The sequence below is a fragment of the Marmota monax genome, unplaced genomic scaffold, assembly GCF_021218885.2.
Source record: "Marmota monax isolate L192 unplaced genomic scaffold, Marmota_monax_Labrador192_F-V1.1 WCK01_AAM20220418_F8-fsc00488, whole genome shotgun sequence".
Classification (NCBI taxonomy): Eukaryota; Metazoa; Chordata; class Mammalia; order Rodentia; family Sciuridae; genus Marmota; species Marmota monax.
In genome coordinates this window covers 1-60,741 of record NW_026694712.1, presented here as the reverse complement: position 1 = coordinate 60,741, position 60,741 = coordinate 1, and the positions used below count along the sequence as shown (strand labels likewise).

Sequence of the window (60,741 nt, the reverse complement as noted above, 5' to 3'; positions counted from 1 at the left end):
AGAGCTGGTCACAGAGCCCTCACATACAGACCTTTTCCATAAGTATGAAAGTTCCCAGTGTGGCTTCTAGGCCCAAGATCCCTTATTATGTCTCTTGAAATTTAGAGAAACAAGGCATTCTAAAGCTCCCCATAGGCTATAGCTATGCAGCAGTGTGAAGGATGTTTTGTGCTCTCTCACTGTAGTTGGGAGTCACGTTTTGTGTGCATTCAGTCTCCTAGTCAAGCCAATCCTTCTACTGGGATCTTGCCCATGATGCAGACAGAACACTTAAACTAGTCCATTACTTTGGATTAGAGAATATTTTGTGAACTGCATCTTTTCTATTATGTTTCTGCTTAAAAATAAATTCTACTTATAGCCATACTATGTGGAGCTAATAATTTGTGGACTTTTGTGTGATAATAATAATAATAATATACAAACACAATTTCAAAAAATACTTTATAGTCAGGTGCAGTGTTGCACACCTGTAATCCCAGCTTCTTGGAGTCAAAAGTAGGTGGGTCACAAGTTCAAGGCTAACCTGAGCAGCTTAGCCTAACCCTGTCTCAAAATAAAAATAAATAAATAAATAAAAAGGGTTAGGTATGTTACTCATTGATAGAGTACCCCTGGGTTTAATCGGCAGTTCTGAAAGAAAATAAAGCCAAACTTTATTTAGTTGGTAAATATATAGAAATAAGAAAAAGGAAGACATATGAGGAAGAAAGATGTTTCCTCTTTCAACAGCTCTCTCTTTCGTCTGAGGTCAGAGACAAACTTGTATGCAGACATAGAGAGACTGGTACAGTAAGTTTATGATCAGAAGCTTAAGCTTGTAAATTTAAGCCTCAGTTTAGAAGTTTAGTTACAGATCTTACTTAGCATTCAAGGATTAGCTGTCCCGCACCTTTTTTATAAACACTTTCTCAAATTTTCCTTGAATATTCACCAATGTCTGAAGAAATTACTTATGCAAATCTAAAATTCCAGGACTCCAATAAGACAGAAAATACCCAGGATCTTCAAAAATTTGGGGAAAAAGGTAAGATTTTCAGCTATGGATGTGTTGTAAGGTGGCAGAAGTGGTTATACTTCCCACTTCAGGTATGAGTGCATGGATAATGATATTGGTATCATTCAATCTGAATTTTTAATCAAGTCTCCCATTTTTACCAAATGTATCAAAAGTAGCCAAATTAACTGACTATAGGGTTTTTCTTTTTCTAAAATCAGTGATGTATACACTGAACATTCTTAATCTTTTACAAGTCTACTTTTTAATGTTATACTCAAGATACATAAAAAAAAGATATTTTCTAATGGCTGGGTTGTCTAAAGTGTTTTTCCCTTCATTAGATAAAGCTGTGGAACAAGGAGAATATTTTGCTCATAAAAGTCATAGATTTTTATGTTTCTTTTTTAAAGGAACATGATTGCATGTATGTGTTCAAAAGAGAAAGAAATAATTTTTGTTTTTGAAAGTATTATCTTTGGTCCTTGACTCCCAATTCATCTCTAATTTCCTTTCAACCAGCTTTTTGAGGCTTCTTTTCTTACCGTCTCATGGAAACTGTTCTTGTCTAGGTCACTGATGGCCTCCCTGTTTCCTCCCAATAGTCATGTCTTTATTATTTGTTGCTTCACTTCCCTGCATAATTTACAGAGTTGAACATTCCTTCTTTTGCAAATATTTTCTCTGCACATTCTTCTGGATGTGGTTTCTGATATCACAGGCACTGCTGTTTCTGCTTTTCCCCTGCCTCTGGATCAATGTTTATTCGATGGAGTACCCCAGGGCTGTGTTCTGGGTCCCCTTTTCTTATATCACTCAATATGCTCTTGTAAGTTGCTTCATTCTGTCATTTGGTTTCAAAAACAATGACTTCCACATATATTCTTAGGACTTTCCCCAGGATCTCAAGACTAGAAAATCTCAAGACTGCTTCTCAATTTTAAATGAAGTTCTTTTATTTATTTATTTATTTATTTATTTTTACTTCCTTGAATAAATATCATTTTTCACATTGACCAGAACACTACAGCCACTCTATTTCTGTTTTTCAAATAGAAAGCTTTCCCCCAAATTAGGGTTGTTGAACTAGACATTTTTGCTGTATGCAGTTCTATTCCCACTAACTTTGTATGCTGATTCCCACTTTCCACAAGTTCTAAACTACTTACTTTCTAAATCATAACTCAGCTTCAAATTTCTGTACACTATAGTCCAATGTGAGATTTATCTATCCATCTATTCATTTGGTTCCTCTCATAATAAAATATGTCTCCATGAGAACAGAGACTTGCAAGTCTTGTCACTTCTGTATCAGTGGCAATCACAATAGTGTCTAGCAAATACAATGTACCCAATGATAGCTTTCAAATAATGGAGTGCATAGACAAATTAGAAAATAATTTTTACAAAAGTTAGCACTTAAATTTGTAATTCTAACTTTAGGTATGATCCTGACCATGTAGTTCTTTTTGTAATAACAATTTTCTAATGTCTAAAGGAATTAAGTTTTACATTTTATTTTCAATTCTCTTTGGATTTCACATTTTTGCACTATCAACTAACTGGGATGTTAAGATATATTTCACAAACATAGTAAGATTATGACATTATCCTTGAATTGTATTTTCTTTAAATAGCTAGTCTTCGCATATACATATGATGACAAATTTAAATAACATAGCTACTTAATGATAATTTACAATATAAATTTCATGATTTTTGTAGGGAAATGATCTATTCTGGGCTTTACTACTCAGTAAAGAAAGAAAAGAAGCATTCGGTAAAAGTTTTTTGCTAAAAAAATTTTTTTAAAAATTGAAAATTCTGATCAGTAAATGGTATAGATCTAAACTAAGGAAGGCATGGAGCCAATGAGGATGTTGAAAATATTGGGGGTCCTGGGTACCCCAGGAGCTAAAATAAACATTCGGAGATTGATTAGCTCTGTTGACAAGGCAAGAATTTTACTTTCATGGTGCATATGGGTGCACAACAATGAAAACTGAAAGGCAGGTGCAATGAATAGGCAATCTGCTAGGCTTTTATCCCTGATGCAAGGGCACTGGGTTGTTGCCCATTAGTCAGGGCTAACCACACAATCTTTGGCTTGGACAGCCATTAAGGAAAGTGAGTACTTGACAGCTACCCATTGGTCAGCTGAATTCACTATTTCCTATTGGGATATTTAAAGAGATGCATCCTTTAGTTGTCCCCCACCTCCCTTTGTTTCCTTGTTGTGGGAAAGTCCCCCTGGGTTGAGCGATTTCTGTCACCTGCCCAGTTTATCTCTGTTGGTCTGGTGGGTCCCTTCCTTCTCACTGCCTTTTGTCAAGGGTCTGTGAATTTTTACACTCACCTGTTAACTGCTTGTAACTTTCCATTCTGCTCTACCCTCCAGCTGCCTTTTTTAGAACCCAAGTCATTTTACATTTAAAACTAAATACGTGACTGTATGACCAATGTGATTCTGCAACTTGTACACTCAGAAAAATGAGAAATTATACCCCATCTGATTCAAATGTATGATACGTCAAGATCATTGTACTGTCATGTGTAACTAATTAAAACAAACAAACAAACCTAAATACTGCATTTTGAAAATGGACCACCGGTATTTTCTATTTCTCATAAGAGAATACCTGGACATATTACAAAGAAACAGCCTACCTTGTTATGTTCTGCAACCAAACTAGGGGTTACATGGGGAATACATAAACAACTAAAAGTATTTCCTTTGATAAGCTGCAAACTATGCCTTAAAGAAAGGTTACTCAGATTGACTTCTCTGCTATTTGCCAGCTACTCATTTTCCCCCAAATTTATACACAAGATGCACAGTGTCAAGATTAACTGCTTTCTCTTCTTTCTTTTATAAACCTCATCTTTGCCTTTTGGTTTCTTGAATCACTCTAAAAGTTTACCTCTTCACTTATGAGAACCATTTTGCATGACAAACAACAAACTAACGCTTCTGACTTATTCTTGATTTACAATTGAAAAAAAATGTTTTAAAGTCCATGAGTTTTTAGCAAATCACATTCCCTTCCAAGGTACATATTAGGAAACAAATAAAGGCAGAATGAATTAACAAATGAATGAATCAAATTTTGTTGTTTTCTACAGCACCTTCTGTTCCTTCCCCTCTGTGGCGTCAATCAGCCTTGATCCTGACTCTCCTCTGCCTTCTGCTGCTCATTGGACTAGGAGCCTTGGGAGGCATATGTATGTATTAACACTGTCCTGACTGAAAGGAAAGGCATCTAAATGTTATGAATTTTACAGCCTAAGTTTGTTCTTTGAATTAAGGGCTTGTAATAATAAGAGGTGTGTGCCCACAAATGAACCTTAACGTGGTTTATAGAATTTTAAATATTACTTTTGCAAAACAAAAGAAAAAACAGTAAAAAATCTAAGTTAAACAAAACAAACAAGAATTTATAAAGGTGATAATTCTATCAAGGATTTACAATGTTTTATCATCTCTCTCTCTCTCTCCTTTCTCCTTTTTTTTTCAACTGGAGTTTATAAAACTTTGAAGTTAGAAATGGAAAAACTGAATAAACTGCAAAATATCAAAGAAGAACTTCAGAGAAATGTTTCCCTACAACTCATGGATAACAACAGAAGCTCAGAAAATATCAGGAACCTCTCTATCACACTGCAAATAGTAGCCACCAAATTGTGCCATGAGCTATATAGAAAAGAACCAGGTAACCTTGTGTTGCTTTCAGAGTTACTAGCCATTAAAGTCACTTAAGAATAATTATAATAAACCTTAATAAATAAATAGAATAAACCTTAAAGTCACTTAAGAATAATTTTATCACTAACCATTGTTTAAAGAAAGGAATTAAATTTAGTTGATGAAATTCTCATTGATATTTTCATGCAATTAGAAGAAAAAATAATCATAACTATAAGCTGCCAAATTATTAAGGAATGACATTTATGTAATAAAACAGACAATATGTAATTTCTGTAATCTGCTATTACTATTATTTTAGGCTCTGTGGTCATTAGACAACAGGAAAGGAAGTACATCTTTTTGAATTACCTCATTCCAAATTGCAGTAAATGATGAAAGGCCATAGAAAAGAGACGCACTATTAGTGCTACATTGGGAAATTGGTGTTATAATATTTCTATAAATTTGTATAGGTTTTTTTGTTTGTTTGTTTTAGTTCCTTGTGCCTCTGAGTAGTCTCTCCAATAGTGAACAAGTCAGAGAGCTACAGGTGCACTAGTTGGAGAAGGGAGGATTTCTACAGGTGTGTGTGTGTGTGTGTGTGTGTGTGAAACTAATTCTGACCATACAGAATATTTTCTGTGGTTTGTTTTTACTGCCATAAGTAAATATGAGAAATGATGAAAATTATCCAGGTCTCCTGATACAGTAAGGCACACTTGAATCTAAGTTCTTACTTTAAAATTTTTGTTCAAATTATGTGTCAGACACATTTTTTTTGTGATATGTAAGAATGTAACATACAAGATTCATTTTGTTTCTCTTCCTTTCACCTAAAAAGAAGAAACACTGTAAATTTGTTCATTGTCACATAAAGTATGGACATAATAACAAAGAGTATTCACAAAAAAAAAAAAAAAAAAAACAAATAAAACTATTTCTTCTTCCAGAGCACAAATGTAAACCTTGTCCAAAGGGATGGATATGGTATGGGGATAGCTGTTACATCAGACTCAAGCATTTTGAAACATGGCAAAACAGCGAAATTTTCTGTTCTGCTCAGAATGCCAGTCTGCTGCAAGTTAGGAACCAAAAAAAATCGGTAAGACTCCCCAAGTCTCTCAGCCTGTGAGAAAGGAAATCTCTTCTCCTATTATAAAATAGGAGTGGGGTATGTTGGGAAAATCAGTATCAACCCATTCATGATTCTTGCTTATTCTAGTCGAAGTGCAAGGTGATTGAGACTTTGTATATTTTTCTCAGGGAATCACAGCCAAGGTAAAACACACAAAACCTTAGCTTAGGATCTTAGAATCAATAGAATCTTAGAAATTTATGGGTAGAAGAATAGATCAGGGGTACCCAGAATCTTCAGGCCTGTGACCATTACCAAGTTGGAACTCTGGAATCAGGCCACATTTATCTGAAAACACAGGACCTAGAAATCATTCCTGAGAATTACCAATTTCATAAAAAGTATGTAAGAGGATATTTCTTGTTTCTACCTTGTTGTATTTTTTCATTAAAGGAAAAAAGTTTGGCTAACTATGCTATCACAAAACATATATAAATAAGTAGAAATTGAATGGTATGACAAGGGCAAGTACCAAGCAAATCTGCTGAACTGAGTTATGGGACCCAGAATAAGTGTTTTCTCTGTGATTTATTTATTTTCTGATTTACTTTTGTCCAGGCCTAAAATTTTTTCAATATTTCACTTACTATTTCTGGTCCCTCAGTAATCATATGTTTCTCAGCAAAATTACATTTTCTAAGCATATCAGCTTCTTTATTGTAAGGCAATTTGTCATTCTTTACAGAAGAGGGGATATCAATCATAATTTCTTTCTCATTAAATTATTCTTAGATAACCCATTCATACATTTTTACTCAAGGAAAAATTTCAAGTCAGGAATATGAAAGGACACATTGTTTTTTTGTTGTTTTTTTATTGGTTGTTCAAAACATTACAAAGCTCATGATATATCATCTTTCATACATTTGACTCAATTGGGTTATGAACTCCCATTTTTACCCCAAATACAAATTGCAGAATCACATCGGTTACACACTCACATTTTTACATAATGGCATATTAGTGACTGTTGTATTCTGCTACCTTTCCTATCCCCTACTATCCCCCCTCCCCTCCCCTCCCATCCTCCCTCTCTACCTCATCTGCTGTTGTTCAATTCTCTCCCTTGTTTCCCACCCTCTTTCCCCTCACAACCTCTTATATGTAATTTTGTGTAACATTGAGGGTCTCCTACCATTTCCATATGCTTTCCCTTCTCTCTCCCTTTCTCTCCCCCCACTCGTCTTTGTTTAATGTTAATCTTTTCCTCATGCTCTTCCTCCCTGTTCTGTTCTTAGTTGCTCTCTTTATATCAAAGAAGACATTTGGCATTTGTTTTTTAAGGATTGGCTAGCTTCACTTAGCATAATCTGCTCTACTGCCATCCATTTCCCTGCAAATTCTATGATTTTGTCATTTTTTAGTGCTGCATAATACTCCATTGTGTATAGATGCCACATTTTTTTTTTTATCCATTCATCTATTGAAGGGCATCTAGGTTGGTTCCACAGTCTAGCTATTGTGAATTGAGGACACATTGTTTTGACTACAAAATTTTGGACTGGTTCTGAATTTTATTCTATGACTACTTTTCTCCAATTGTGCTGCACCGTTTTCTTACTCTGCTTTTTCTGTTAATGCTCCGTTACATTCAATAACTATCTCCATTGCCTTTGACTGAATATTAACTGCTCAAATATTCAATCTTGTTAATTATACCATGAACTGACTCACCCTTGTGAGACAGAAAGTGATACTGTAAAACTGCTGAAATCTTAAGGTTAAAATCACTTTCAACTTCTTTTAAATGGCATTGAAAATTAGTAGTACAATATCAAAAATTCTAAGAAAGTAATATGTCAGAAATTGCATTGTAAGGAAAGTACAATAGAACATATATTTTTTAAAACAGATCATTTCTATTCTCTATAGGAATTCATAAAATCCCTTCAATTATATGACTTTTGGCTGGGATTATCTCCTGGAAATTATCACATGAAAGGTTTAAGGCTGGATGACATGATTGCTTCTTCTGCTTGGTAAGTCTCTATTCTTGTTGTATTTTTTATAGTTGGGTTTAAGTTTAGATATTTTTACCAGGAGCACTGTAAGTAGCAATTAGCAAGCTTTCATTGTGATTGCATCCTTGAAGATCCCTGATCTGTCATATTTACTTGATGTGTTTGGTCATACAGAAAATAACCACAAATGTATTCTCATTATATTGACAAATCACTAACAAAGTCATAGTAGCCAAATTTAGGGAAGTGTCTATAAATAGTTATTTTATCTAATGAAATTATGAAAGGCAACAAAATTCACTGGACCCTAACAAATACTTAATAATATGCTAAATTCTGGGATTCATAGATGTATGAAAGATCAATATATTACTTAAGTTACTTAAACATCAATCATATGTGAAGACTAACTTAATAATTCTAGGGATTAAAAAGACCATAATGTGATTAATGTTTCAGTTAGAAAAACATATTACCCAAAAATATTTTTGGATTTTTAGTTATAATTGACACATAAATTAGAAAATTTTAGGGAAAAACTAACCAGAAGAACGTTTCATTGTAAAGAATAATATGACTTTAGCATGGTATACTCTATATGTGTGTGTGTGTATAATGCAATATGTAATGCACATATATGTGTATGAAATAATTAATTGCATAATCTATTTAAGAAAGTAGTTACACTACTATAAATGGGATTATACATTGTATTTGTTATGCTTGTAATGGGGAAAACATTAAGGCTTTACATAAAAATGTGTCAAAATACAATTTGTATTGTATAATGTCTAAAATTTGGAAGCTGGCCACATTAAAGAAAGAAATCAGAGTGTTAACCTGCTGAACACTGTTGGGAGGCCAGCATTTATTCCAAATTCTTAGCTGAGGACACATCAAGTGGGGGCAGTTCAAGCAATTGCACTGGAATGCTCCCACTGACTCAATACTGAGATTTCTGAATACTCATCAGCCCAGCCACATAGCAAATAGAGATTTTTGTTTTGTTTTATGCCCTTGTTTTTTTTCCCCTTTAATTATAAATAGTAAGTATAGGAGTGTGGCTCAGAAAAATGAGATGACTCTCTCTTTGGTGGCTGGCAATGACAGGAAGAATAGGGGATAAGGTCTGCATAAATGAAAGGGAGACAAATATATATCTGAAAGGTCTCATTTGGCATTGAAGGCCTAAAGGTGAAGGTAATATGGGTGTTAGGAGAGGTGGAATCTTGTTTTGAAAAAGCAGAATATATGTGTGCTTGCAATTTTGCAACTGGAAAGGTATTTACAACGGAATGGAATACATGGTAGACATTTAAAATTATCAAGAAATAACACGGAAATAAAATGTATATAATCATCATATATATGATTTATGTATGTACATGTTATTTTTTGTTTTGTTCCTTTTCTTTTATTAGTGCATTATATTATACATAATCATTGGGTTCGTTTTGACAAAATCATACATGCATGCAATTTAAAGTACCTCATTTTAGTCCCTGGTTGCCCTCTTTCCCTTCTCTTCTCCCTCATCTTATTTTCTTTCTGCTGCTGTACTGGGTTCTTTTGGATAAACACCAAGGAGTGGGATAGCTGGATTATAGGGAAATTCCATTCCTAGATTTTTGTGGAATCTCAAAAAAAATCTTTCCAGGTGGTGACTAATTTTCAGTCCCAACAACAATGTCTGAGTATACTTTTTTTCTCACCTCTTCACCAGCATTTATTATGTTTTTGTATTTTTTGATAGCTGCCATTCTGACTGGAGTGAGATAAAATCTCAATGCAGTTTTTATTTGCACTTCCCCAATTGCTAGAGACGTTGCACATTTTTCATATATTTGCTGGCCATTTGTGTTTTTTCTTTTGAGAAATATCTGGTTAGTTCTCATTCTCATTTCCTGATTGTGTTATTTATTTTCTTGATTTTAACTTTTCTGAGTTCTTTATATAGTCTGGATATTAATCTCCTGTCAGAGGAGGAGCTGGCAAAGATTTTCTCCCATTTCTTTTTTTTTTTTTAAAGAGAGAGAGAGAGAGAGAGAGAGAGAGAGAGAGAGAGAATTTTTTAATATTTATTTTTTAGTTAGCAGACACAACATCTTTGTTTGTATGTGGTGCTGAGGATCAAACCCGGGCTGCACACATGCCAGGAGAGCGAGCTATCGCTTGAGCCACATCCCCAGCCCTTCTCCCATTTCTTAGGCTGTCTTTTCACACTCTTGTTTCCTTTGCTGTGCAGAAGTTTGATTTCTTTGCAGTATCTTTATTTTTTTATTGAAATAGTCTTTCATCTGTAATTGTTCTCTTAATTCATTCCTTAGTTCAGTAAACATTTAACTAATGAGTTTTTATAAGTCTTTCTCTGGAATTTTGTCCATTTCCATACCTATAATTCCTTTGTTAGGGGATTGTGAATTTGGGGAGGAAATTTGTTAGCCTATTTCCTCATGTTTTCAGAGGTCTTGAGTTTCCTCATCCATTGATTTATCCATGCATCCATCCATCCATCCATCTATTCCTTTTATACATGTGTCCTTTTGTTATCTTTTTGTTCTAGGGACTTCTCTGTTTTTTATGTACAAGGTGATGTCCAAGAGTAGGAACTGGAGTCCTCCTCTAGTTGTTCCTACTTGGGGCCTGGTTATTGATTTGGGATTTTTGTATCCCCTATTCTACATGTTTGAGTATTATTGAGGCTTGAGTGAGGGCAGCTCATGTTTGGGGTGAGTTTTGCTATTACTTGCCTGAGTTGTGAGCAGTGTTCAGCAGCGGGATCCTCTGTGAATTCAGAGTGGCACAATCACTTTCCAGTCAGTCTTAGAAGAAGGGGGAACCTAGAATAACAATAATGTTAGCAACAGATGTACAAGCCTTAAAATAAATGCCTGTGTCTACTTTAACACCTATGACACTAATTACCATCCCATATGATGGGATCAGCATTTAACACCAGCATCAACAATAAACAACCATGAACTAGACCATATATTAAACAGTTAATGTCTACTATGTCATCCACTTTATTATAGGGTAGGAATTACATAAACTTTATAATTCAGTCAAAGAGTGGAATTATAGTTTCTTAAGTAAAGAAAAAATAGGGTAGGATGGCAAGAGAATTTTAAAATATTTACAAAGTGAGCAGAAGAGAAGCAGGAGATGAGTAGCAGATGATGGCTATAAACATAGAGGAATAAAAGATAATTAAAGTAAAAAATTAATGAAAGAGAGGAAGAGGGAACAGGAAGATTTGGCTATTAGTAGGGGAAGAGAGTGCAGAAAGAGTAATAACAGGAATAAAAACCAAGATATACACAAACAAACAATTGAAAGATGAAAACAACTCAAACCCACATAAAATTTTACCTCATCAAAGTCAATCTGAAGCTAAATAATAATCAGGTAAAAAAGGAAAGTGATTAAAATGAAAGTAAAATGATGTGAATACACACAAAAACACCTTTGTGCAGTAGGAGCACACACACACAAACACACACCTCTGTGCAGTGGGAACACAAACACATACACGCCCACATATGCACACAGAATCATGCAGAATGAAAAAAGTAAAAAATAAAAAAATAAAATGAGATTAAAATTTAAAAAATAATAAAATCTAAAAAAAAAGAATTTAAATGAGTGCGATAGAAAAAAAGGATAAAAATTCTTAATGAGAAATAAAGGTCTATTTCCCATTGTGGTAGTCAAAAGTGTTAGCAAGGATGGATTTTTCATTGTCTAGGCTGTTGTGCCATTCTTTGCATTTATTTGTGGGCTCTGTAACCTTTGGGTCAATGGCTTGGGGTTGTATAGTCCAATGTCTTTGTGTTCACCAAGCTTCCAATCATTGTGACCAGGAGTCAAAGCTGGTTGTGTAGCTATCAGCTTCCCATCTCCCAGCATTGGATTGGATACACTGGGGAGTCGCAACAAGGGTGTCCACTAGTGGCAGGGCTAGTACAGTTCTAAATTTTGGAAGTTCCAGTAGTTGGGACTTAGTCTTGGCTGACCTTTGGAACTGAGCTATGAGTATTTGAGATTTGATCCACACCCTCTGTTGCCGAAGACAGTTATCTGTGCTGGACATCTAGGACTCAGAGGCCTCCATATGTTACATTTTTTTTAAGAGAGAGAGAGAGAGAGAGAGAGAGAGAGAGAGAATTTTTTAATATTTATTTTTTAGTTTTCGGTGGACACAACATCTTTGTTTGTATGTGGTGCTGAGGATTGAACCCGGGCCGCTCGCATGCCAGGCGAGCGCGCTACCGCTTGAGCCACATCCCCAGCCCTGTATATTACATTTTTAAGGTGTGGAGTGTAAACATCCATAGGTCTTACAATCACCACTATGGATGTGAGTTACCCAGGATCAGACCAGGAGTGCAGATGATCATTTTTGATCAGTTATTGGTGTCTTCCCAACAGCTCATATGGGACACTAGCAACCAAGACAACTCTCTCTCTCTCCTTGGTATCCCCCAAGCCTGAATTGCCTTAGGCTCAAATTTCTTTGTGCCTGTATTAGTCACTGTGGCCCCACAGTAGACAATTTCTCAGTCAGGCTGGCAACTTCTTTTGAGTTCCAGGTTTCCCACCTCTGCCTGCTGCCACTTAGCCATTTATTAATGATTCTTTCTGGCTGGTTACCTAGGTTCCTCCCAGACTCTCTACCCATTGTTCCAAAAATTTGGTTGCTTTTCACTCAACAACTTCACCCACCAACTCTGGGTCCATTAGGATCAGCCTCCCATGAAGAACACCTGCAGAAGTTGAGTCAGAACAAAGCATAACTCAGGCCCAAATAGTCAAATTAACTGCAGGGGATGGAGTGTGCATATTTATATTATTTACTACTTGAAACACAGATCCTCTCAGAAAAGGCTGTGGAAACAAAATAATAATAATAATAATAATAATAATAATAATAATAATAATAATAATAGTAACCCAAGATGTATAATGTAGGTTGTACTTAGTTCAGGGGCATTTAGAATGAGGCACCTTAATGATTTGAACAGGATCATTAAACACGTTGTTGCAATTGAAAGTAATAATTTTTAAAGCATATAAAAGCAAAGTAATCTAATTTTTAGGTACAGTAAGTTAATCAATCAATCAATGCATGCATGCTCACATATGTACATACAAAAAATAATTCATCCATCTCATCCATGGCTTGCTAGAGACTCCCATAACTCTGTATAGTCCTCTCAGCTATTTCAAGAGATCACAAAATGTCTCATTTAATTAGCATAGTCAAAGATTTTCCTTAGAAATCACAAAGATGATGCTAATTGAAGAATTAAGAGTATGAGTAAAACCTAGAAAATATATAGGCCGGACAATAGGTTTCTTTTCCTTATGTAGAAGTCAGGAGGTATCGCTGGCTCTGCAGAGATATACTCCATTCAGCCCTTCTATCTCCATGGTGAATATAAACACATTCATCTACTGGAACTTAGCAGCACTCCTTGTAAATCTTTGCAATGCATCTACGTTCATCTAGGGACTTTCAGATAGTATTTTAACATCCCATTCACTTACTGAGGATCCCCTGTGTGTTCATACCCATAAACCTAACTGTGAGAAATGTAATGATGCAAAAGCTACAATCTCATTCTTCAAGCTCTTGATATTAAAAATGATGTAACCACAGAATGTGTGTAGATATAGGAGTGACAAATAGTTTTGTTATGTGAAAATGCAAATTATCTAGGGTAACCAAGACTACAGGAAAGAAAATTGACAAGATAATATATTAAGTTTGTATTAAGTTACAAAATAAAAAAGTCAATACACAAAAAAAAAAAAAAAAAAAAAGGATCAGCCTCCCTCTCCATTCCATAGGTTTCCCCAGTGTCTCTCTCTCTCTCTCTCTCTCTCTCTCTCTCTCTCTATATATATATATATATATATATATATATATTTTTTTTTTTTTTAACTGTGCTTCCTCTCTGTCTGCCTGTCCTCTCCCTCCTCTCAGCCACCCCAGCAATTACCACCACCACTGGCACCAGCAAGCTGGCATGATTCTAACATATTGTTTCTTATATTATCTTCAAAGTTTCTGCTTTCTGTGTCTCTAATGGTTTCTTTGACCCTCCAGGGTTGAATTTCAATGAGTGCCCTTAGTTACCCACCTTGCTGAGCAATAGTCTTCCCACTTTGTAAATCTGGAGCTGAGAAACTGCTGGGAAGTGCACCATTCCTCTAATCTGCCATTTTTCTCTCTTATTTTTGTTCTTGGTGCTATTTTGGGGCTTGTATTTGGAAGGGGTGCTGATTAGCATCTGTAAGTTGTTACCACAAACAAAATTTTGTTCTTGAAAAATTAATCAATAAACTCATTTGATGGTCATTATTTATTGACCAGGAGACTGATGCTATATCTATTCAAAATATAATGTTTTTAATTTACAAATTTGTTTTTCATGTATCATCCTCAATCACTAATCCAGTTTTTATGAATTGTTATTTAGTTGGAATTTCAGAGTAAAATCTCTAAAACTGCCTAGAACTAAATGTCACTTGGAGATGATGTTGATATTCAGGTATTGTACGTTAGATTAATTTCTGGGTTTGATGATTACAAAGAACACTTGAGACAAAATTTACTACTGGGCTAGTTAGACTAGAGAATCTTATGGAAGAGCATTATTTTAAATCATATTAGATGTGAAGAGGTGCTAAGTCTGGAATTAAATGACAGTAAATATTCCAGATGTGGGAAAGTAGAGAAGGCAGAGAGAAATAAAACAATATTTCATATTGTATATGTGTCAATTAAATGATTAACTTGATATTCTGAACTTTAACATAGATTTACCTGAGATAAAGCTGACCTACTGGTAATAATGTTATATTGTAAAAATCATTTTTTTCTGTGAAAGTGTTTTAAATATTTGACTTGCCAAGTGTAATTTCTTTTTCTTTTCCTTTTTTTCAGGTTTAAAAATAACATAAGTGACTTAAATAATAAATATTGTGGATTTATATATAATTCCTATGTTTATTATGCTTCCTGCTCTTTTATGAAAAACTTTATGTGTGAGAAGATGGCCAATTCAGTGAAGACTGAAAGTATATTAATGAGTGAAGATCCAGATGGAAGAATGTAGTCAGTGCAATTATTTTGCTTCAGCTAATATCCTGAAATTGATAGGACCTTTGGGCAGCATGCATCACCTAGATAACACAAGTTAGATAAAGATGATGTAACTAAATTGCTGCCTCTCTCCTAGTATTTATGCCATCAGACTTTCTTCTTTTGCCTCATTTGCTGAGTGTAAGGAATCTAAAATCCTATCTTCTCATGTACATACAGTCCAGATATTGTTCAGCATAAAGACAGTGTTTCTGGTAATATAGGAATCTGAAACTAATATTTTCCTGCTTTTCCAGAAATAAACCAGGGAAATTTCTGTCTTCTAGAAAATCAGAGAAAATTAATATAGGAATAAATATAACAATACAATATGAAGAATTTTGATTTATCCTAGTAATGTGGATTAATTAAGCATGTAAAAATGATAGAGCAAAAACCATATAGTTTTAATATGTGTACAAAAAGTATTTGTTGATATACAATATGCAATTATAGAAAATCTTCTCAGAAAACTAGAAGAATATTTAAAGAGGGTTGAAATAAAACCAAACTTTGAACAAACAAAAAAACTCTAATAATTTAATAAACCCTGTTGTCTATTAGAGGTCCTCAGTGGAATAAAGCAAGGAAAAGAAGTATAAAATAATGGAAGAGAGAGAAATAAAACATTTTTATTTGTAAATAATATAATTATGCATATAAAAACAATGATTTATAAGCTATTAGAGTAAATAATGTATCAAGGTCAGTGGATAAAATCTTACCATATAAAAATCAATCATATTTTTATGTATTATGTATTCTGTTTGTATTTGTATGTATTATGTATTATCATTGAACAAGTAGTGATAAAATTTTAAATTTAATAACACTTATAATGCCACACAAAAATATAAAATAATTATCTAGTAAAAATGTAGAAAACCTTCATGTGCAAAAGTTTTGTGCAATTTCCCCCTTTGTCTCCCTTTCCTAGGGATCTCTATATCCAATGACTGATAAACATTCCAGCACAGTAAACTTGTACACTTTCTCCAACATGGTCCATTTCAGTTTCAGAAGTTTACAGTCAATTATTTTATTAAGAATACATCACTGATCAATTTCTCCCTTTGTCCAACTTTGCTTCTTTTCCTTCTGCCCAGGTAGGGTCCAGACACATACGTTCCATATTAAACCTGCAAGCTAACTTCTGTCAAGGGGTGTTTTGCAGAGAACCAAACCTGCAAAAATAGGTAGCAAGAATTATCCAAGAAAACAGATGCTAAGATGTAATTTGGGGCTTAAATCACCAGCTGCCCACTAGCAATGAGAAATAAATCACTGCTGTTAAAAAGAAAAGATCACAAAGGCACAAACATGGTATAATTGTTAAAATCTTCACAAGTGGTGAAAACCTGGAATGACAAACCAGTGGAGTCAAGATTACTTTAGGAAAATGTATCAGATATTTGAGAAATATGGGTAGAATAAAAACAATAAGGATAGTGGAATTAGGCATTTGTTGGCAATCTCAATTGACTCTTCAGAAAAAATAACAGGGAAATCTAAAAGTGAATAATCAAGGAAAAAAAGCTAAGTGTGAATACTGATAGGTATTAAATGGAAAGGTTCACATTTCATTCAATTTGAAGGCAGAAAAAATAGGGACTAGTCTTAGGACTTTGTAATAAGACAGAGGGGACAGAAATCCAAAGAAAGTTAAAATTTTAAACTGGGAAAGCCTGTTTTGCCAGAATCAGGGTCCTGATTGAGAAAGCATAAAAGGAAGACATCTTTGGATGATAACTCCCCAAATCTTGATTCACATATTTTTCTGAGACCTCAGAAGTGACCCACTTCTCCCAATTAAAAGCTAACACACTCTCTTTGATTAAAATATGGTATAGGTTTCCAGTTATAAGTCAAATTGCATGAGCTTCATTCACCCATTCTCCTGTCCACAGGGCAAATAAAAAGATAACCTGGCTAAACACATGAGTTGTCTCATAAAAAAAGAGATTTTGCACCTATCTATTATGTCGCAGCAAGATAGAGAGCATACATCTGATGCGACTTTCTAAATGTTAGACCAGGTTGGTGGGGAAAGTGACACAAAATTGAATAAGGGAATTTTACTAATCTAGGACCACTTTCTTGGAATAGTGAATTTAGTAACCCAAAAAGGACTTTAATAAATGGTGCAAACACTCTGACAGGAAGCTTTCAAAAAATGTAGAGAAATAAATGGCCCACACCAAATTAAGTAGTAGTACCACATTTGCTTTGGCAGGAAAAAAGAGAATAAAAATTTCAAAGATGTGGGAATATTAGAGTGGGTACTATCATAAAATAATAGTTTTCTTCAGCCAATCAAAGGACAATATTCCTTAGGAAGCAATAATATATATGCTGGTAAGAGGGTCACAATATCCTTAAGAAGCTCACCAGTGATTCCTTTGATTGTCAGTGATGGTAACAATCGAAGTAATTACATAACTGAGTTAATTGATAGCAAAGTTGTTGATAGTACACTGAAACTGTAGAGTGCAAATCATTGTTCATCTAGTCTATGACATCACACTAATAAGGCTGTACTAATAAGATTTTCATTTTATTCAGCAGAAACATTGTTTTCCTCATTATAGATATTGTATATATTTTATTACATTTAATTAATATCTATTTTTTTGGTTTGAGGATGCTCAAATAAATGATGTTGTGCTCAGTTTCAAATTGCACTCTTCTACTTGTTCATTACTGATATATTGGAAAGGAATTAACTTTTGTATATTAACCTTGTGTTGTGCAACTTTAATACTGTTGCTTATGTGTTCCATGAGTTATTTTGTATTTGTTTGTTTCCTTTTCTTGATTCTCTTTGTATTTTGTATGTAAACAATTAGGTGATCTGCAAACATTTTCATTTATTCCTTCCCAATAAATATATCTTTTATTTATTTTTCTTGTCTTATTGTATTATCTAGTATTTGCAGTATAATGTTGCAAAGGAATAATTAGAAGGAACATCTTTGTGGAAAAGTTTTTAGTATCTCATAATTAACTATGATGTTATCTGTAGATATTCTCCATTAAATTGGAAAAGCCCCCCCCCCCCATTTCTAGTTTATTGGATATTTTTATCATGAATGGGTATTGGATTTTGTAAAATTCCTTTACATCTACTGATATAATCATGTGATTTGTCTTCTTTAGCCTGTTGATGTTCTGGATTACACTAATTGATTTTAGAACACTGAACCAGCCTTGCAAACCTCAGCTAATCTCACTTGGCCATGATGTTTAATTCTCTTTATACATTATTGGATTTTGTTAGCTAATATTTTGTTAAGGACTTTTCATCTATGCTTATGAGATATATTGTTTTATAGTTCTCTTGTCATAACTTCATTAGGTTTTACCATTAGGGTAATGCTAGGATGAATTTGAATAGAATAGTTTCTCTTTTGAAAGAGATTATAGAAAATTGATATGATTTTTAAATCCATCTGATCTTGGTGGTTTATGCTCCAGAAACTTATAAAATGTGTTCATTTTTAAAAATTGATGTAGGCCTATTTAGGTTGTCTATTTTTCTTGTTTATGTTGACTGATTCTGTCTTTTAAAGGATTGATCCAAATTGATTCATTTTTATCTCACTTATCAAATTAGTAATTTGAGTCCTCTTTTTCTTAGTCTGGCTAAAGGCTTATTGATTTTATTTACCTTTTCAAATAATTTTGGGTTTTATGGATTTTTTCTATTTATTTCCTACTTTCAATTTTATTTATTTGTTTAAATTTTTATTTATCTTCTTCTGCTTATTTTGGATTTATTTTGCTCTTCCTTTTCTAGTTTCCTAAGGTAAAGAATAGATTATTTATTTGGGATCCGTCTTATTTTCAATATGCACATTCATTGTTATAAAATTTCCTCTAAGCACTGCTTTGTATCTATCCCACATATTTTAATAAGTTGTATTCTCATTTTCATCTAGTTCAAAATATTTTAAACTTTTCTTAGGATTTCTCCTTTGAATAAGAAACAGTTTGGGCTGTACATTGAGAATCAAGAGTCCACAAAGAGACTCACATATAAAATAGCCTGATTTATTTTTTGAAAAAGCAACTTGTAGTGGAAAATAGTGGTCTTTTAAATAAATGGATCCAAATCAACTGGATATCTGCATAGAATAAAGAGGAGCTTGCTATCTACCATATACATAAATGTTTGTTGAAATTGCATTATACAATTAAGCACAAAAATACAAAATATAGTTTCTAGTAGAAAACATGGAGGATATTTTTGTGGTTTTATGGTGAACTAAGAGTTCACCAACAAGACTTCACAAACATTGATAATAAAGACAGGAAAATTAGACTTCATTAAAAATAAGAGCACCACTAACAGATGAAAAATGAAACCAGGTCTTAGAAAGGATGTCTGCTGGGTTTGTACTAATATAACATATGCATATGCACATTTATATAGGCATTATTGTCACAATATGTAATTAACCCCTACTAATCAATAATAAAACATTCTAATTAAAAAACAGGCAAAAAGACCTACAGAGGAAATTCATGAGAAAGGATACTCAAATGTCCTGAAAGTATAAGAAAGGTACTTAACATTGTAGTTCACTAGAAGAAAAAAAAAAGTCAAAATACAGTGAATGGGGTTTCTAATTGTTCTAGTTCTTCACTAAATATTATTATAAATGAAAATAAATCATAGAAAGTATAAGTTATAAAAAATTGTAGCCACACTACTGTCCTGTAAATCATTAGAACTTATTCCTTCTAACTAGAAGTGATAAATGTTTAGGCTATCGATGTTGTTTACACTGATTTGGTCAGAATGGCTTAAATTAAATATATTTCCTAGAATCCTTTTTCTTGTTTGATTTCTAATCATATTTGTCCAATAAAGGGAACTCTTGAAATAACTGGAAGACAAAATTAAAGGAGAGGTCTTTATTCTCAGAAGAGTGCTATAGTCAAGCAGGATGACAGGTAGATGCTGTTGTACCTGTTAGGCCTTAGAGCATCATATACATCCTTCTCCTTCACATCCAGCTCATCTTGCTGACTTCTTGCCTGTCAGTGGGCAGTAATCCTGGCTCTATCAACAGATATACTGTAGTGGTTCTGCAAAGGAACACTTTACACAGAAGCAATGATTCCATAAAGACAATGATTGATGAAGAGAAGTAGTGCTCCACAGAGGCAATTGCTTCCACAGAGGAAAAAGTTTCTATGTAGAGACTGGTTTCTACCAAAAGGGGTGGATTCCACAGCCCTCTCCAAATGGTCCTTCTTTCTAGTCTCAATTTGAAGCTCTGATGAACATAGCTACTTGGAATTTTTCTCCTTCCCGATTACAGTAGAATGAAAATGACAACCCAAAGATATCAATGCCTAATTCATGGAACAAAATCGACAGACCCTTAGCCATGCTAGCGAAGAGAAGAAGAGAGAGAACTCAAATTACTAACATACGGGATGAAAGAGGCAATATCACAACAGACACTTCAGAAATACAGAAGATAATCAAAAATTATTTTGAATCCTTATACTCCAATAAATTAGAAGATAGTGAAGGCATAGATAAATTTCTTAAGTCATATGATCTGCCCAGATTGAGTCAGGAGGATATAGACAACCTAAACAGACCAATATCAATTGAGGAAATAGAAGAAACCATCAAAAGACTACCAACTAAGAAAAGCCCAGGACCGGATGGGTATACAGCAGAGTTTTACAAAACCTTTAAAGAGGAACTAATACCAATACTTTTCAAGCTACTTCGGGAAATAGAAAAAGAGGGAGAACTTCCAAATTCATTCTACGAGGCCAACATCACCCTGATACCTAAACCAGACAAAGACACTTCAAAGAAAGAAAACTACAGACCAATATCTCTAATGAACCTAGATGCAAAAATCCTCAATAAAATTCTGGCCACTCGGATACAAAAACTTATCAAAAAAATTGTGCACCATGATCAAGTAGGATTCATCCCTGGGATGCAAGGCTGGTTCAATATACGGAAATCAATAAATGTTATTCACCACATCAATAGACTTAAAAATAAGAATCATATGATCATCTTGATAGATGCGGAAAAAGCATTTGACAAAGTACAGCATCCCTTTATGTTCAAAACTCTAGAAAAACTAGGGATAACAGGAACATACCTCAATATTGTAAAAGCAATCTATGCTAAGCCTCAGGCTAGCATCATTCTGAATGGAGAAAAATTGAAGGCATTCCCTCTAAAATCTGGAACAAGACAGGGATGCCCTCTCTCACCACTTCTGTTCAACATAGTTCTCGAAACACTGGCCAGAGCAATTAGACAGACGAAAGAAATTAAAGGCATCAAAATAGGAAAAGAAGAACTTAAATTATCACTGTTTGCAGATGACATGATTCTATACCTAGCAGACCCAAAAGGGTCTACAAAGAAACTATTAGAGCTAATAAATGAATTCAGCAAAGTGGCAGGATATAAAATCAACACGCATAAATCAAAGGCATTCCTGTATATCAGCGACAAATCCTCTGAAATGGAAATGAGGACAACCACTCCATTCACAATATCTTCAAAAAAAATAAAATACTTGGGAATCAACCTAACAAAAGAGGTGAAAGACTTATACAATGAAAACTACAGAACCCTAAAGAGAGAAATAGAAGAAGATCTTAGAAGATGGAAAAATATACCCTGTTCATGGATAGGCAGAACTAACATCATCAAAATGGCGATATTACCAAAAGTTCTCTATAGGTTTAATGCAATGCCAATCAAAATCCCAACGGCATTTCTTGTAGAAATAGAGAAAGCAATCATGAAATTCATATGGAAAAACAAAAGACCCAGAATAGCAAAAACAATGCTAAGCAGGAAGTGTGAATCAGGCGGTATAGTGATACCAGACTTCAAACTATACTACAGAGCAATAGTAACAAAAACAGCATGGTACTGGTACCAAAACAGGCGGGTGGACCAATGGTACAGAATAGAGGACACAGAAACCAATCCACAAAACTACAACTACCTTATATTTGATAAAGGGGCTAAAAGCATGCAATGGAGGAAGGATAGCATCTTCAACAAATGGTGCTGGGAAAACTGGAAATCCATATGCAACAAAATGAAACTGAATCCCTTTCTCTCGCCATGCACAAAAGTTAATTCAAAATGGATCAAGGAGCTTGATATCAAATCAGAGACACGCCGTCTGATAGAAGAAAAAGTTGGCTACGATCTACATACTGTGGGGTCGGGCTCCAAATTTCTCAATAGGACACCCATAGCACAAAAGCTAATAACTAGATTCAACAAATGGGACTTACTCAAACTAAAAAGTTTTTTCTCAGCAAAAGATACAATAAGAGAGGTAAATAGAGAGCCTACATCCTGGGAACAAATCTTTACTCCTCACACTTCAGATAGAGCCCTAATATCCAGAGTATACAAAGAACTCAAAAAATTAGACAATAAGAGAACAAACAACCCAATCAACAAATGGGCCAAGGACCTGAACAGACACTTCTCAGAGGAGGACATACAATCAATCAACAAGTACATGAAAAAATGCTCACCATCTCTAGCAGTCAGAGAAATGCAAATCAAAACCACCCTAAGATACCATCTCACTCCAGTTAGATTGGCAGCCATTATGAAGTCAAACAACAACAAGTGCTGGCGAGGATGTGGGGAAAAGGGTACACTTGTACATTGCTGGTGGGACTGCAAATTGGTGCAGCCAATTTGGAAAGCAGTATGGAGATTTCTTGGAAAGCTGGGAATGGAGCCACCATTTGACCCAGCTATTCCCCTTCTCGGTCTATTCCCTAAAGACCTAAAAAGAGCATGCTACAGGGACACTGCTACATCGATGTTCATAGCAGCACAATTCACAATAGCTAGACTGTGGAACCAACCTAGATGCCCTTCTATGGATGAATGGATAAAAAAAATGTGGCATTTATACACAATGGAGTATTACTCTGCATTAAAAAATGACAAAATCATAGAATTTACAGGGAAATGGATGGCATTAGAGCAGATTATGCTAAGTGAAGCTAGCCAATCCCTAAAAAACAAATGCCAAATGTCTTCTTTGATATAAGGAGAGTAACTAAGAACAGAGTAGGGTCGAAGAGCATGAGAAGAAGATTAACATTAAACAGGGATGAGAGGTGGGAGGGAAAGGGAGAGAGAAGGGAAAATGCATGGAAATGGAAGGAGACCCTCAGAGTTATACAAAAGTACATACAAGAGGAAGTGAGGGGAAGGGGAAAAATAATATAAGGGGGACAAACGAATGTCAGTAGAGGGAGCAGAGAGAGAAGAGGGGAGGGGAGGGGAGGGGAGGGGAGGGGGGATAGTAGAGGATAGGAAAGGCAGCAGAATACAACAGACACTAGTATGGCAATATGTAAATCAATGGATGTGTAACTGATGTGATTCTGCAATCTGTATATGGGGTAAAAATGGGAGCTCATAACCCACTTGAATCAAATTGTGAAATATGATATATCAAGAACTATGTAATGTTTTGAACAGCCAACAATAAAAAAAAAAAAAAAAAAAAAAAAAATATACAAATCAATTTACAAGGAAAAGAGGGTCTTTGCAGATGCAATTCAGTAGAGGGTTTTGACAAGGGAAGATTATCCTGAATAATCCAGGTTGGCCTTTCATCTAACCATATGTGTTCTTAAAAGTGAGGCAAAAGGAGTTAACATGCACAGAAGAGGATGCAATGTGGATATCAATGCTACAGAAATCCTGACCAAGATATTTTTCTGATACTTCAGTCAAAGTACATTTTCATATAACATGTTACCCTGTGTCCTTGGGCAGCTACTACATGAGATTAAGTTAGAATTGGCCACTCAATGTACCTAAATTAATTAAAGGTAAATAGGCCCTATTATTCTGAAAAGTGGTTTAGGATCACAAGTTGTTTATATAGAATACAAGAAACTATCTGCTTGGCCAGTGAAAATGGCTTACCATATGTATCAACATGGTTCAACTCCAAAGTGGTCTTTTTAGGTTATTGAAAATAATGCTCAGTTTACAAATTAATAAATTATTCCAATTTCCCCAGCTTATTTAATAATTCTAATTATTATTTATTCAATTTAAATTTATTCAGTTGAAATGATGGTACCAAAAATAAGTGAATGAAGAAAAAATGGAAAGTAAAAAAGAAAAAAGATCAAATCACTTATTCAATCTCTGATTCTTGAATCTAAAAAACAAACATACATTCTTTTTATTTTAGAACAGCCTAAAAGATTAGGGGCATTTTGATATCTGTGAAAATATGCATATAAAAACATGTACTCACATATCTAAAATGGGTTTTAATGTATTTTTACTTTATCTTTGGCTATAATTCTAAAAATGTTGTTTAGAAAATAAAGAGTAGAACTTTACAGATTTATATAAAAATGGGAAACTGTATTGAAATCACCAAAGGAAGCAAAAATGAAAGAGTTCAGCATAGTTAAAAGAAAGAGGAAATGAATGTTTGAAGTGAAACTAGTCGTACTCTTGCTATTTTGGAGATTGATATTCTTTAACCCCAAGTGAAGAAAATTCTACACTTTCAAAAATAAAAGTTCTTGCTACCAGTTATATGGAAAATCCTTTTCAAGTTCTACCATATTTCAGCTACGGTTTACTTCACAAATCTACCTCATACACAAAAACCTGGTATGATAATGAACACCACTCTCATGAAGATTTAAAAGAGTAGGATTATTTGTTGCCTCCACAAAGCTATTCTCTAGAAGAAATGGGAACCAAACCAATTGGACACAAACTAATTTTTTTTCCACTTCACAACACTACCTTTGTTTTACGACACACCTCCAGCAAGTCCTGCTATATTCTTAAAAACCTTAAAAAACTTTGTGTCTAATATTCTGCTTATGTATTAATGTTCACTCTAGTAAACATTATTTTTCCTATTTTCTTTTCTTCAAGGTAAACTGCCATTTAAATAATTGGACCATTAAATTATGCCTAAGAGCTGATAGCAGAGAATAGATACAAGAATATAGGAGTGGTTCAATAATAAAAATAATAATAATACACCTGTTTCTGAGTGAGGGGGAGAGAGAGAGGAAAGAGAGAGAGAGAGAGAAAGAGAGAGAGAGAGAAAAAAATGTGTGTGTGTGAATATATACAGAGCTAATTAAGTGAGCTCATGGCCTGTATTTAGGAAAACATAAGTAGACTGAAAAACTGAATCAAGACCTAAAGGATTGTGGCTGGTGTTGTGGCAGAGCACTTGCCTAGCATGTGTGAGGCACTTGGTTTGATTCTAGGCACCATATATAAATAAATAAAATAAAGGTCCATTGATGACTAAAAATTTTTTTAAAAAAAAGAACTAAAAGTAGAAGGGATTTCCAATATTTAGTTCATCCATAAAGAACAAATTTTCTTAGAAACAAATTCTGTCTAAAAACACAGAAATCTAGTAAATTAAAAATGATGGCCTTTTTATTTGGTAACTCCAAAAGTTATTGATTCTCTATAATTTCCAGTGCTGATTGATAAAGAACCAAAAAGAGGAAAAGACCTGTACCCTATACTTTTCTACCTTATGTCTGGCTTTCATATCGTGGGAGGCACAGAAATCATTAAAAAAATACACAGGCAATAGTGCCCATCTCAGGTAGATACCTAGAGTTAACATTCACCTACCATCTCCACTGTTGCTCCCTGCTCTTTCTTCCTTGATGTACTGGCACTTGGCTGCATGAAACCACTTTCATTTATATTTGTATGAAAAATGCTGCCTTTCAGTTATGCTGAGATAATTTTCCTAAGATGAATGGTCAATATAGAAGTTGACATTCAGTGTCTCTGTGCAAGAACAAGAATATTGGTGGTGAGAAGCAAGGGAGCATTCCACGCAGCAGTGTGCATAGACTTTAGGAATCTGTTGCTCAAGAGGAAGCAGGTGATAAAGATAGAAATGATGACTAAATCTAATTGGGCATTTGCAGTAGCACGTGCATCTTACCCACTGCCCCCATATATCTTTTTTCCTTCACAAATATCTCAGGGAATAGATGTTATTTTTTGTTACCTTCTATTGTTTATGAAGCAAACTTAAATGCTGTTTTTTATTTGTAATTGGCATCATTGTAATTATATATGGTTATGGGGCACCATGTGACATTTCAATACATTGTATAATATATAATGATCCAATCAGAGTAACTGGCATATTCATTCCCTTAGACAGTTATCATTTATTTGTATTGGGAATTTTTATGACCCTCTCTGCTAGCTCTTTTAAAATATATAATTAATTGTTGTCAGCCATAGCTATCCCAATATACTATTGAATATTAAAACGTTCCTCCTATTCAACTGTATTTCTGTATACTTTAATGAGCCTCTTTCTATTCCTTCTCCCCATGTTCTTACCAGGTGTAGGTAATCACTATTCTACTCGTTAGAGTCTATCCAATCAACTTTTAAGCTCACACATATAAAACATGTGGGATCTGTCTTCTCTGTACCTGATTTATCTCCATTGAACATGATTTCCTCAATTGCCATGCATGCTACTGCAAATGACAGAATTTTATTCCTATTTTATGGATGAATAATATTTCATTGTGTGCATGAGTGTGTGTATTTTTTGTATATTTTAATATATCTATCTGTAAATAAATACCTTGGTCTATTCTATATGTTGACTATTGTGAATAGTGCTGCAATAAACAGGAGTACAAGTGATCTTCAGTACAGTACAATCTTCAAAATGTTGATACCTTTCCTTTGGATATATACCCAAGAACAGAACTGCTGGATCACATAGTAGCTCTATTTCTCTTTTGGGGGGATACTTCTATTCTGTTTTTCATAATGGTTATACTAATCTACATCTCCACTAACAGTCTATTTCTCCTTTCTCTGTGTTCTCAATAACATTTGTAATTGTTGTTTTCATAACTGTCATTTTTAGTGGAGTGGGATGATACCCCATTGCGCTTTAAACTTGTGCTTCCCTGATAGCTAATGAAGTTGATCATTTTTTCATAAACTTGTTGCCATTTGTATATGTTCTTTCCAGAAATATCCATCAAGGTTGTTTGTCCATTTTTTAATCAGATAATTTGTTTGTTTTTATGTTGAGTTGTTTGAGTTCTTTATATATTCTCAATACTAATTCTTTGTCAAATGACTAGTTTGCAAATATTGTCTCCTATTCCACTGGTTGTCTCTTCACTCTATTATCTGTTTTTTTTTTTTTTAATTTGTCATAAACCCATTTGTCAATGTTTGTTTTTGTCGACTATGTTTTTGAAGTCATACCTAAAAAGTCTTTTTCCAAAGTACATAGTATTTCCTTATGTTTTCTTCTAGTAATTTCACAGTTTCCATTTTTATATTTACATCTTTCATTTATTTTTAGTTGATTTTTAATATGATGAGAAATAGAGGTCTTGTTTTATTTTTCTGCATATACATAACCAGTTTTCCTAGCCTTGTTTACTCACTGTCTTCTTTCACTGTCTTTGTCAAAAATAAATTGTCTGGAACTATGTAGATTTATTTCTTGGTTTTCTTTTCTGTTACTTTTAACTATATATGTCTTTATGCCAATACCATGCTGTTTTGGTTAGTGGAGCTTCATAGAACATATTGTTAATGGCACCACCTTTGTTTTCTTGTCAGGGATTGCTTTGACTATTGGAAGTCTTTTATGATTCCATAAAATATTAAGAGTCTTTTTCTTTTTTCTTTCTAGTTCTGTGAAAAATGTCTTTGGTATTTTGATAGAAGTTAATTAAATCTGAAGATAGTTTGAGTAGCATGGACATTCTAACAATTGATTCTTCCAATTCAGAAACAGGGCATGTCTCTCATACTCCTCCCCTCTTTTGCTTCTTTGTGTCTGTCCTCTTTAATTTCCTACATCAGTGTTTTATAATTTTTACTTCATATATCATTTACTTTCTATGTTAAATATTTTTCCTAGATATTTTAGAGATGAAGAATTTTAAGAATACTGTCTGCAATGATTTCACTGTTTATTTAAGATTCATGTTGAAATTTAATTACCAGTATAGCAGCATAAAGCATAACGATCTTTAAGATATGATCAAGGGGCTGGAGTTGTAGCTCAGTGGGAGAGCCCTGAGGGCTCCGAGTGGGATTAATGTTATCATAAAAGAGCAAATTTAGTCCTTGTTTGCCTCTTGGCCCCGCTGTCTTCTGTCATGTTAGAATATCCAGCCTTCCTTCTTATAAAGGACATAGCACATGAATTGCCATCTCGAAAAAAGAGATTGACTTCACCAGTCACCAAACTTGCCATTTATCACATTAAGCTTTCCAGCCTCCAGAATGTGAGCAAATACATTTCTTCTGATAAATTATTCAGTCTCCATATTTTGTTTTAACAGCACAGAATGGATGAGACATTATCTAAAACACACAGCTCTTAAATTAAGAATAAGAACATAACCCATGACTGTATCAACTCAAAAAATTATGGTTAGGTGGGCTGGGGATGTGGCTCAAGCAGTAGCGCGCTCGCCTGGAATGCGTGCGGCCCGGGTTCAATCCTTAGCACCACATACAAGCAAAGATGTTGTGTCCGCCGAAAACTAAAAAATAAATATTAAAATTCTCTCTCTCTCTTTAAAAAAAAATTATGGTTAAGGTGTAACACATTAGAAAAACATTTACCTAGCATACACAGGCCCTGAGTTTGATCCCCAGCAACACACACACACACAAACACACATTAATTGTCTTAAGTATCAATTTATACCACTACCAAAAAAAAAAAAAAGGCTGAGGCATTTCTGAATGCTTGAAATATATATATACACACACACACACACACACACTTTTTTTAAGTGTTTAGTAAGATGAACATAACTAAGAAGTTTATATTTTTTTGTTCAGGACCACCTTGTTAATTCTGATCACCTGACTCTCACTTTCAATTTTTAGATTCAAAATGGATTCTCAACTCAAAAAGTTTATTATCTCCTCTTCTTGTCCAGTTTTTCTCCCATCATTCTTACCCCAAGTAAAATAGTATCAGTGATGTGTCATATTTTTCTATATGCCCACACAAATATGTACAAACACAAATGAAGACGCTTATATGCAGTCTGGAATATACAATTAGCCCTAGATTCAGATAACAGTCAGTCTTCTAACCCTGTCAATCACATGGAATTCTTACCAATGGAACTAGTTTACCTGCTTTCTTGATATGTAACAGAGGTTTGGTTATTTTACTGATAAAATTGGCACTGGAGTGACCTCAGTACCATGATTTTTTAATCTTAGCTGCATATTATCATCACATGGGAAACTAATTTTTTTAACAATCCAGTCCTATTCAGATCAATTAATTCATAATCTTAACATATGAAACAATCTCAGACATCAGAATTTATTCACAGCTCCCCAATAAAATTTCAAAGTTTCACAAAATAATTTTCAAAAAGTGACATAGATCTAATTACCTATTACCTGTCTATCCTGACCATTTCAATAATTTTTGTAAGTCAGGCATTGCTGTCCAAGTTTACAGCAAAGAAATTGCTGAGCATTGTCATTGTTTCTGTCCTAATTTTTACTTGCCCTGACCTAACTTGGACTGATTCAGGGAAAAGTCCATTATACAAGAATCTACCACCAATGTTGGAGAGTGCCATGAAATCAGAGACAGAAGCTAATAGACACAGGACTGCACAAAGTACAATTTATTTGGGACTTATGGATACATCTTAGGCTACAGCAAGATAGGAGAATCTCTGCACCCTAAGGCAGAAGGAAGGAATTTATGGTAAGATAGACCAAGATAGGTCTTAACCAACTAGAATATACTTGTGACTGCTCATAAACTATTAGCATATTAAACATCAGTTAAGAAACAGTCTGGGTGTTAGTGGCCAGCAGGAAAAGTTTGGCTTCTTATCTCAAAGACTTTGTTTAGCACTTTAGGGATTGTAATGCAAGGGTCACATGGCAGCCAAGATGTTGGTTACAACTAAGAAAGCTGTTTTCATGTCACACTACATCCCTACAAAAACCCAAACTATTTTTTTGCTAATGTTACAATAGGAATTTGTCCATCTGGAGGTTGCTTCAAGCACATTTGTCTCTGGGCCTGTTTGCTCAGGAAGTTGGTATTAAGGTCATTTTCCAAACATTGCCAAATACTTACACTAAGTTACTAAAAATCACTGCAGAGTTTTTGAAGCTTGAGAATTTCCAGTTTTGCCCTTAAGTTATTCTGATTGTGTTCATCTTAGACGTAGCCCCAAACTCTGTGCTTTAAATCTGTTGTGAATACAGGTTTGGAAACCACCCTTGATGGAAAAAAAGTTATCTAAAATAAATACTAAACAAGGTTGTTTTAGTCAGCTTTTTCACTGCTGTGACTTAAAAACCTGACCAGAACAACTGTAGAGGAGGAAAGGTTTATTTAGGGGCTCATGGTTTTAGAGGTCTCAATCCATAGACAGATGACTCCATTCCTCAGGGCTCCAGGTGAGGTAGGATATCATGGCAGAAGAGTGTGGCAGAGGGGAAACAGTTCACATGATGATGGAAGCAGAGAAAGAGGCCTGTCTCACCAGATACAAATATATACCCCATAGCCATGCCCCCAAATGGGCCACTTCCTTCAGCCACATCCACCTGCCTCCAGTTACCACTCAGTTAATCCCATCAGGGATTAATTCACATGTTAGGGTGATGCTATAATCCAATCATTTCTCCTCCAAACCTTCTTGCATTGTCTCTACACATGAGCTTTTGGGAGGATACTTCACATTCAAACCATAACAGTGATCTTTCCCCAGGAATGTTGAAAGTATATGTAATGTGTGTGTATAATATCTATCTATCTATCAATCTATGTGTCTACTTTTTATCATCAGTTCAAATTCACTAGGAAAGGATTTAAGATAAATGGAAGGCTTCATTTAAAAACAAACAGCAGTTTTCAAAGTGGAGGGTTGTAATCTTCAGTAAAAAATGAAAATGTACCCTTCCTTAGGGATCTGAGGAGCCAGAAAAAATGCAGGTCCAGGTTCCCACTCTGCTCCTTCATACAAAAAAAAAAAAAAAAAAAAAAAAATGCCAGCCTGCAACCTGCTCAGTCCTGATGAATTGCAGGTTAGAATTCATTGGTCAAGCCAAGTGGCAAAATGGGGCTTTCTGGGAGCTATTTACTTTGGCAGCTAGAATAGGAACAGGTTTGGGCAAGGGCCACAAAATTTTAATTTATGGTTCTTCCAGGAAGAGTACATGTGTGACCCCCAACTCAGCAACTGGCTACCAGATTTTACTTGGGGCCCTTCTTAGAGACTCAGCTTTTCTTAAAGTTCATTTTATCCATATATCCATCTAAGTATAAAATGTCTTCCAGGAATTTTGATTGGAGAGGTTGGGAAAGAGAGAGAAAAGAAAACTGAAGTTCTGGGATCTAACCCTGTCACATAAGCCAAGATAGGAGAAAGTCACAAAGAATGAAGTTTTTTGACAAACAAAAGAACTTTGGATTTCCTTGCCAACTGCAGAGGCTGCTGGGAACAGCATGAATCTGTGATGACAGCAGGACAGCAGGGAGGGGGTTATGAACAATAGTAGCTGATCCAAACCCAGAGCCACATGAGGTCAAGTCAGACGCAGAAATCCCTTCTAATGAGAGTAAAAGATAAGAACAAAAGAATACAGGATACCAGGGGAAGAAAAACTGTAACCTCTTTACAGGAAAAAGATAACAAAGACAGTTAAGTTACAAATAGTACATCATTCTTTGGTTAGAAATAAATAAATAATAGAAGAGATTATCTTTCCCTTGGGAACAGAGAAAACCAAATGTGTGGGAGTCTGGTGCAGAGTTTTTAATTTTTAATAAATAAATTTATCTATGAGAGAGTGGAAGTAACAACAAACAACTAAAGAGAAATGAAAGAATAAAATTTCTCTTTTAATCCATGTATATGTAACTTGTGTTTCAGTCCTGGATGAGAACCAGTAATCTCTGTTCACCTAAGCTATGATTTAAAAAATGATCTACATTTAAAAATTTGTGTTTAAATATGTTTTGTTTATAAATCTTACCAAATATTTATGTTGAACATTATTCCTTAGTTCTAAAGTTTCTTTCTATATATAGAGGAAAATCAATTAGCTGATAGTTTTAAATCTTTAAAGAATAATAAACTACTAGATGTTATATATAAAGTTGTTTCAAAGAACTATTAAAGTATTCCACAATGCAACTGGCTTTGAACTTGAATCATATCCATTTTTCCAGTAAATTATAGATCACTGTCCTAGTAAAATTAATATCACAGGTTACTTTAGTTTTTAGACTATACATAACAATGCAGTTACATGAGGGAGAAGATGAAATCTTTATCTTTTGAAAAAATTCTGCAATCAGCAATTTTGTTCTGGAAAAGGTCTTGAAATCATTTGCTTTTAGCTTTGAGTGTGCCAATACTGACAAACTATTTTAAGAAAGGTGTAAAAAGTAAGGATTCTTATATCTTAATATCTTCAAACAATTTATTAGAATGTTTCTGAAGGAAATAAAATATGAATTTTAAAACTCTAAAGTTTTCTAAATATACTAATGCCCAGATTACCAAAACAATAACTTCAATATTATTAATTTGAATCAATGATAGAGTTGTAAAAGTGAAGTTATTATGCTACATCACTAGATTATGAATTTTATAAATTTTAAAGATTAATAAGAGTATATTTTCATAGGAAAATGTTGGAAGAGTGGTTATGCACATGAAGGCTATGGTAGACAATAGTACAGGCAAACATTTGCTAAGCTGGTACATTGCTACTGCTCCACCTACCAGGACCCTTACCTTGGGATCTCTCAGACCTTCGTGTGATCTAGTAACCTTCACAACAGGAGTTTCCTTAAACTTGTTCCAGTCCTGACCTTTGTCCCTTCTGGTTATTCGTATTTAAATATCACCAGAGTGCACATCTAAATATGTTATAATAAAGCAAGAAAAGAGTCTTTTATTTGAGAGAGAAAAAAATCAGTGAGATGATGCTGAGATAGAAGCATAGAACAAGTATTCTCCTGGGTCCAAAGGATAATTTTAAGACCTGAATAATTAGAACATCAGATCAGAAGGCATCAGACAAGAAGTGGAGACTGTTCTGTGAAGCAAGTTCATTTGCCTGAGAGTTTAGATACAGTCACTTTTTAATCTGTTTTTGAAAAAGTGACTGTATGACGACTGTAGCTTTTTTCTTCATCACATGAGCTTGCAATCGCAAGTCTCTTGTTTCTTGGTGAATTTGAAAGAAACATATTAATATAAATCTTCAATCTTCACTAATTTAGCTGTCTTCTCACATATCCAAGAAATTTCAGCACTACAGCGGGAAACATAAATATTTCCTCTTTGAAAATAAGCACATCCTTTGGATCCATTGATCTGGGAAAGTTCATTATTACTAAATCTGAAAATTAATTGATTTAAAATTATTAATAAATACTGTATTTGGGATTTGATCACCATTCAGTATTCCTAGGTACCTTTGCAGTCAACAACTGGAATATTCTGATACTTTTGCCTTATAGTATCAAAATTCTTAACCTGACACATCCAAATTCTTTATTTCTAGTTAATTGTTTTTCTAGGTAGAATTATTATTTAAGAACACTTAAGTTCTATGCCGACAATTTGTATTTCCTTCTCTAGTATGGGATTCCATTAATGGAATTCCCTTGGTCCAGATTAAATTAGAAGTGCTAGAATAATTGTACTTTGGGACTGTAAAAAGAAAAGTAGAAAAAATGAATCACATTCTCTACAAAATTTCATTACATTCTACTATGCAAAAGCCTAATTTTACTTGTGTTTACTTATATGTGGGGTTAACAAGAGAACAAGGCTGAGGTTAAGAGAAGAAATGAATTAAAATATAGATGTGGTTCTGATAATAGTTCTCAATTTCTCTTCTAGGAAATTGATGATAACTCCCAAATAATGTCATTATAAAATTAAGCTTGACAACTAAATCCTCTATGTGATCAGTATTGCTCTTGTTCAAATGACCTGCATTACTACTACCATGTTCTTTTCTTGCTTCAGGATAGGCTTCTTAAATCTTAGTCTTAGCTAAACACTCGCTCAGCAGTTAAGACTTCAGGAGCCAAGGAAATGGCTATGTAATCCCGAAGATTACTCTAACTTGAGTATGATGAGTGGTTTACCTGAAGCTGCATGTTCTCTGGGGTCAGTGTCTGCAGGCTCTGAACCCTGCTCTGGGACCCTCTTCCATATTTTGATTAGGAGTTAAAGGAGGGACTAAGGATGATTAAAATCCCTTTGGGTGAGGGGAAACATCTTAGATTCCAAAATGAAAGCTGAATTGCATTTACATGAGGTCATGGCACCACCTCTTAGAAATTCTTAGTCTAGTAGCAATACGTGCCTCAGATTAATTTTAATCAGTGCGTGACCAATATTACTCCAGGTACCAAAAAAGTTGCTGTAATTTTGTTTGCTAATGTGTTATTCAGCACATGCTTTTTGCCATTATTGCTTATGTGAAACCAGACTAATCAATTTAATATGACTAGTAATAGTGATTAGAGAGTATTAGAGATTGGTATTTGAGTAGAAATAGCCATGGCAAAACTTGAGGGAATGAATGAAAATAAAGTGTCTCTGGGAAGAAAACAATAGACATATTGTTGTTCAAGGAGTTTGATGTATAAGAGCTAAAGCACAACATCTTTGACAAAAAAAATGAATAGCATAAGTCAGATTAAGAAAACTTTGACAACATGCTTCAATGAGTAAAATAGGAGTAAGTTGGATGCATTAGGTACTTTTTGGGAGAGGGCTGTGGAGAAAAAACTATACCCAAACTGATGCCAATGATCTTAAATTTCATCTAATACAAAAATACTATATATTACATTTAAAATATGAAAAACATTATGTCATTTAAACATAATTATGAATGAAATGTTCACCAAAATTTTTGGTTTTGTATTCTTTAAAAGAATCTTTCAAAGCTATGTGCTCCCTTACACATTTTTTTTTTTGGTACTCTGGATTGAACTCAGGGGCACTCAACCACTGAGCCACATCTCCAGCCCTATTTTGTATTTTATTTAGAGATAGGGTCTCACTGAGTTGCTTAGCACTTCGCCATTGCTGAGGCTGGCTTTGAATGCATAATCCTCCTATCTTAGCCTCAGGAGCCACGGGGACTACAGGCGTGCGCCAACTGGCCTTACACATACATTTTTTAAAAAATGTTTTTCTGAAGAAACTTTCATCTGTGTCATGTCCTACAGATAGAACAAACACTTACCAGCACACCCCCGCTTCCAAGTGGCTGCCTATTTTTGGCTCCACACTGATGATCAGAAGCAGCACCTGGACTTCCAGGTACTGGGAGATGGAGTCTCTTTCCAAGGTTTTCTTACAGTAGATACAGAAAATGGCAGACATCTATTTTTTCCATAACTTTAGATAGTTGGAAAAATGCAATTTTCAATTGCTGTATCCTAAATGTACTTTAAATATTTTCATCAAAATTTTGCAATGGCAGATTTAGCTCAGTTTAGTTTATGAAAGACATTTGCCATATAACCTAATTGGAAAGTCTTTATCATGAAATTATTTCAAAATTACTTTCTATTAGAAAGTGACTATTATTTGATCCAAATAGATATGTTAATTTGTGTTCTTGTGACAAACACAATCCTGGATTCTAAGTGCTGGAGAGCAGAATAGCTAAGTGACTAAACACATGGTCCCTAAAGCACTAAAGTCCTGATATGGTCACATTTGAGCTGAGTCATCTTTAATTTAGTCTCTTTTTTGACAATATTTATCTATAAAATGGGAATATAACAATGCTCCATTCAAGGGTTTGTATTTATATAGAATTCTCTGAAGATACTAAGCATTATATTTATATGTTAAATAAAGAAAAAGTTTAATAGGCAAAGTCTAGTGACTTGCCCTGACTTGATCATACAGATGAAATTAGATATACCACCAAACAATATTTGCTACTCTTTTCTTTGTACTTTGCACTCCTTTTTAAAATCTAGATTTATAATTCTCATAATTCACTCTCAGGATTCTAAGGAAATCTTGGTTTTCCATTCCCAATAGACTTACAAGTATGGAGAGGGAACTGAGCCATCTTCCCATAGCCAATTTCCATCAGATGGGTGCCATGATAATCCCAGCCAAAAAAAAGAAATCATGGGTAATGGCTGTGACATTAGAAAATTCTGAGGGAAAAAACAGAGAGAAATCTTTAAGAGAAAGTCACATTCTAGGTTATAGAAATAAGACAGAAATATTTACTAAATTCATCTGCTGGTTCTTATTCAGAATCCACTGAATTTCTACCATGTGAATCAGAAATTTCATTCATATACCTTTCATTATATGGGATAATTTCTATAACAAGGAAGGAGATTCAATCATACCTTTTCTTCCAAGCTGTCAATCTTCAGCAATGTGGAGTTCTTTTCTATGCAGTCCTCTCTACTGTTACTCCAGGTTTTCTCTTTATTTACTGTGAAATAATAGCAACTTTCTTGGTACCACTGCCATGTCTTAGGACAAGGATTACATTTATGATCTGAAAAAGGAAATTATACTCAAAAGCATGAACAATGAAAACTACATTGGACAATAGAATGTGAGGGCCAGCACCCTGAAAACATGCTGTTTTAGGAGCCTTTGAAAATGAAGTCACTCTGGTTATGGCTTGCAGCACTGGAGATACTCTTTTCAGGGTTTGGTCTTTTGGCCTCAGAATTTATAGCTATGCTTTTAACTTCATATAATAATGGGATCAATTACAAATAGTTAATAAAACAAGGGGATGAAGTTTCCAATTGATATTCTAAAATGATTCCCATATTTGCTTCTGCGTCTTAAAAATTATTAAATAAATCTATATCTTTTCCTAAATTCTATCTTTTCCTAAATTTAGAGTGACATCCTCAAAACATCATTGAATGACAACTGTCTCATACTCTGAGGTGCCACACATGGTCAGCTTAAATCAGAGCAACTGATATATTGTGACTGGTCAGCAGATCTAATTACCTGAAGTGTGAATGATTAGCTCTCTGCAGAGTTTGATAGCTATTTGCCCCTGTCTCTTTAGTAGATTAGATATCTGTGATTTGAGAAATTCTTCTTCCACGGGTAAGTTCCTGTGGTTGCTCAGTTGCTGGGATAAATTTTCCTGCTGGTGGTGGATAATTTTCTGAAGTCGATTCAATGTCTCTGAATCTGAGTTAATTTTGTTAGACATCTGCAAAACTCCAAGAATAACATGACAGGAGAGAAACTCAAATATCCTTCCATTCTCATAATAGCCATCCATAATTCTCTTGATTCAGAAACATTTCTTATTGTTTAATATTTATTAGTAACTCCTAATAATTGAGATTTCATGAAAGAAACATACCAGATACTTTTCAACCCCAAATTGTTTAGAGTTTACCTTTATAATTTTGTTCATGTATTGACTATTGTACTTGTGTTAAATAATGAATTAAGTATTATAGTACTCATGTTAAAATAATGAGTTAATGATTACATATCTGATATTTCACCAAAATTGGTGTCAGCAATTTTGCCCCTTATTTTGGTATTTTTTTTCTAATTGGAGTTTTTGGATAGAATTATAGTTTTAATAGAAATAAAATTCTTTGAAACAAGCGATATCTCAAAGTATAGTATGCTAACCGCCCTTTTATGGTAAATAATTGAGCATATATCATGGCAAGTTTATTCATTTTTCAAAGAGTACATCATTGCAGAAGATTAGCTTCTAATTCTCACAATATTGAGCTACTGAATATGTTATTTCTGCTAGAACATTTCTTTACAAAATAGGAAGCTACACAATTATCTTTTATTTGTCCAAATAGATGTGTAGAAATCCCAATTATCCATTAGATTTTAAATATATAGATAGAAATTTTAAAAACAGAGATGTTAGTATCATTCAACAAATAATAGGTTTTTTACTTTAAGTTGCCTGAAACTCAATGTTGTACCAAATCACTACTTTATTCCACGTACTGAACAACATTCTATAAAATACATATTCTCAGGATGTTTTTCCACTTCGTTAGCCCTGAATTCCCACTCCCAATGGAGACAAAAGCAACCCCAACTTTCTAAGATTACAATAATAGGTCAGAATCAAGAAAATATTCCTTTTTGGCTCTGGTGTTGGGGAGCAGAGCTTCCACTGTCCTGCAGAGATGGCTCAATTCTGTCTTCTGGGTGTGGTGTAGCAGGGCGCTCCCTCCTTGCTTATACTGCCACTTAGACATTTTTCTCTACACTAGAAAGGTCTTGGGTAAACAGAGGGAGCTAGTTTTCAAGGTAAATGAACAGCATGCCATTTCTTAAACACAATCCCCCGACTCCTTTTTGTTACCACTGGCAAAGTAAATGTGTATCTGGAAACAAAGGCTCCTTGCTCTGACTAACAATTATAAAAATAAGTCTATTTTGCTTGTCAAGAGAAAATAATGAGTTGGGACTGAACCTCCATATTAAAGTATGTCCCAAAATGATTTGTTTTGACAACATGAAGATGGAACACTTATGAGATGGCAAAATTACTAAAGGATTAAAGATGCTGGCACTTGTCCATAAATTGAATTTACGTAGTTTACAAGTTATACTTAATTGCCTTTCTTGTGTTTTATGCAAATATACTTACACATAATCCCCAAGGTCACCAGCCCAATCAACAGCATCAGGCAAAGAGTTAGCAGACCTTGGGCAGCCTGACGCCATATGGGGGATGGAGCTGGATGCCCTGTAAAGTCAACAGAGGAGTGAGCAAGTAGAACTGCTATGTGGGTTGTACACTTCGGGTTGTTTATTCTTCCAACTTAGGAATCTTCCAGGTACTAAAATTTCTCTCTTGTTTCTTCAATGACATTATTTAGAAAATTTCTACCATGAAGCCTAATAAGGGTCCATTACCAGTTTTCCTCCATTGATTCACCACTATCTTTCCTCCAAGAGTAAATACCTCCTAATTTTTAGTTTTTTGTTTTAATATCATCATCCACCTTTAATCTTTAAGTTCACTGATTTCACAAACAACATGCTATGAAAATTTTTCCTGGACTGATGCTGACAATAGGAGAGACCTATTGTCTCCATTACGATTACAAATCTTCAAAAAGCAGGTTATTCTCTACTTCATATAAAAGTGAATTCTACTTTTAAAAGCAACTGTTATCTACTAAAATATAATGTTTATATATTATCCATGCTATTTATCACCCAGTAAATTATGAATTAATATAGAAAAAAAATGCACAGTTTAAACTGCAAACAGCAGAATAGGCCAGGAAGTCTGTGTCTAGTTCTTCAAATTTCAGCATCTTATCTTTATTTTTTAATAAAAATGTTCTCCTGTTTCTCTCACCTTCTCTTTGATTCAGGTCCTAAGGTGTCAAGTCCAATGTTTTGATAGATTGATACAATCTCCAGATGCACTATCACATGCACTATATCCAGACCTCCTTTTCCCTCAAGCGTTAAGAGTAAATAAAAAAAAGCCAAAAACATATAATCACCTTCATTTCACACATGTAAAAAGCCCATTCTAATCATCTTTTTGGTATATCCTCCCCTCAAACCTCACTCACACATCTACACATATTCATAACCTAAAAATAAGTCTAAATTAGTGCATGAGAAAGTAATTCATAAGATTCAAATGATTTAAGACAATGGCCTGAACAGTGAGCAGACCTTCTGAAGTTAAGGGATAAGGATGTCGCCTTTTACATTAACCAGAAACTTCCATTTCCTCCAGTTGGTTACAAGGGAATAAGCTGAAGACCAGAACTGAGACTGGGCTTCCTCCATAGCAATTGTATGGATTTTGTTCAGACATTTAATTTATTTCAGTCTCAGTTTCCTCCTCTCTGAAACCAGTAATATCATTTTGATTACTTTATAATTATATCTCAATAAAAATATGATGATGAATATATAATACTATACAAGTATTGCTATTAATGATTCAGTATTACTAATTATACTTGGGATTTCAACTATCTTAATTGAAAAAAAAAACTTATAAATGTGAAACTAACACTTGCTCATGCCTGACCTGGCCATCCTCTACTTTTCGCCTTCAGTTACTTACACCATGTAAGAAAAATGCCATGTTCTCTGTTTAGAAGCCTCCAATTTGACTTATAAAAGAATATTCTTCCAGCAACCTTATAAAGTATAATTATCAAGGACATTTATAAAATGGAAACGTCTCAGTTTCCAATATCTATCTCTGAAACATCCAACAAAAACGTCTCACTAAGAGGTACAGCTTCTTGACACATACAGTTATCACACAACTTAAAACAGGTCCCTAAAGGCACATATTTTCTCTTCAACATTAGGAACACTCACTCTATGAATTGATTCCATGACTGTTTCCATCCTGAAGATGCCACTGCCCATGTCAAAACCAGCACCTCAAAGCTTTTAACACCTGTCATTCCACTGTCTCAGCTTGCTTTCTCTTAAACTCCTACCTCTTTTTCTCAGGTTATTTCCATCTTGATTATTTCTTGCTCCAGAAGAATCCTGAAATGTGAGTGTCGAGTAGGTCACTTCGTCGGACATTATAGAAGAAAGCACTACCACAAATTATGTAACTAATGTTTCAATATCTTCAGGTCTGTGACAGAGTGTTCTTTTCAAAGCTAGAAACTTCTCCATAGACACTCAACTGACCCTACTGGCCCCCTTTGTTAGAACAGAATAACAGTTTCTCTGCAGTAAAATTGAGAGAAGTCAAATATTCTCCTTAGACATTGAAATGTTACAGATTGCAAACTGTAGCACCATTGTTCTTTGTTGGGAACCCAAAAGGGGGTGCCTGGAGGCAGAGCAGGAATGGTGATTTCATCCTGAGGCTGCTCTGAATATTTGAAAAAATATCCAAGTTTTCTAATTTACAGACATCTAAGGCTAGCTCATCCTGTATAGAGACCATATAACATAGCAAGCAAAGGTACACATACTAAACCAGAAGAGCCATGTCACATGCATACCTATCTACTGTTATAAGTAATCCAAACGTGTGTGTGTGTGTCCCACACGTGTGCACACGCCTGCTCACATGGAAGACAAAGAAAAGAGGGAGGGAGAGAGAGATGGTTTCGGTAATAGGAGTTATGTGACATAGAAGGAGATTAATAGCTATTGGTGAACATGATCAAGGCACAAAATATACATGTATGGAAATGTCACAGTGTAACTCATTAACCTGTATAATTAATATGTGTCAATTATGTATAATATATATTATATATGTGAAATTAATAGCTATTAAAATTGGACATGAATAAAATATGGAGTGCATATTCATAAAATTAATCATTCCTTCTGGAATGATTAAAATCTTTAACAGTATAATATAGAAGAATCTTCCTGCAGGTAACCAATACTCTAGAACAAGATTGTTGAAATAACTACATGAAGTTTCAGGAGAGTGAAAAAAGCTGGCAGGTTCCAGAAAGACAGACTGGTATATGGTAAAGTGTTTTTATTTTTTAATTTGTTCTATTGTCTTTTCTTAATATTTTTATTAGTGCATTATAGTTACACATAATAATGGAGTTGCTTTTGACACAATTATACATGCATGAAATACAATTTGCTCCAATTCAGTCTCCAGTGCTTCCTCTTTCTTTTCCTCTTCCCTCCCTCCCCCTATTCCTCTTCCTCTACTGGTCTTCCTTCTATTTAGTTACTGTTTTTTTTTTTAACTGTTGCTTTATTCACTGTGATGTATTCATATAATGTACCTTGTAAAATTTGATCAGTTTCTTTCCATGGTTCCTTCTTTGATCCATCCCTCCTCACTCCCTGTCAATCTCCTTCCTCTACTCTACAGATCTCCCTTGTTTTCCTTCCCACTCTTCTTATTTTTTTCTAGTTTCCAAATATGGGAGAAAGCATTTGATTTTGGACTTTCTGAGTCTGGCTTATTTCATTCAGTATGATGTTTTTTTCCGCACAATTGCAGTCTGCAGCTAAAACTCTTATAAAATACATTCTGTCTTTTGGATTTGATATATCAGAAGATGGAGCTTGGGGCAACTACAACCATAAATACTGCTAAAATAACTGGATACCCATATGGAACACTTACTATGGGAAATGTCAAGAGTGTTTTGGGCCTTGAAGCCTATTGAGCTACATTTATCTATATTTCATTTTAAAATATTTGATAAAATAACCTACTTCTATTTTCTATTTCTTAAGTCTAAAATTGCTGAAAAGCATGCTTCCAGTAAAATTGAATTAAAATCTCTCCACAAGAATTTATACTGCAATACTAAACATTTCAACAACATGATATAAATGATAATGAGTTGAGAAATTTTATAGAAGGCATTGTGACTATAATTTGGAAGAAGGCAAGAAAAGATAGCACAATGGACATGCCTTGGGTTATTTAGTCACAACAGCCATAAGACTCACAGGGGTCTTTCTGAATGACTGCATCTATTTCTAATCTCACCACAATTTTTCATACAAATTTATTAACATATATAAGAAAATAAATTATTAAGAATCTATGACAGGTGGAATAAGAGCCCCTAAGGATGTCTATGGTTTCATCCCCAGACACTATAAATATGATATAGTTCAAATGGCAAAACATCATTGCAGATGTTAATAAGGTTATGGACCTTTAAGAGGAAGAAATTACCCTGTATTATGTAAGTGTACCTAACTTGATTACATAAGTCTTAAAAATTGGAGATGCCTTCTAGGGTGGTCAGAGTTGTGTGACAAAAAATAAGAGTTAGAGAGATACAGTATCTTTGAGTGATGATGAAAGAAGAAAGCTAAGAACCACAAATCTTAACTAGAAGATGGAAAGGTAAGGAAGCAGATTCTTCCACACACCCTTCGGAAAGGAGCTTATCCCTGCCAACAGCCTTCATTTTAGTCTAGTGAGACCCATATCCGATTTTTTAACCCACGAAGCTGTAAGATCATAAACTTGTGCTGTTTAAGTGGCTAAGTTTGTGATAATTTGTCATAGCACAAATAGGAAACTAATTACAAAATCCCAGAAAATATTTAGGAGCTACACAAGAGCAAGAGTATCTCCTTTAAAAGGAAAAAATAGAGAGTAGGTAAAATGATTTTAAAAAGAAAGGCATAATTTAAGATTATAATTTTAGTTGTCTGGGATTAATACTCCTCACTTGCTCAACATATGTCTTCCATTTGATATTTTCAGCATATCATAGTTGACTTATGCAGGAAAGCAGTGTGTGGGTAAATAAAAGACTATTACATGAAACAGATTCCAATCATGAGCACACTGTACATATACACATATTAGCTATGATGAAAGTTATTATTTTTACATATTATAGACATATCTTATCTCTTGTAGCCAGTGAGCACTTGAAATATGGCTGATGTGACTAAGGAACTAAATTTTAAGTTTTATTTTGATTACATAATTTAAAGAGCCACAGTGGCCAGTAGCTACTGAATTTGATAGTGCAGTGGAGAGTTTGGTCTTCCTATAACATTAAGCCTATGAACACATATCTAAATGGGAAGAAAATGAACAGGTAACAAGTGAAATAACTGCAGAATTCTCACCTGGAGCCACATACATTAGTCCCAAGAAAGCTGTGGTAAAAGAGGAAGAACATCTAAGGTTGAAGGGGACCCTGTCCTAGTCTCTCCATAGCTGCACACCTCTGACCAGGTCACTTGACCTCACCAGATCTTATGTTTCATTTCCACATACAGAAAGGATGCTAACTTGACCTCAGTGGGTTGTGATGATGGCTGCTAACTGATGTGAAATGGAAGACACAAAACCAGCACTTCACAAATACTCAGCTGAGCCTAGTGTCTTGCTAACTGTGTCACTTTCAGTTGGGCATTCGTTTTTGGTCAGGTGGCCCATCTGATTCCCAGTTTGCACATTACCAATTACCTTTTCTAAAATAGACCGTGGTGGGCTGATGAAATGAGGCATGAAAATTAATGATCATATCATCACCATAAATCACTGAGGACATAGTTCATGTACATATGTCATCATCTGTTTCAAAGAACTGTAAAGTAGATGATACATTTGAAGTAAAACTTTCATAAATGTTTACACTCTGTTGATTGAAAAGTTTTCAGTGACCTAGTAAGTTCACTATTTGGAACAAACATTAAACTCAAGTTAAATAAAGTGCTTTGGCCTTGGCAGAAAAAAAAAAGGAAAGGGCTGGTGGAAAGTGTAAGACCAAAAATCTATCTGTAGGAATATGAAACTCCCCTTCCTTTCAGAGACTTTATCCTGCTACTCTCTTTATTAGAATTATTACAGGGTTTTCTGAGACCCAAACCTGACACAAATTTTAGCATCAAAAGGAACTCAGTACTGCTGTATAAGTAATATCAGTATAAGTTCTCCTGTTTTACTCCATAAATGTACTTATTTATTTTCCCAAGCCTTTCTAAGTTGTAGTTTATTGAACAGCTACTCTAGGCAAACATAGTGCTAAGTTCTTTCCATAGTTTATCAATGACCATTATACCACCCTGCAAGAAGTTCTGATGACAACCATTGCAAAAGAGAAGGTTATGAAATGTGCTCCAAATCATACAGCTATGAACAGACACAGTCCTGCTGGAAATCCTCTCTCCTTCCACTATTCCACACTACCTCTTTGATAAAAGAACTAATGGTGTGCAATTAACTTCTAACCCAGCATTCTGTATGGGAATTCTTATACTTGTAAAATTTAACCTATGGAGGCACAAATGAAAGAAAATCAGTCATGACACAGAAAATTTATGAAGGTAAATATTTAATCTCTATTCCAATAGCAACCACTGATTGTAGGACAATTTTGAATGAATTGAATGGAAGGAAAATTCATTTCATTAACCTTTCATATGAATGTATTACTTTTTAACCAAACAGGCAACTGTACTTGTAACTCAGTTCAATGTTAATTAGATTAAAGGCATGAGGCTATAAAAGGAGCCATCAGCAAGCTTTTTGGGCAAGGCTATAGAACCACTCTATTCCTTTTCCTGTCAATATTGAGAAATCACCCAAGGGCCAGAATTTGGACAAAGAGAAGAATCAGACAATATAATTATGCTCATTAGTTTACAAGCAGGTACAGTCCTCTAGTTTTGTTATTCCAACAGCATTTACTTTAGCTCAGTTGTAAAGGTTCTGGAAACCTAAAGGGCCGTAAGTCAAAATACCAAAACACCAAAATCAATCATGGGTACATCATCCAGGCAATTCAATTATTTTGTCCATCTAGCAAATGAAAATCTAGATTTCGAAGTTACCTATTAGCCCAACTTTACATTGCATAAGGAAACAGCTGCCAACCATGGCAACATCAAAAAGTGGAATTGATAATATATGTAAAAATGAAAGTTATAACAATAGTTCTGTAACAGATGGGGCAGGTAATGAAGAGCATGATACTGTGAAGTGTGAAATATCAGGTTGAAAGTGTATAAAGTATAAATTAAATGTAATTAGAATCTGATATGCAAAGGATGCACATTGTTAGCCTAAGATTACTCAACAAAAATAATATTTTAAAAATACAGACACAGAAACAATAAATTAAGTGATATTCTAAAAACTAATAATTCATTCTACGTAGCAAATCAGTCAATGCATTTTTTGTTTAAACAGTTAATAATCTAACTGGAAAATGCTATAGTCAAAAGTTAAATTTATTGAGAGCTTATTGAGTAACTTTGAATATTTCCCATAAGATTGAATCATCTAATAGTAAGACATGCAGGAATACAGCTGTGACTCAGGAGTAACTGGAATCAGGAGATGAATCAGGTCTAACATGCTCTCTGTCTTTTACACCATTTTCATTGAATATCAACATTATCTGTCATTGTAGACTGGCTTCTTAATGGGAAAAATGACTAGAGAAAATTCTCATTTCTTACATCCCAAAGTAGCCATTCATAAAGGAGTGACACTTTCTTAGTGCATTGTGAGAAGTCATGAGGGAGGACCCTTGATTGCTAGATTTGAATTGATAGTCACTTGTGGAAGAATTAATATTGGCCATTAAGATGGTGCCCCATGAAGATGGGAATTTCAAATGAGAACTGAAATGTTGAAGTGGCAATAGGAGCAGTTCAGAAAAACAGTGGGAGGATTATCCATAGGGGGGAAAATGAGGATGAGTGAATCCTCAGAAAAAGAAGAATTATCTAGTACAGGTAGCAAGGGTGGGGAAATCAACAAGATGCCCATTCAAGATCAGATTCTGTTACTCACTAGACAAAAATTTGAAATAAGCCAGAAAACCACTGTGTCTCACTTAGGAGTCTACAAAAGATATATTAAGATGTTTCCACTGCACACTTTATTTGATTATCAAAAAGATGAAGTGAGAGAATGGGAGTGAAAAATATTTATAAAGAACTACAAATTTGAGATTTTTTGGCATATTCCATCTATTCATATTGTTAATATTGGTATGCTGAATTATTTACTGATATTAAAATATGATAAATCAGGGAAATTATGTTTCCTTTAAGAATTTACTATATAGAGCCCTTTTTAGTGGGAAAAGGGGGAAAAATTAACTATGAAGTATTCAATTAAGGCATCACAGAGACTTTTAGAGTACAATTAAAAACATTTCAGCAACTATCACTGAAAGAAAAAAGAAGGGAAAGGGAAAGAGGAAGAAGGAAAAAGAGGAGGGAAGAGAAGAAAGAGCTACCGGTACAATCATCAGGCAAAGACAGAATTCTGCATTTGAATCAAAGACACTATAGGCTCAATACTAAAAACATAAGTACTTAAATGAACTTGTAAAAATTATATGCGGCTCACATCTCACATTGATTTATTCAGGATTCCAGTGTGGAATATTTGTAATCTAAAATAAGTCCTATGCACTTCAAACAGTTTTCCCTAAATATGATTCATCTTAACTGAATTTGTTTTAAAAATGTCAATATTTACAAGTGTCCTTTTCTAGTAAATATTCAGAGAGCTAGTTAAATAAAACTTGTATGACTTAGGAACTACTCTGACACTAATCATTCTGGCACATACTGCAGATGGTATCCAGGCTAAACTAAGACTTTAATAACTTGCATTAATGGCCTAAAATGTATGTAAGATAAATATATCACACATTCATCAGATACTAATAGCATGGCAGTACTCAGTAAAGACATTCATTAAACATTTTAAATATTTATATCCATGTTGCTATTGCCCAAGGCCCAAAATATTGTAGAAAAATCACAGTTGTACAATGTAATTTGGCAAGAGCCCAAATTAATATTCAAGTATATATTTTTATCATCTAGAGCTTTAAAAGTGTCAGGTTTTATAATATGTAATCAACTAGAATGTAAATGTCATCCAAACTGCATATAATTAATGAGTGTCAAAGGAACACAATCCTCTATCTTTAATATACTAAATATGAAGCACTGGGAATTTGACACATTGGACTTCAGATGTTCTTTGTTCATGACAACATTATCAATAAGGAGGAAAATGGAAACAGTAATATATTATCCTGATAAAGACTGACTCCAGTGGAAAAAGAAATATCTGCTATTCCAATTTATTCTAAATATTTTTAAAATGTTGTTCAGAAAGAGCATTAGTGAATAGTACAAACCAATACATTTTATTTAAATTAAATTCCAGTTAATCAGACAAAACCACATCATGTTCATGAACAGCATTTTAAAATATTTTACTGTGATCTAATTTTACAGTTATAAAAGAGCTACAAAAATAATATAGAGATTTCTTGTACTCCCTTCATCCAGCCTCCCCGTGTTAGAATTTTGCATAATGATAGAATACTTATCACAAATAAGGAATTTACATTAGTACAATTTAGTTAAAGTATAAAAGTCATTTGGATTTTACCAATTTTTCTGTAACTCTCCCTTTCTACTCTATGATCCATTCTGGGATTTCACTTTACATTTTATTGTCATGTCCTATTGGCTGATGCACTCAATAACTGTCTTTACTTGTCTTTTATTACCTTCGATCTTTTTGAAGATAGCTGGGAAGATTTTGTAGAATGACTCAATTTGTGCTTGGTGTTTGCTTTCTCATGGTTACACTGAGATTATGCATTTTTAGGAAGGATCCCAGAGAGGTGTTATGCCCTTCTCAGTGTTTCATATGAGTGGGTACAGGGATGTCCAGTCATTACTTAAACTATGAATCATGACAGTTTGACCAATGTGGCATATTCCAGATTTCTCCAATTATGAACTTAAAATTTTTCTCTTTCTAATTATTTTGAGGCATTTTGAGACTATACAACCATACTGCCTCTGTTGAAATTTTCACCCACTAATTTAGCATCCATAGAGGTGTTCCAGTGATAATTCTCTATATTCATTTTTCCTTGCACATTGGAGTTTCTCTGTAAAGAAAAGCTTTTACTTATCCTCATTTATCCATTTAATATTTATTTAAATTGTAGGGATTGATGGAAATTTATTTTACTTTACAGTTTATGATCCAATGCTGCTGTTATTTATTTTGGTTCAAGATGTTCTAACTTTGGTATTGAAAGCTCTTTGAAGCTGCAGCCTGTGTCCTTTTAATATGACCTCTATCTTTCTGTTGTTGTTTTGTTTTGTTTTCACATTTTCTTATTTTCAGGCACAACAAAATGCTTCAGGCTCACCTTATATTTTCCCTGGTTTAGTTTTGAATCTTTATTATTGCAGCATAGGATATAGAAACCAGGTTCTGTTCATTGCTACTGCATTGTCCCTGCTTCATATACAGCCAGAAAATACATAACTTAGTCACAACCTGTCTTTAACTCTCTCTATATTTTAAAATAGGTGCATGGGTCTACACTGAAATCTTAACCTGACCTTCAGCACCCCTTTCATTCTAGAAGTCTTTTTTACTGTACTTTTAATTTCATTTTACTAAAGTCAGAAACCTGTATATTTTTTGTCTATATTATATTTACTAATTTTTCCCACTCTATAATACTTGTAAAGTAGTTCCAAATTTCCTACACCACAAAAAACTCTTACTAAGTAGAATATAGTGTTTCATGTAGTTTTTTTGTCTTTAGTTTTACAGTATCCTGCCAAATATTATTTTGCAAAGTTACAAAGGTCAGCTGTTTTTTCCATCCTCTTCAGTTTTACTGTTATACTCATCTGTCACAGTCTCCATTCCATCTTTTCCCCTATAACCTACTTGATTTTTTAAACAACATAACACAAAAAAATTCATTTCTGTGATGTATTGTTCTGTCAGTTTTGACAAATGCATAGTCATGTAGACACAGCAGTTTTATATAGAACAGCATGTTCACCCCACATGCCTCTGCCACCTTTCTGCTCTCAGCTCTTTGCACTCACACCCCAAGCCTTAGCTATCACTGATTGTTTTTCTCCCAGGTGTCTTTCATGATGTCAAATAAATGGAATCACATAATTCCAATAGATATTCTTCCACTTAGAAAAATGTATTTAAGATTTGTAAGTATTATGGTACCTAACAGTGGTTTGCCTTTTTTGGTTGTCAATGAACATTTCCTTGAATGATGCACCAAACGTTCATTTACTAGTTCAGGGACATTTGAGTTGGTCCCCAAAATGCTACTCAGTTTAGTTATATGTAAGTCTGCTCTTTTCTAAAGTATTTATGTCTTTGGGTATGGTAAAAGTATATTCTAAAATTATTTGTACAATTAAAGATAAAACTTCTACTAGAACTGGCACAGGCCTATAATCCCACAAGTTCGGGAGGCTGAGGGAGGAGGATTGAAAGTTCAAAAACAGCACCTCCTTTCCCTCTGTCCATCTTCCCTGGAGAAGCATGAGCCAAGCGTGACTCGGGAAGCTTTTCAGCACTACCCCTGGGTTCAGCCCGTCACTTTCTTTCTTGACTACAGCAAACACCATCTCCACCATCTTAGCCTAGAGAATCAGCCTGAGGGGGCTGGGAGAAAATATTGACACAGTGAGCAAGGAACAGCTTCTAGCCAGAAACCCCTGCTCTGAGAGTCCACCTTTCTTCATCTTTTCCCTTGATGGCTTTCGGCTTGACCCTTCCATCTCCCATAGGGGCAGAATTCTAAGAGCCCAATTCACGGATCTTTCCCTCCATTTTACATTGCTAATAGTGGATGTTAAACTTGAATCTTTCAGCATCTCTTCCACTGAATTAGAATGGCTTTCTCATAGTTTATTTTAGAAAGATGTTCAATATACTAAAGCAACCCAGAAAAAAAAAAAGAAAATTCAAAAACAGCCTCAACAAAAGCAAGGTGCTAATCAACTCAGTGAGATGCTGTCTACAAATAAAATACAAAATAGGGCTGGAAATGTGGCTCAGTGGTTGAGTGCCCCCAAGATCAATGCACAGTACTCAAATAAATAAATAAATAAGTAAAACAAAAAACAAAACAAAACTTCTACTAGGTTTCTTTCACTTATATTAGTAAAATATAATTGAGAACTGACTTTATAGAGTTAGTCTGATCAAAGTAAGGACAAACATTCTGTGTCATTTCATATCTTTTATGATAAGGCAGTTAAAAACTTAGGTTTTGATCATGTATAGTAAAAAATACTTGCATGTTATTGAAATTATTTATAATGATTTCAATATCTCTAAAACATAATTTTTTAAATTATATTACTACTGTATGAAAGTCCAAATTCTTCATAAAATTTTGAACCAACATTGAAAAGAGTTCAGATACTTTGAACTAAATATCTCAAATAGTTAAATTACTTCACAAAACCTATTGTACTCCAATTCTTCACAACTATTTTGGGAGCAGAAGAGATAAGCTTTGTCTTCAAAAACACAGCCACTATCTATCCTTTTCTTATAAGACTATGTTTCAGAAAATAAAAAGGGTTTTTCAAAAAGCTGGGTACCATTTCACATTAAAGCTGTTTAATAACTTCAAAAATTACAATGATTGAATGGTTACAAGACCAAGAACTAAGGAAAGATAATTATAATAATCCTTCCTTTATCTAGGCATGCTGGCATTTTTTATTCCACAAGTTAAATTTTTAATTTATTACCATTGTAATAAGTAAAACTAATGCCTTTGTTAGAGGCTAGCTTTTCTCAACTTCAATTAAACTTCAGCATGACTTTTGAGCAAAAGGACATCTGTAGGAAAAATTCAATTGAATATTTTTTCATAAATGTAATATTTCAAATTGCTGTCATTGATTTTTTATGCATTATAAAAATCTTTTATAAAATATAGTTTTTGCACTATTTTTACATGGACTTACATAGATAATATATTGTTCCCAGTTAATATTTTAAAAATAATTAATTTTAGTGTGCCAGTTTTATTAGATAAAAACTTGAAACTAGTTTTTAGGTTATATCAAATAACCCATATATGATTTTAGTTCTGTATAAAATTAAATAGTAGCACATCTAGTAGAAACTCATTGACCATTGCAGGATTTCTTATTTACATGAATTTCAAAACTAGAAAAACATTTTCTTTGAATACATTATGATTAAATTGTCTTTGGGTATTGATAGTAATATTACAAACACTTCATAAGTGCCTCAAAGATACATAGAACAATCATCTACGCTCTTACTCTAAATTTAGATATGTTAAATTATATTTAGCTCAGGAATTTCCCTCTTACGAAAATGTATTTTATTTTCACTAAAATTAAACACAACACAAACCTCATGAAATCTAATAATTGTAACATATGTATTTTTATATCTATTTGTGTATTAGAAAACTAATTGGTCATAGACAAGAAAAATAATCAAATTTTACCACATAATACTATGAACTCAACATGAGTTGAATAATGAAAACTCACTTTAAATTCCAGCCTGGTTCTATCTCAGTGTTCTTTTTTTTTTTTTCCTTTTTAAATAACATTGTCAATATTTAAGCCAATCACTACCTCCAGTGTTTGTTACTGACTATAAATACCGTACAAATACAATCTCCTAACATAATCTATTAAGGTCGCCAAGGAGTTCCAGCAATTTGGTCAACAGTTACATGCTGATGTTCCCAGGAGGCATGCTTACATCCATTGGATACTCAACGTGAAGAACAAAGGTAACAGTATGAACTCTTTTGACTGGAAGCTCTACTAAATTTTATAGTGATCATATTACTGTTTCCTTACCCAATAATTAAGAAAAACAAAGATAAACTCTTAATATTTTTTAAAATGGCATATATTGAAATTAATACTATATAGTAAAATGTATAGAATTTTCTTTTCTTACTTTATTTTATTTAGCCTTAGACATTTTGCTTCTTTAATCATTCTATTTGATGGCCACTGTTATTTCCATTGCTTTCATATGAATAATGCTACATCATGGTTGTCAAATTGTTGTTATAATTATGGACTTTTCTTCAATGGAGCATGTCAACAGCATCTTGGATCTCCTGTTCTTAACCCAAATAAGTCATAACTTGAGTGTTCTCATTCCCGTCATCCTAAAAACTTTTGGCTGAATTTCTTGATGCCTGGCCAATATCATGTCAGATTTATGTACTGCTTCACTGATGTCCTATTTCAGCTGTTATTATTCTGTATTCAAAAACTATCTTTTCTTATTTGTAAGCATGTCAAGGCTTCATCTCTTCAAGTTAAACATTTCTATTCTAAATTCTTATAACATATAAAAAAACACATTTTGGTGTACAAATGATAGTTTTAAGTGCATTTTATATTTCCTGAGTTTTAAAGAATGAGAAACTATAATTCTTAACACTGTAGTATATTTCCTAATATCAGCAATTATATGTCTCTATATTGTCACTATATGACTAGTGTTTTTTTAGTGTTTTGTTGCTGTATGGCAAATTTAGCCTTAAAAAATATTACTCTTCAGTTCAAGAAAGCATATGCTTCTATTTCTATTTTTTAAAATTGTCACTTGACTGTCAACCTCAAGTCTACTGTGTAATGATAAAATTTAATAATTGTGCCTTTTGTGTAACCTCCATTACCAATGCACTAAAGTTCATCATCTTTCCCCTTCCCCTTGAAGCACTAAAAGAATATAATTATTCCCCTTTTCTAAGAAGTTCTTCAGTAGCAAGAAATCCACAGTGAAACCTTCAGGATATTCAAGCAGACTACAAAAAGAGTCCCTTTTGGATATGAATAAAACTTAGAATATAAATGACAAACATTTAAATATCTGAAAGTACATAATGCTACTCCAAAGTTCATATTTGAAATTTGGGGGTAGGGAAAGGAATGGCAGTAATAAGAACAACTCAAAAAAATGGAACTAGTAAAAGATGTGAGCCACAAATATGGACTCATATTTTGTACTAGTACTAGTTTACTAGCTCCATTTTTTTCCTGCCTTAATTCATGCAATTTCACTGTCCTTAGAACAAGTAGTGACTAGTTCACAATATCCCCAAGGTAAATCACAGAGCAAGAAACTTCTTGGATCTCAAATCCAGTCCCATCAACTAGATATGCAAAATTCCTCTAAACTGTCCTTCTTTTCTTTTTCCCTTTGCTTCATATTCTTTCATCTATTCCAAACTTGAGTTGCATGAGGAAAAATGTGTATTACATGTATAATATATATCTTCTGAAGAACAAAAGCGTACAACCCCCAGTGATAAATTCATGCAAGTATGAATACTTTTGCTACTTGGAATGTGATGTATGACATTATAACTATAGGCAATATTAATAACTAAGTGTGCAAAATGTATTTTTTATTTTATTTTAAAATATTGGTCTTTAGCTTTCCAATGTAGCAATGACTTTGCATAGTCAACTAAGTAACATGACCTGTTCCCTGGGATTACATATGGATTTTTTGAGCTTTGAAAAACAAATTGAAGTCATTAATTGGAATATGTACTTAGATCAGGGTCCAGAATCTGCTGAGACATATATAAGCCCATCTTCTCTTTTATCAGAGTTCTGTCAGGTTACTGGGGAGTCTTCCCTCCCCAAAGTCTTCTTTACATTTCCTTCTCTCTCTCTCTCTCTCTCTCTCTCTCTCTCTCTTTCCCTGCCACTTTAAGCTCAAATAAATACCCTGTGGTTCTTTTCCCATACTGAGGTACTAGAAATCTCAGAGGCTGTCTCTGAGGCTCTCTGAGGTTCTCAAAGAGAATGGTCATTTTTGTTTACTTGCTTTATCTAGAGAAGGGAGAGAAAAAAGGGAGGTTAGACTTGTCAATCATTTTATCTCTACTATGAAAGGAAGAACATATTTATCTTTTCAGAATTCTCAAAATGCCTTGAGGGTTTCTGATAGCCTGTTCTCTTTTCTAGAGCTTATTAGGGAGGGTGAAATGTGGTGAAATGAAATCTCTAGTACTTCCTGCCATCTAATTTTTTTTTTCTTTTCTTCTAAAACTCTTGAACTCTTCCCAAGTTAGAAATAGAGATTAGAGTAAAATTGGTAAACACTTTCAAAGTTACTACTCTTTTTAAAATTTTTTTATTTGTTCTAATTAGTTGTACATGACAGGAGAATGCATTTCTTTTTATTATACACAAATGGAGCACAACTTTTCATTTCTCTGGTTGTACGCAATAGATAGTCGCACTATTTGTGCAATCATATGTATACCTAGGGTAATGTCCTCATTTTCATTCCATCATCTTTCCTCATCATTTTCCCCTCCCTCTCATTTGCCCAATCCAAAGTTTTTCCATTCTTCCCATGCCCCCTCCCCAGATTATGGATCAGCATCCACTTATCAGAGAGAACATTCATTCGGCCTTTGTTTTTTGGGGGATTGGCTTACTTCACTATGATACAAAATGAGAATTAAGCTTGTAATAACTACTGATAATTGCATTATTTTATAGCATTGTCTATAACTGTGGGTATTGTATATTAAACATAGTAGTCAGATTTGTGTTTCTTTGACCAAAAAACCTGACATGGACAACGTAGAGGAGGAAAAGTTTATTTTGGCTCATAGTTTCAGAAGTTCAGTCCATGGTTGGCTGATTCCTTAGCTCTGAGCCCCAGGTGAGGCAGAATATCATGACTAAAGTACATGGAAGAGGTACAGCTTCAGTACATTGCAACCCAGAAGCAGAGAGAGAGAGTTCGACTCACCAGGGTCAAAATATAAACCCCAAAGTTATGGGCTCCAGTGACCCACCCCTTCCAGCAACTCCCCACCTACCTACAGTTACCAGGCAGTTAATCCATATCATATCAGTGGATTAATCCATTGATTATGATAATCCAACCATTTCAGCTCCAAAAATTCCTATATTGTCTCATACTTGAGCTTTTGGGGGACACCTTTAATCCAAATCATAACAACACACAAATATATTAAACAAATAAGCAGAAAGTTTCTTTTAAGTTATCAGATAATTCTAAGGATAATTAAAATATGTCTCTGGAATCATGGTGGAAATATAAGCTGTGATTTTATTGTTAGGAAATGCATATTATGTAATTTTAAAATAGGCAAAACAGTTTTTATTCTGTTTACTAGAAAATTTGCATTCTTAATTTTTTCTATTTCTTTATCATTGTGGGATTAGCCTCAACTTATACACTTTTAGGAAATGTTGTAGCCCTATTAAATGCTACTGATTATTAAAATGGCACATTAATGAAAATTCAGGGGCACACTGTGGGTTTTGATGCATAAAAATAAAATTAAAACAGTATCAATGAATAATCATAACATTCCCACAAAATATGTAATTATGGGTTAGGAAATTTTGAAATTGCATATTTTGAAGAATTATTCAATGGTTTCAATTAAATTAAGGAAAAAATGCAAAATTTATAGGATAGATTCCCTGTATGTTTTTCTCTAAGAAGATGAAACTTTCTGAGTTAATTAAGTTAAAGTGATCAGCTTTGTAGAAAAATAAAAGCGTTTCTAACCATTATAATCACAAAGGTTTAACTTAATTATTTGAAGTATTAGAATTATATATTCTCCGGAATTTAGGGGGGGGGGGAAATTATCAACACTCATGTGCAAAGTTACCACAAACCAAAAACTTTTGGTGTTACCTAAATGTTTACTGACATTCAGATTGAGTTAATTCCTGTCTCTGCAAGGTTAACTGATGTTTTTATTTCTATCACATTGTCCAAAGTTACTTGTTTAGGCATAGAGAGGAATTGATTCTAATTTTCTTTAATATTTAAGGGAAGAAAAATTCCATTTTTACCTAGATAACATTAGCTTCACAATGCTATTACAAATGAGATCTAAAACTCCCCCTCCTCTGAAAGAACAGATAGAACTTTGCCAGTGAAAATATTTATGAGATTTCAAAAGCTAGGTATGAGAGAAAGAATTACAATTGATTCCCACTAGAAACTACAAAAAGTTTTAAAAATAAATAAGGAACGATAAATAAACAAACAGAAGATTGCTGGAGTTGAAGATCTCAAAGTGAAAGGTATCTCCATGAACCACAATTCTGCAAGCACTATAATCCTCATAACATTAGTAGAATTTCAAAGACTAATTTCACTCAGTTAGCTGGAAATTGCTCTTCAGGACAGATAACTCAGCATAAATTCTGGCAATATCAGAGGTCTCAGATGACAAAATTTGGAATTTGGATTGTCAACACATCTTGTGTGGAACAAGCAGGGTTCCATAGGAATTGCTAGGAAAAAGCCTGTCCTTGGACAAGTTTTCACTGTAGTACCACTTCAAGGTAAAATAATTTTTACCAAATTCTTTCCTATACAGAACACAATGTTAAAGGCTAAGCCCCTGGAGTTCAGAACACCACTTATTAGAATCTGAGTAACAAGGAGACAAAATTTAAGAGTTGGATCTGCTGACAAGCAGAGTTCACATAAACACCCAAGATGTCTCAACTTGGGACCTAGAGAACTAACCCTATAAGTAGGAGAAAAAAAGAGCGTAGCCTTAGAAAATTCACAACCCAGACTAAAGTCAGCAAAGATCCCTATTGTATTAATCTGCCTCCACTATATATATATATATATATATATATATATATATATATATATATATATATCTGCCGCAAGATAGGTAAACAGTCTCTAAAATAAAATGAACCAACTATAAAAATGTACTTTTGTTATATTCAAGTTTTGCACCCCAGGAATAGTAAAAGTATGCTTCCCAATCAACAGAAACCAGAGATATAAAAAAATAAAAGGAAAGATAATGGATGATTGTAACCTATAATGTTTATAATGCATTTCTAGAACAAAGGAGCCATATCCAAATATAAGAAAATTATTATGATTAAAATATACACATGTAGAAAAATCACAGAATAGAAAAAAATATTTTCAAATAAAATATAGTAAAGTATTAGTATCTAGAATATATAAAGAACTTGTATTATTCAACAACAACAACAAATATTTTAAAATGGGAAAATGACTTGAACAGGCATTTCCCCAAAGAAAGATATACAAATGGTTGATAAGCACAGGGGAAGATATTAAACATCTCTGGACCTTAGAGAAATGAACATCAAACCACAATGAAGAATCACTTCATGCCCACTAGGATGGTTATTTTTAAAAGTGGAAATTAGAAAATTTATGAGAATATGGGAGAAATTGTAATCCTTTTACTTTGCTAATGCTAACAGTCACTATGGAAAACAGTTTGACAGATCCTCAAAGTTAATGTTACCATAAAATCCAGCAACTACACTCCTATCATTCTTATTTTGAAAGAATTATACACGGGGATTCAGGCACAGATGTACACCAATGTTCACAGCACGGACATATAAATCGATAAATAAAACATGGTATACACATATATATACATTGAAATAATATTCAGACTTAATAATAATAATAATATAAATGCTGTAACATGAACGAACTTTGATAATATACCAAGTGAAAAAGGCCAGCTATAAAAATGCAAATACCTTTTTCTTTGGAGGGAGGGATGTACTGCAGATTAATCCCAGGGGCAATTTACCACTGAGCAACATTCCCAGCCCTTTTTATTTTGAGAAAGTGTCTCGCTAAATTGCTGATGCTGGCCTTAAACTTGTGATCCTCCTGTCTCAGCATCCCATACTGGTGGAATTACAGGTGTGTGCCACTGCACCCACACAAATGCCTTTTTAAAACTCTTAATTTGATATATTTTCAGGTCTTTTATTCTATCAGTATGAAGATTTAGAGACTGTGTAAAAGACACTTAGTGTTAACTACATAAATCTATTCATTATCATATAAATGAAATGAGCAAAATATTGATTCAACTTTAAACAATTATTTCATTTTTTGTCCAGTAGGTCATATATACTCAAGTTGATGATCTAAACATTTAGCTGGAGTTTATTATCTTTAACTTTTTAGAAATGTATGTGTGATAGAATACATAAATCCATATATTTGATATTTTTGACTTATTTTTTTCATTGTCACTCACACAGTGGTTTTTTCAGTGATATAGTCTAGGAAGATGCAATGAATTTTGCATCTGCAATAAAGTTCAACAATGATATTTTCCTGAACATTTAGGGTTTTGCTACATGTATTCATAAAAATTTCCAAGAACGAGGCAATAATTTTAGTTACAGCTTTGGTATTAGCACTAGCACTGGAAAAGAAAAAGGTATATATATATATATATATATATATATATATATATATATATATATATATATATATATATATATATATATATATATATATCACAAAAGCCTGAGGGAAAGGATGCCACTTGGGTTCAGAGCTGTCACTGTTCTATTCAAGCTTCAAAAGTGTCTTGGCTTTCTTCATTCCACAAGAGGCTTACTGGAACCACCGCACACTGTGGCAAATCCTTTATCAGCACATCCTTTTGAAACTGTCATTGAACTGCATGGACCTAAGGAGTGATAAGCATTAATAATACCCTGTCCCTTTTATCCCTTCTGCTTTTCAGCTTTATTGCTGGATTCTTTATCTAACCTTAGGTTTTTGCAGCTGAGACAAATGCATTTCTTTCTGCCTTTAAAAGTGGTGGTTAACCTACCTTGTAAAGATGTGTACGATATTTTTTTCAAATCCTTATTTTCTAAAATAATCAATACTTCATTGTAAGTGAACTTGGGCTTTAACTTGGAAAATTTCAGTATCATGTATCACAATATATCTGAAATTCAATGCATCAAAAGAAAAAAGAAGGAAAGGAAAAAACCTACTACGCCTCTTGAATGACTTTTCAAGGTGTACATTTTGTTATTGCTACATTTGCTTTTTTTATTTGAATGAAGCCTGTACACATACATGTAAGCATAGGAATTATGAACTCAGGAAGGTTAAGTGAAAAATAAATTGTGGATAAAGCTGAGAAATATGTCTTTTAAAGCTTTTTGGGTTGTTACGTGAGAATTTCAAAATTACAACTTCTTTTATTAATATTTTTGTATTTAGGTTACTTAAGCCAACCATATATATATATATATATATATATATATATATGTATTTAAAACTATCACATGCAAGACACTTTGTTTTATATAATTAAAATGTAAAAATTTGTACCTTTTTTGTATATGCACAAAATGGTAAAGTCTTGGTTTGATAGGATTATTTTAAAGTTTCAATTATTGTTAAGATGTTGTACAAGTAATAATAAAAAAGACCTCTTAAAAATATGTTCCTAGCCAGGTGCAGTGGTACATGCCTGTAATCCCAGCAGCTCAGGAGGCTGTGGCAGGAGGATCAAAAGTTCTAAGCCAGCATTAGCAAAATCGAGGCAATAAGCAACTCAGTGAGACCCTGTTCTCTAATAAAATGCAAAATAGAGCTGAGGATGTGGCTCAGTGATCAAGTGCCCCTGAGTTCAATCCCCAGTACTCCTCATCCACGCCAAACTATGTTCCTGTTCCTGGCATATATTTTTTCATGTTCAACATAAAAGAATTGAGCATAATTAAGGAACTAGACAAATTACATTAAGGGTTATGTTACAGTGATGGGATGATGGATTAATCATGAAACAAGACCACCCAAAAGGATCTATTATTTCCAAATTTGTATTTGTCATTAAAATAAGTGTAAGGATTGAATGTAAGACTTTATACACTTCTATTTCTGATTTACATAACAGGTGATTTAAATATAAGCAAACACCAGCAGTGATCAACAGGCTTAAAAATCAATTTTGTCTGTTCCATGTTTTTACAGATTTACCTCCTTTAGCATATGATTTGGAAGATGTGTTCTTGAAACTGTCTTAGCATCAGATTATGTGCATATGAATATTTGTGTATGTGTATGTGTGTGTGTGTGTTGTGTGTGTGTGTTAAAGAAGCAAGGATATATTGCTAAGAGAGAAATAGTGCTAAGAAAGTGAACAGCTCTTTCTTGAACTCTCTTCTGTTTGTTGTAGATATTAAACTTGCACCAACATCTTTCATTCCTTTTGTAGCTCCTTTCTTCAGCCACATCTGTTAAGCAAAACTCCAACAACTCAAGTCTACAATTAAACTTTTTACCTCTAAAATTATAAGAATATACTTTTTATTGGTATCAGTTAACTTTATAATATGAACCATTTCGATTTGTATTCTACAAACTTCGACCGTCAGCATTATAGCTCTTTCCCTTTGTTTTCATTTTGATGAGCTACAGTAATACTGATGCTCCCTTCTGATTACAAAACTTCAATTCTTATAAAGCCATAATCTTCCTCAACTCTAAGCAAATTTCCTTGTTTCTTGCTTTACTGAGAAAAATCAAGAAAACCACCAACTTACTTGTTCCCCACAGAACTGTCC

The 60,741-nt window shown here is 33.8% G+C and overlaps 2 protein-coding genes across 2 annotated transcripts; one reads left to right on the top strand and one right to left on the bottom strand.

Annotated features, from left to right (window-relative positions):
* The first annotated feature begins 744 nt into the window (after window positions 1-744).
* Clec12a (C-type lectin domain family 12 member A) lies at window positions 745-17,828 on the top strand. Its single transcript, XM_046423953.2, has 6 exons — window positions 745-1,027; window positions 4,121-4,219; window positions 4,519-4,707; window positions 5,633-5,784; window positions 7,690-7,796; window positions 14,731-17,828. Exons 1-6 carry the CDS (start codon window positions 937-939, stop codon window positions 14,900-14,902), a joined length of 810 nt encoding a protein of 269 aa, XP_046279909.1. The 5' UTR covers window positions 745-936; the 3' UTR covers window positions 14,903-17,828.
* A 15,415-nt stretch (window positions 17,829-33,243) lies between these two features.
* Window positions 33,244-40,593, bottom strand: Clec12b (C-type lectin domain family 12 member B). The gene is made up of 6 exons (XM_046423951.1): window positions 40,503-40,593; window positions 38,666-38,764; window positions 37,027-37,245; window positions 36,399-36,553; window positions 36,082-36,197; window positions 33,244-33,394 (listed from the first exon to the last, which is right to left on the bottom strand). The coding sequence occupies exons 1-6, from the start codon at window positions 40,591-40,593 to the stop codon at window positions 33,244-33,246; spliced, it is 831 nt and encodes a 276-aa protein (XP_046279907.1).
* Window positions 40,594-60,741: the final 20,148 nt, after the last annotated feature.

Bases quoted from the DNA above. Each gene is read 5' to 3' on its own strand.
- Clec12a (XM_046423953.2), top strand. From the start codon at position 937: ATGTCTGAAGAAATTACTTATGCAAATCTAAAATTCCAGGACTCCAAT. The intron at 1,028-4,120 runs GTAAGATTTTCA...TGTTTTCTACAG, and splicing joins TCAAAAATTTGGGGAAAAAG to CACCTTCTGTTCCTTCCCCT. The intron at 4,220-4,518 runs GTATGTATTAAC...TTTCAACTGGAG, and splicing joins AGGAGCCTTGGGAGGCATAT to TTTATAAAACTTTGAAGTTA.
- Clec12b (XM_046423951.1), bottom strand. From the start codon at position 40,593: ATGTCCGACGAAGTGACCTACTCGACACTCACATTTCAGGATTCTTCT. The intron at 38,765-40,502 runs GTAGGAGTTTAA...TTGACTTTACAG, and splicing joins AAATAACCTGAGAAAAAGAG to GGCATCCAGCTCCATCCCCC. The intron at 37,246-38,665 runs GTAAGTATATTT...TTATTCTTGGAG, and splicing joins GGTGACCTTGGGGATTATGT to TTTTGCAGATGTCTAACAAA.